Source organism: Phocoena sinus, chromosome 10 (assembly GCF_008692025.1).
Source record: "Phocoena sinus isolate mPhoSin1 chromosome 10, mPhoSin1.pri, whole genome shotgun sequence".
NCBI classification, from domain to species: domain Eukaryota; kingdom Metazoa; phylum Chordata; class Mammalia; order Artiodactyla; family Phocoenidae; genus Phocoena; species Phocoena sinus.
Window position 1 is genome coordinate 10920225 of NC_045772.1, and position 68434 is coordinate 10988658.

Here is a 68434-nt window from a genome sequence, read left to right on the forward strand (position 1 = left end):
AAAAAGTGCATGACCTTTCTGGGGGAAATTATAAAACTTTATTGAAAGCTGTAAAGAAGAAATATGACATGTTAATGGGTAGGAAGATTGAGTGTTACAAAGATGCCAATTCTCCCCCAAATTCCTCTATAAATTGAATAAAATTCGAATCAAAATCCTGACATAGTTTATCTTGGAACTTGACAAGCTAATTCTAAAATTTCTATGAAAGAGCAAATGGTCAGTGACAATTATAACAATCTTGAAAAAGTTCAAGAGAGGAGAATTTGCCCTGCTGGATATAAAGACCTGACACAGAATTTCAGTAATTAAAGCAGTGTGGTGCTGACTCCAGGTTGGACAAATAGACCAAGAACAGACTCACACACATACAGACATACTTGCCATGAGACAGCTTGGCTGCAGCTCACTGGGGACAAGGCAGGCAGCTCTCCTCAATAAATGGTGCTGGAACAACTGGTCATGGAGGTGACGAAATTAAATCCTTAATCTCACGAAAATTGAAGAAATCCTATCTTACCACACACTAAAATCCATCCCAAGTGTGTAAGGACCTGAATATGGGAAACAAAAGTTTAGAAGTTTTAGAAGAAAATGCGGTAGAACGTCTTTATGAAATTGGGAGTAGGGAAGGACTTTGTAAGCGAGACTCACTCCACAAGCACAAGTGTCTAGGGAAGAAATTTCAATTAGACCACAACCAAGTGAAAATTTGTGCATTAAAAGTCACAGTTGATTAAAAGACATCCCAAAGACTGGAAAAAAAAAAAGATTTGTAATGCATATAGCAAATTTAGGTTTGAAAATCAGAATATACAGGGACTTCCCTGGTGGCACAGTGGTTAAGAATCTGCCTGCCAATGCAGGGGACATGGGTTTGATCCCTGGTCCAGGAAGATCTCACAGGCTGCAGAACTACACAGCCCGTGCACCACAACTACTGAGCCTGCAAGCCACAATTACTGAGCCCACATGCCACAACTACTGGAGCCCGCGTGCCTAGAGCCCGTGCTCTGCAACAAGAGAAGCCACTGCAATGAGAAGCCCGCGCACCGCAACAAAGGGTAGCCCCTGCTCGCTGCAACTAGAGAAAGCCTGCGCGCAGCAGCGAAGACCCAACGCAGCCAAAAATAAACAAATAGAAGCAATGGGATAATATATTAAAGAAAAAAAAAAGAAAATCAGAATATACAAAGAACTTCTCCAAATAAGTATCAGAAAGTAGAGAACTGGACAAGAGATACGAAAAGATAATTTATGGAACAGGAAACACCAGCGTCCAATAAATACCTGCAAAGATGCACAACATCACCAGAAACAAGTTAATATAAATTAAAACTGCAGTGAGATGCCAATTCACACCCATAGGTTGGCAGAAAGTATGAAGTCTTACAAGGCCAAATGTGGCCGAAGGTGTGTACCATGAGGACCCCTGAAAAATGTCTTCTCACTGTGTATTAGGGTGAAAGATGTAGGTGCCCTACAGCTCTGCTGTCCCACTTCTGGAGAAACCTCACCCACCAGCTCCAGGAGTCCACAAATACCCACAGCAGAACTGGTTGTAAAGCAAACATTGCAAGCCTCATGCATATGCATGAGATTGGATAAGTGCATTTTGATATAATCATATCATGCAGTGTTACACACAAGCAGAGATAACTGAACTGGGGCTATAGGTTAAACATTTACCAGCACACCGCTGGGTGGAGGTTGTACTTCGGGAACCCTAAGGCCTGTGGTGGGGAGGAGGGAGGTGACTCATCTGAGCAGCCCCTGGATAAGTCCTAGGACCTCTGTGGGCACAATCGAGGGGGTGGATTGGGCTGAAAATGAGGAAGGGTTTTCTAACAGGCGCGGCTGCCCAAGGGTGAAAAAGACTCTCTCCTAAGGGAATGACGTCCCCATCACTGGAGGTATGTGAACGGGGCTGCTTAGTGGGCAGTGAACCAAGCAATGGATACCAGAAGTGCAGAGGCGGGGTTGGATGAAGATGGCCTTTATGATCCCTCTACGCACGCCCAGAGGCCCCGTGCTTCTGTGATTCAGTGAGTTTGCAAAGTGTGGTTAAAAGAGGACTGACTGAATGAATAACCAAAGTGTGACACATCCCTGGATGGAACGCTGCTCACTGATGAAAGGGGATGGACCACGGCTCATGCAACAGCACATGGATGGATCTCAAAAACATACCGTGTGAAAGAAACCTTGTGCAAGAGGCCGAATACCGTGATTCCACTTATGTGAAATGCTAGAAAATGCAAAGGAATCTGTAATGACAGAAAGCAGCTCAGCGCTTCCATGTGAGGGTGCAGGGGGTGGAGAGATGGACTGCGCAGGGGTGCGAGGAAACCTTCCACGGAAATGAGAATGTTCTCTGATGTTTGGCATCTTGACTGTGGTGGAGATTTCATGGGTGTATGTATCTCTGAAAATGAATGGAATTGTACACTTTAAATGGATTCATTTATTATACGCAAACTATGTCTCAATATAGATATTTAAAAACAAAAAAGAAAAAGAAAAAGAAAAGGTGAAGAGGCCTGGACAGGAGGCTGGGGCTGCTGCATCTTGGCCTTGGTCCCATGCACAAGAGCCTCAGTTTCCCCATCTGTAAAATGAGAGTATTGGACAAGGAGACCTACGTTCACTTCCAGTGTAGTGGTTACAAGTGAGCCGCGTCATCTGGGGCAGATTCATGAACTTCTCTGGGCCTCGGTTTTCTCATCTGTAAAGTGGGGGAACAATAGAGCCACCACCAGCCTGGGCTTAGAGCAGTGGTCGCTGCGCTGGAAGCACGCAGAGACTGCCACTGCCCTTCTAGCCTCGCAGACACCTGGTGGCTGTGGTCCAGGCTGCCTCACTCCCTATCTTGTTCCCCTGCCAGCCCTGGCCTATCCTCACAGCCCCAGAGCCACCGGCAGATCGGGGCCATCTCAAGGTCCCTGAGTCACTCTCATTGCAGGTCACAAGTTCTTCAGGGGCAACTTCTTGTCTTCCTTGTTTTGTATCCACAGCAGTACCAAGCCCAGAGCCAGGTATTCAAGTGGTGTATAATGGGTGCACGTGGAATGAAGGAGGGAGTCGAGTGGACCTAATTTCGGAAGAATTTTGCTTGGGTTGTCCTGGAGAAGCGGCTTTCTCAGGATGGAGGGCAGGTGCAATTTTAGAGCTGTCATGGCCATGTATGGTTGAGTAGGTTGTTTACTGCACAAGGAAGCTCCACCCCAGGGGACAAATGGGGGATAAAACCCAATACATATAGCTCTTTCCGAGTCACATGACCATACTCATTGGCTGTGTCTTCCCAAAGAGGTGCATTATTCTTTTTTCTTTTCTTTTCTTCTTTTTTAAGTAAACATTTTATTTTGGGATAATTTTAGACGTACAGAAAAATTACAAGGACAGTAAGAGAATTCACCATATCCTTCACCCAGTTTCCCCTTACGTTCACAGCATTTACATAACCACAGTGCATTTGTCGAAACTAAGAAATTAACCTTGGTACAATAGTATTATCTAATTTCAGATTTGTCCTGTATTTTACTACTTTTTCCATTAATTTTTTTTCTTTTCTTGTTCCAGGATCCCACATTCCACCTAGTACACTGTTTTTTTTAGATTAACACAGAGGTTTTCCTATGGGATCGGGATTGCAGCGGTTGGGAAAAGAATGTGGATTTGGGGGAGTAGTCAGAACAAAGTCCTTAGGTGGCCTGTGAGGTGCCCAGGCTGGGTCATGGGGGGATGCTTGGCCTTCCTGACCCCGGCTGGGCACCGTGAAGTGCTTTCCACTGTCTCAGCTCAGCCCATGCAAAGCACAGAGCGAAGACGTCGAAGTTGGTTGGCAGGTTTAACTCATCGGCTGGCCAAGTTTTTGGAGCAGGTCCTAGGGGAGGTAGCATTTCCCTTTTGGCAGAAGCTGTCTTTGGGAACCTTGTAACTTGTGTGGAAGGTCTGGGAAGGTTCAGATCCAGGTGCTGGAGTGATGGGGGTGGGGTGGGGGGGAGGTTGGGGGGATAGAGTGGGAGTGGTGCTGGCTGCCCAGCACCCGGCACTCCAAATTCTCTGGCTGGTTTCCTGGTTTGACCTGAGTGCCCCACCCGGGGTGGGTGACGAGTGGCTTTGCGCATCCCCTCCTGCCCCTTGTCCCTGCAGCCGGAGGGGTGCTGGGCAGGGGGAGCGGTGGCAGAGAGGAGTGAACGTGAAGCCCGCTGCGGAGATCCACTGCTGCTCGGATCCCGAGGCTCCTCGAGGCTGAGGGGGCGCACTCGCCCTCCCCACCCACTGCAGATCTCAGGCTTTGTCCCCCAGACAGCAGCCGGGGTGACAGAAGAGTTTGGAGTCCCCTGGCCCTGGCTTTGAGTTCAGGCTGGGCCATCCTAGTGAGTCAACTGGCTTCTAAGACCTTCTGTCTCAGCATCGTTCAAACGGGCCACGGCTCCTGAGCCAGCGCGCCCAGCCCCCCGGTCCCCCAGGGCTGCCTCCAGCGCCGGGCCTGGCTGGCGTGGGGCACTGCCCATCACTTCCCTTGACGTTTCCCCTTCTCTGTCAGCTGATCCCCACCTCCCTTCCTGCCCCATCATATCCCCCCCCATATCTCTCCCATCGTTTCACACTCAGGGCGTCCCACAATGGCCCCCGTTTGGGGAGCATCCATGTCTTCCCCTCTGGAGAGCCCTGTCTCTGACACTAGCTTTCAAGTGCCACCTCGAAGGCCCTGGCTCGCCCTCTGTGTAACTCTGAGGTCCCCTCCCTGTCAATCCTCCGTGGCCCCATCACTTCCTGCCTTGTTTTATGGACACCTGTGATGAAGCCGTATCTTCCTGCTCACATCCTAGACTCACCAGTACCCGATCCTGTGCCTGGCACACAGTAGGTGCTCATTAAATGCTTATTGACCAGAAACGAGGTGAACTACATTCTTAGGAGCCGCAGGTTCTTGGAGAACAGCTCTGGCCCTGCCTGTGGAAGTGAGTCTCCAGCCCAGAGGGTGCCCAGGCCTCCTGCTGGTGTCCGGGAGCAGGGATGCCTGGCAGGGGCCCAGCCCAGCCCCTGAGGGCCACCCCACCCTTGAGCTGTTCGGCTAGACCGCACGCTCCGCCTTCTGCAAACGGCCGTGGGGGCAGCAGCTTGGGTAAGTTCCCCTTCCGCTTCCTCCTGCCTCCTGTCCGCCGCTGCTGCTCCTTGCTCAGGGTGCCTCTCCAGCTCTCCATACCCCTGTGTCTGCAGAAGCGCTCCGGGCCCTGAGCTGTCAGCACCACCGCCCTCCAGGCCTCCGACACGATGCAGGCCATAAAGTGTGTGGTGGTGGGAGATGGGTAGGTACCCGGCTGGACTTGCTGACAGCTCCGTCCCGGGGTAGCCCTGGCCCCCCCCACCCCCGCCCTGGCCCCCCTGAGGAAGCCCTCTGCCCTGCAGATGGAGGGGGTCCCTGGGAGGCCGCCGGAGGAACGGCTCCCTTCTTCTCCCAGGGCCCAGAGGGAACCCCAGGGGTGGGCTGAGGATAGCTCCACTCTGTCTGCCCACCTCACCCCGGAAGCTGCCTGGGTGGAGAGTACAGGACTAGGGTTGGGGATGCCTGGGGCCCGTCGCCTGCACCCTGAGAGCTGAGGCTGGTCTCCCATTGGCCCTCAGGCTTCGATTCTGTGGATGCCGGCTCGGGGTGGGGGGAGGTGGGTCCCCAGGCTGACCTGGGCTCTAGTCACAGGCTTGCGCTGCTGTGTGGTCTTGGGCAAGCCACAGCGCCTCTCAGAACCTCAGCTTGGCCATCTGGAAAGAGGCCCATGCCCGCAGGGTTGATGTGGGGTCCCTGGAGATATTCTGACTGGTTGTCCTGCACGTAAGTGTGTTTGGTGAAGCCGACCTCCTGAGCCTCAGCCTGCGTGGCTGGGGAGCTTGGGAGCTTGCGCCGGGGCTGTGGGTGAGGAGCAGAGAGGGGAGGGGCGTGAGAGACAGAGCTGCGGGAGGAGGAGGAAGGGGGAGGGGCGTGACTGGGGGCCAGTGTGGGCCAGGCCGAGCCGAGGCGACTTCTCAGCTGTTACATCTCAGCGACCTCAGGTTGTCACGTCCCGCTACGGGCCTCAGTTTCCTCATCTGTGAAATGACAGCTTTGATGTGCCCGTCTCTCGTGCCTGCCAGCACTGTCTTAGGGTCCAGCCCGCAGGTACCGCCTGGGGTTTTCTGTAGGTCCAACCCCGACACGTTCCCGCTGGTCTGGCTGGGCAGGCCTCTTATCCAACCCTCCCATCCTACTGAGGGCAGCCTGAGGCCTTAAGAGACTCGATTTTCCTGGCCTGGGGTGGGCTGGTTTATCAGGCAGCCCTCCGCTGATTTCTGAGGCACGTTATCTGCCCGCCTGTCCAGCCCTGTTCACTTCTGCTTTATATCTGATCTGAGGAGGGGAGGGCGGAAGCCAAGGACAATGTTCCAGTCACTTAGAGTTACCTTGTTGGCAGGCCCGGGGCAGGGGGTGGGGAGAAGAGGGCAGCCGGTCTCCTCTGAGCAGGAAGTGACGAAACCAAGTTGGGCAGGGGAAGGCCCGGGGCTATCTGTGCCCCCTGCCCCCTCCCAGCCCAGCAGACTGAGGGCGAAGACTGCACGAGTGATGGCGATCACTACTAACTTTGTACTTACTACGTGCAGGCCCTGGGCTTAGTCACACTCCTCTGTTTTATCCTCCCACCAACCCTAATATTAGACCCATTTTACAGTCGGGAAAACTGAAGCTCAAAGAAGTTGTCATTTGCCCAAGACCTCATGGGATTTGAATCCTGGTCTCTCTGATTCCTAAACTCCATGCTCTTAACAGCCACGGTGAGGTGGGAGGGAAAGAGGGGGGGTCAGGCTTTCCCCAGTATTTGCTGCTGCTACACTGTGCCAGGACTGTGCTCAGTTCTTTTACCGGCTTCGTCTAGTTTACCTCTCGGTCCATCCTATGAGATGAACTCATCTTATCCCTATTTTCTGGATGGGGAAACTGAGGCATAGGGAGGTTAAGTGACTCGCCTAAGATCATGCTACCACTAGGTAGGTGATGAAGCTGGGATCTGGATCCCAGGGGAGTGATGGCAGAGCCCTGGACAGGTACCAGGGGCCTCCTGGGGACCCCCTGCTCTTAACCCTCTGTCTCACATCATTGTCACCTGGGGAAGCCTGTTACAATACGAATTCCCAGATCCAGCCCACACCCCTGATTCAGAATCTCTGGGGTAGGACCTTGAAGTCTGTCCTTTAACAAGCACCCCAGATGACTCTTAGGTGTGAGAGCGCCGATACAGGGATTCTCAGACGGGGACACTGATGCCCAGAGGGGTGGGCCTGGGTCTTCTCTGAGGGCTGGGCTAGGGGACTGGGCAGGTGCTGAGAAACCTCCCTGAGTCTCGGGCAGGGCCCATGACCACTGTCCTCTCGAACTTCCTGTCTTTCAGAGCCGTGGGCAAGACGTGCCTGCTCATCAGCTACACCACCAACGCCTTCCCGGGAGAGTACATCCCCACCGTGTGAGTTCTGTGCGTGGGCGGGGCGCTCGGAGGCTGGGGAGACACGCATCACCAAGCCCACCCCCTTTTCAGGCACATCCTGTGAGCCTGAAAGTCAGCCTCCAGCCAGTCTCTGCCTGCCAGAGCTGCCCACTGGTTCAGCCGGGGAGGCAGCAACCCGCGCCGGGATGAGTGCCGAGGGCTCCCAGAGGGGAGAGAGGCTGCCGCGGGGTGTGGGGAGGTGCAGAAGCTGTGCCAGGGGGCAGGCGGCCTTCCAGCAGGGAGATGCGGAGGGCTGGCGTGAGCAAAAGCAGGGTGGAAGAGGGGCTGGGGCGAGTCGTGGGGGGCCTTGACACCGGGAGGTCAGAGACATCAGGGCCCACGTGTGTGCCGGGGGAGAGGGCAGTGCCACCTGGAGGCCTGCCCTCGTGTTGGATGTGGTGGCAGGGCTGTCACCTGACGCACAGGCATGTAGGAGTATGTGGGGTGAATGGGAAGCATCGGCCCCCTCTCACCGATGCTCGGTGGCCCCATCCCTCTCAGGACAGCCCCCCAACTCCATAGCACAGCATCCAAGGCTCTGTGTGGCCTCCTCCCACCTTCCTTTCTGGCTTCATAGCCCAGTACTTTGCTTCTTGTCCCGTCTGCTTCCCGCCCCTGGTCACCAAGCACTCCCTGGGCATTTCCACCTCAGGGCCTTTGCTCCAGCTGCTCCCTCTTCCTGGACTGCTTTTCCTTCCCACGTCCACATGTCTAAGACCTCCAGGCCAGCTCCAGTGTCTGCTCCCCCAGGAAGCCTTTCTGATCTGGCCTGAAAGCGTCTCTCACTCCCCAGAGAGGTTTTGTCTGATCTTTGCCACGATCACGAGCCTACGCAGGGCAGGGGGCCACGTCCAGTTCTTTCTGGGTCTCCCCGTTGTCTTAGGAGAGGGCCTTATGCACAGTGCAGTCTACACATTGCCTTAGACACGATCTATCTGTTTTGAGTCGACCTGAATTGAACTTCACGGAGAGGCCCTAGGAGGATGGATCACTGCTACCATCTATCAAGGGCCTACTGTGTCCTGGTCCCCGGACGAAATGTCACACATGTGTGATCTCATTTGATGCTCATGGGAGGAGGTGGCTATTATTCTAGCCCCAGGGTGCCTGCGGGGGAAGCTGAGGCTCACAGCAGCTAAGGGGCCTGTCCCGCACAGGGTCACCAGGTGGGCTGGGCTCCCTCTACTGATATGTCTCCCTGGGACACTGGCCCTGGCTCCAGTTGCCTCAGGAACCCCAGCCCGGGCAGGAGGACAGCAGCGAGGAGAGGGCAGAGAAACCTGGGTAGGAAGCCTGGAAAACTGATTTCTGCCCCGGTTCATTTCGCAACTCCCGCTATGGCGCCAGTGACCCTCTCCGCATTGGCCCTTACCTGCACGCTCACCACCAATCACCAAATGCCGTCTGGTGCTGAGGGAGGGCTGGCTCTAGCCCTGAGCGGGAAGGCAGGTACAGAATCGGGGAAGGCAGCTCCTGCAGAAGGCCAGTCTCACCAGGACGGTGCTGGCGCTACCTGTGTCCTGTCTCTGCCTGTTGCAGCTGGGCTGGAGGGCCCACTTGCTCAAAGATCTTAGACCAGTTGCTTCCCCTCGGTGAGCCTCAGTTTTCCCTTTCTATAAGAGGAGGGGCAGGGCTGGGACGTGCCAAGCTCATTGCCCGGGGGCCTGTGCAGGGAGGTGGGAGGCGAGTTCTCTGGTGCAAGATGGTGGGACCAGCAGAGACCGAGGTAGGGCCAATTGCGCTCAGCAGCCCGGAGAGACTGGCCCCTGGTGGCCCCGAGTGGATTCGGTTGTCCTGGACAACCTTGTGGAAGGACAGACAGAATGGACCAGACAAGGTTTACCTGCCCAGGACTCTGAGGGGTTGGGTCAGAGAGCAGGGCCGGCTCCTGGGTGAGCCATCTAGGCAGGCACACACTCGGGTGGGTCCTGCACTTGGTTTAATGCTCAGATGTCCCATCCTGAGATTCTTAATGTTTGAACAAGGGTCCCTGCATTTTCATTTTGTGCTGGACCTGCCAGGTGTGTAGCCAGGCCTGCATCCCACACTCTTTGTCTTCCATATGGAGTTACTCGGCTCTGGACAAGCCCCCAGAGGGGCTCCTGCTACAGTGCTCGCACCCCTGTGACAGGGAGGGGAAAATAAGCCACCCTGAGCCCTTGACAGTGGAGGGTGGGGACAGCCGGGGAGAGCAGAGTTGGGGAAAACAGGTAGCCTGAGATCTCTGGCACAGAGATAGAGGTCAAGAGAGCTCTGGGGCTGGGGGTGGTAGGGTTTGCTGGGGCCGGAGGCAGGTGCCAGTGGACCAGATCAGATAAGCGAGAGAGCTGAGCTGAACTTGCTGCCTGCGGGTTGGGGGATAAGAGCTCAGGGTCAAAGCCCTGTCTCACAGATGGGGAGACCGAAGCCTGCTCTGTGGATGGCCCTGTGCTGGGGGTTGGGGATACAAAGACAATGCAGGAAGACCCTGTTCTCAGGTACCTGTGACATAGGGGTTCTCCCCTTTCCCCTCTCCTTATGACCATTCTCAAATGGAAGCCCAGGTGAGCTTTCAAAAGCGAAAATTAGAGGGAGCCACACCTCGGCCTAAATTCCTCCCTTAAAACCCACCTCTTACTCCATTCTGGTCCTCGGGGACCAGACACGCCAGCCTCCCCCAGGCTTCTGCACTCACCACTTCCATCACTCAGGTCCCGGCCGAGGTATCCCCTCCCTGACACACTGTCTAAAGCAGCCCCTCCCTCCGCCCAGGCCCCCTCCATCTCTCCACCCTGCTTGACATTCTTCGCAGCCCTTCCCCATCTGACTTCTCCCGCTGGGATGGAAGCTCCATGAGGACAGGGCCCTGGTCTGTCTAGTTCACTAGACCAGGGGTCCCCAACCTCTGGGCCACGGCCTGTTAGGAACCCTGCAGCAGAGTAGGAGGTGAGTGAGCGAAGCTTCATCTGTGGCTCCCATCGCTCCCATCACTCGCATTACCGCCTGGACCAGCACCCCTCCCCCTTCCCCCCCTCCTCCCCCGCCCCCGCCTCGCGCATTCCGTGGAAAAATTGTCTTCCATGAAAGAAGACATGGTGCCAGAAAGGTTGGGGACCGTGGCACTAGACCAGCTTCTAGAACAGAGACGAGCACATGGCTGGTGCTCTGTAGTGACAGGGCCAGCCTGGCAGGCAGGGAGGGCACGTTCCAGCCTGTCCTGAGAAGGTGCTGGAACTCAGCCACCAGCAGGGGGCTCAGCTCTGTGGGGGCTTGTCTCTGGGAAGGAAGAACACAGGTGGTTAATTTAGGTCGGAGGGACCAGTACTTGGTTTTCACCTTCCTTTGTAAACCGGCAAATCCAGCCCAGATTCCCCCGGACAGGATGACGTGCAGCCTCCCTAGTGGACGTACCAAGCTTTCCGGCCTGGCCTCGCACCTCCCCCTCGCCCCATACTCTTGTCACCGAGCGAGTTATTCCCTCGCTGTGTCCTGCTGGCTCAAGCCTCCCCGTTGCTCATACACGCCCTCTGTCCCCTTGCATCCCACCTGGGACACCTCTCCGCTCCCCCATCTCCTCCAACCACCCACCTCTCTCACCGGTGGCTCCGTCTCCCAGCTTCCCCTCTGACCCTTCTCTAAGACTTTTCCACCCAGTGGCCAAGAACCTTTTCCAAATGCAAAGCTGATCATGTAACCCCTGCCTGGTGAAGCCCCTCGGTGGCTCCCCATTGCCTGGAGGACCACGCCCCAAATCCAGCAGTGGTCCATGCCCCACCTGACCTATCAATCCTCCCTGGTCCCCAAGTCACAGCCATGTATGCCCTGTGGTCTCTGTGTTCTGTGAGTCCACTTTCTTTCCCCTGGAAGCTTGGGTGGTGGTCAGGTGATGCCCGGCGCTGAGCCCCCTTTCACCTGCCCCCCATACCCCTCCTCCACTCCATGCTGGGGTCAGGGCCGGGCCTGCAGCCCTGGGGGTGCAGAAAGAAGCCACACAGACTCTGGGTGAAAGCACTCCAGCCGTGTGACCATGGGCATGTCACTCTCGGGCTTTGACTCAGTTTCCTGCTGTGTAAAATGGGCACCATGGTAGAATCCACTTCCTGGGCTCACTGAAACGATCTAAATATGAAGGGCCTGGAACAGCACTTGGCACCCCTGGGTGCCCAGCCAGCGTGAGCTCCCTGTCCTCTCCACAGCTCCCAGTCAGCCCCCAGACCCCAGCTCAAACTCTGCTGAATCTCCAGCCATGAAGTCGCAGTGATGCTTACGCCATGAGCTTTTCTGAATTGGGTAACAGGATCTAGTTCTGGCTCTGCCCCCAACTGACTGCGAGATCTTGGGCAAGTCCCTTCCTGTCTGTGAGCCTCAGTTTCCTCATCTGGTAAATGGGAGTGAGGGTTGGCCGCAGTGGTGGTATAAGGTTCCTCTGGTCCTGGTTGCCTGTGGGTCTCTGAAGTAGGGGACCCCGGGAGTTGTGGATCATTTTGTCCCTGCAGTGATCCCTCAGGGTCTGGCAGCTGGTCCTCTGTGGGGGGCCGGTGACGTTTAAGGATGAGACTGTTCAGCTCCTCAGCATCTCCCCATGAGGTGGCTTGAATATCCTCTGTCCCTGGATCTTCCTAATGGCCCCAAGAGATAGGGCTTTTTTCACAATGAAGAAAGTGAGGCTCAGAGAAGCTGGGTTACTCACCCAGGGTCACACGACCAGGACAAGGCTTCACAAGGAACTTACTGTTCCCTCCCGCCTCTGGGTGGCTATCCCCGGGCGAATCAACCCCTGCTGCAGTGCATTTGTCCACCCTCTCGCTCACAAATGAGTGTACAGAGGGAGCCAGGTTCAAATCCTAGCTCCTATGCTTGTGAGCTGGTTGGCCTTGGAAGAGTTATTTGACCTCTTGGGGCCTCGGTTTCCTCAACTGTCTAATGGCAAGAACTTGAGGTTCTTTTATCTTGGGTCACTTGGGACTTCAAGACCTAATGTATGAAGGTCTCTAACCCTCTGACCAGCCCCAGAGCAGGTGTTTGGTGCTGCTACAAGTCCCAGGAACCAGCTCTTTCCCTGTTGCCACGGCCCCTGAGACCCTGGAGTTGGCTCAGAGAAGACAGATGCCTTTGGCTCAAGGAATCTTGGGGGATTTTGGGTGTCAGAATTTCAGACTGGACAGTGAAGGAAAGAGTGTCCCTGCACCCTAAGCTCATCCCAAAGGAGTGTTTCTGGCAGAAGCCGAAGAAAGCATGGGCACTTCTTTCCCCATCATGCCCAGCGACGTCTCCCTGAACAGTGCCTTCTGCCTGAAATCCCACTATGGTATGGGTGGCACCAAGAGTAGGTCCACAGGGAACCTACTACGCGCCAAGTGCGATGCTGGCCTTGGTGCAGTGAGGAACGAGCCAGGCTGGATGTCTGCTGTTTGGGTGCTAAGTTCACCACAGATTACTGAGTTGGGACGGGGTGGGGGCCCCGACCTGGCTGGGGCTCGGGAAAGGCTTCCTGGAGGTGACCTTGAAATGGGACTGGAGGGAGCATGAGTAAGAGTCAGCCCAGCACCAGGAAAGAAGAAGAGTGGGGAGCCAGGGGAGGGGCGTTTGCAGGAACTTTCCAGGCAGGAGGGAGCAGGGCCATCTGCGGAACTTAAGGCTGGACGAGCATGGGGTGTTAAACATGTCAGGTTACCCACTTTTTTTTGGGGGGGGGGTTGCCTGTCACAGGACAGATGTCTTTGGAGTTGCTCTGAAGCATTACGGCTTCTACAGCCTGTCACTGAGCCGTGTTCTGGGAGGGCTTCGTGGAGGCGGTGGCATCCCAAGGGCTTCAGTTCAGTTTGGTTTAACTCTGTTCCACCTACACTCACTAGGTGCCAGTCCTGAGTCTTCAGAGATGAAACTGACATGGGCCCCGCCCTCACGGAGCCCACAGCCCATGGCGGGACAGAGACACACTAAAACCAGTTCATAGTCAAGGCAAAGCAGTTGCCTGAGAGAGGGGACGACAAGCTCCTTCCAGGTCGGGGACAGGGAGGGAGGTGTCTGGGACGTTTCCCCACAGTGCGAGCTTGTGCGATTGCCCTGGAGGCCTCTCTGGTGTTGGCAGGGAGATGTTAGCCGCTGCCCCACCCTATTCCTTCAACATGTGCCTCTCCAGTGTGCGCCAGTGGCCTTTCCTGAAATCTCCAGTAACTGAGTTTTTGGTGTGCACTAGGGGTGGGCGGGAAGGCCAGGGAATTAACACCCAAGGACTTCCCTCTGCCAATGGGAGATGGAGAAGGTGGTTAAATACCCCAGCTCCCTGCCTCCTCTGGGGGATGCCCTGAGCTCAGTGGCCCCAGCCAGACGGAGCCCCGGTTCCCGCACAGTGACAGCTCAACAGCCGCTGTCCCTTCCCCTCGGCTGCCTGGAGTCACTTCCCAAATAAACCACCGGTGCCACTCCCTCAGCTCGGGGTTTGCTTCTGGGGGGACCCAACCTAAGACGGGAATGAACACTCATTCAACAAATATTGGGTGACTAGCCGCAGCGTCCAGCCTAGGAGGTGGGTAAAGTTTATTCTGATCATGCCTTGGAGAGAATGTTATGCAGCCTCGAAAAATCGTCTCTCCAAAGGGTAGGGAAGGGCAGAAAAAGAGTAGAGACAATGTTTTCCTCTTTATGCTTACCTGCGTTTAAAATTTCTTATGTAATTGATCAGTATTTAAGAAAAGTAAAAAATAAAACCCAACTGCGTAGAGCTTTGTGACTTTGGTCCTGTTGTAGCTCCTCTCTGGGTCTTGGCCTCGGCCATGGAACCATGGACTGCAAGTCCCTAGACTCTGGGGCTGGAGACTGGCCCTTCTATCTTACCTGTTCCCACAGGTTCGACAACTATTCAGCCAACGTGATGGTGGACAGCAAGCCCGTGAACCTGGGGCTGTGGGACACGGCAGGGCAGGAGGACTACGACCGCCTCCGGCCGCTCTCCTACCCGCAGACGGTAAGCTGCCCAGCCCTCCTCGTGGTCCTGGGCTTTGCATCCCTCTTGCCTCTGCCTGCTGAGCCCTGACCCTCCCCTTAAGGCCCAGCCGGAGGAGTCCCCGCCCTCCATCAGGCCCCTGTCATTACCGTGTCCTCTGTCTTCCCAGCCCCTCTGCCTCTTGGGCTGTGGCACCACCTGGCTCTCAGTGGGTGGGGCAGGCAGACTCTGGACCAATGGGAGCTCAGGATGGCCAGCTCTGGGGGTGCTAGGGGAGGGGAGGAGTGATGGGGGCACATCTGCAGGTGGCTGTGTGGTTGCTGGGCTCTCTCTCCAGGGTGGCAAGGAAAGCGCTGGGGCTGGCGACCAGATGGCGGGTGGGGGGTAGGTAGTGAGTGCCTGGCAGGGAGCATGGATTCTGGAGTTCCAGATGGCAAATGCTTTCACCCTTGTAAGCCTCACTTTCCCCATCTGTGGAATGGGGTAGCAGCAGCACCGCTACAGTGCTGTGTGAAGATTAACCACTTAGGACAGGCTCGGGCCGTTAGGAAGTGTTGGATAAACAAGCAGCAGCCTGGTGTAGAGGTGGGAAGGGAATCCCTACTCTGCCGGATCCTAAGCGCCCAGCATCCCCTGGGCGCTCCAGCCCTCAGTGGCTGCCCAGGTGTGGGAGAGCCCAGGTGGGATGCCTCCAGGCCTCCCCTCATGAGTAACCCTTGTCTGACCTCCCAGGACGTCTTCCTCATCTGCTTCTCCCTTGTCAGCCCAGCCTCCTATGAGAATGTCCGGGCCAAGGTGAGCGGGATGGAGCGGGGGTCTTGGGGGGATGGGGCAGGTGACCCTGAGGGAGGGGAGCACGGAAGGGAGGGACCGCTGACTTTGGCCTGCCCCTGGGGCCGCAGAGGATGTGGGCAGAGAGGGTCCCTAGTGCCACCCAGGGCTGGCAGGGGGCACTGGGGGTGAGACTCAGAGGGGGTCTCAGAGGGGGCTGTGATAGTTAGCTTTACTCTCTAACCTGTCCTCTCTCCTCCCCACACACCCTCATGACCCCCTATTATCTCCTCCCGACTTGGTGCCCCTCTTCTCCTCCTACCCCCTGCACAACCTCCTGCCCTGACCCACCGGCCCAGTGGTTCCCGGAGGTGCGGCATCACTGCCCCAGCACGCCCATCATCCTGGTGGGCACCAAGCTGGACTTGCGGGACGACAAGGACACCATCGAGAAGCTGAAGGAGAAGAAGCTGGCACCTGTTACTTACCCGCAGGGCCTGGCGCTGGCCAAGGAGATCGGTACAGGGCTCGGGCTCAGACAGGGGAGCTGGGTGCAGGGGGATTGGAAACATAGCGTCCGGGGCCAGGCTGTGCGATTCCACCCTGGGTGTGCCGTGTACTAGCTGTGTGACCCTGGACGAGTCACTTAGCCTCTCTGGGCCTGTGTTTCCTCCTCAGTGAACCGTGGCAACAGTAGTAGCTCTGAGTGGTTGGGAGAATTAGACGAATTCACGCCCATGAGCTCCTAGAGCAGCACTGCACGTGGGAAGCACTTTGTGTTAATTGTCATCATAGCATTAGTATAATCCATAAACAGACATTGAAATAAGTGCATTTGGACAGACAGAAGCAGGGATGGAGTGGGGTGTGCTGTGGTTTCTCAGAGGACGAGCAGCCGAGTCAAGCTTGGGTTTTCCGGGAAGGCTTCCTGGAGGTGGTGCTTCTGCTTGGGTTTGAAGGGTGACGTCTTTCCCTCTGCATCCTTCTCACCCCCCATTCCTCACCCTCCTGGCTTCTCAGCCCAACTCCTCTTTGCCTCCCGGCCACTGGGTCAGAGAAGTGACTTCTCAGGGTCACGCAGCTGGTAGGTGGCAGAACCAGGATTTGAACACAGGACCACAAACCGATGGCTTGGGGGCCTCCTCGTGGTGGCTCAGGGCTGCCTGCACCAGGGAGGTGACGACCGATGGGTCTGGCCTCTTCCGTGGCGTCCAGGTCTGCTGTCCTTTGCCTGGGGACAGGGTACTTGCCCAAGAGCCTGGGACCACCAGTGGGGTTTGGCCACTGTGAGAAGTGGCCCAGTGCCCAGGGTGCTCTGTGTCACCACAGGGTCCGGCAGACCCAGGGTTTGGCCCTTGAATTGGTGGGGCCTGCCGCAACCCATCCCTCCCTCAGCCCTACCACTCTTCCTTCCGCCGGAACTGGGAGGGCCCTGGGGACTCACATCTCTTCACAGGAAGAGAAACCACAGCCGTCACCCCCTCCTTCATGTGACTAGCCCAGTGACATGGCCGTCTTTCCCAGGGGCCTCCGCTGCCACTTAAACCCTGGGTCCTTTGTCCCATCCTAGGGGCTCTGGCTCTCAGGCCCTCTGGTCTTTCCTCACGAATATTGGGGGTTGCACCCCTGCCTTCTCTTCTTTCTAAACAGCCTGTCCCCCCGGACTCCTTCCACCCAAGACAGTGACTCTCCAGCCTGTGTCCGACCCCGTCCTTCTTAAAGCACAAGCTTTGGAATAAGATGGGGCCTGGAAGCCTGGATTCTGGTCCTGGCAATGACTGTCTGTGTGACCTTGGGCCGGTGGCTCCCCCTCTCTGGACCTCAGTTTCCCCATCCGTACTAGCCAGCCTAAACACTCCCTAAAGATCCTTTCTCCTTCACGAGGAGATGAGTTGGGGTTCCTGCCTTGGCCTCTAGCCAATCCATCTTGGAGCCAATACCAGCTGGGGGTGGCCAGGGGCAGTGACTAGTGACTTTGAACTTGCCTCGGACAAGCCCAGGCCAAGGGGGAGACCTGGGGGGCCTGCAGGCTAATGAGGACAGCAGCTGCCTCTGCCCACCAGTCCAGGGTGACGAGTTGTGGGGCAGCTCTGATCCCAGCTGCTAATCACAGCATTGAGTGCTTCCTGGGCGCTGGGCCTGTACATTCTCCTGCTTTATCGTCATAGCGACTACGAAGGAGGGACTCTCATCATCCCACTTTACAGAGGAGGAAACTGAGGCTCAGGGAGAAGTCACTGGCTCAAGGCCACCCAGCCGGGATGTGCCACGGCCGAGACTTGAACCCGGGCTGCGTGGCTCCCTCAGTCATGATCAGGGTGGTCTGCTGCCCCCACAGGTGGGCGACTGGGGAGCAGAGAGGGGGGACAGGCTGAGGTCCTGGAGTGGCCAGGCCTCTAGTCGGGACCCTTTCTCTAGACACTACTGATCCAGGAAGCAGGAGGGTGGCGGGTGCCAGGGAGGATGAAGCTGGAGGGTGTGGAAGAAAGAAGTGGACACTGGCTACGGTCCCTTGCAGGGAGACAGTGGCCAAATGCCCAGTGACACCCTTCTGGGCACAGAGGGTTATGGTGACGAGACTCCCAGACCCAACTCGGGGTGCTCCGTACCTGCCAGCTGAGCCCTGGGACCACTGCCCGTGCCCCCTGGTGGGACAATGCTCCCACGTGCAGGGGAGACACCCAGCGTGTGACTCAGGACAAGTGACATCCTCTCTGAGCCTTGGTTTCCTTGTCCTTGCCCCACACTTTCTTTCCCTCGTCCCTGGGCTGCCCCTCCTGAGATCTTGGCTCCCCTCTCCCAGCTGTGTGTCTCTGGCCCCGGGACATCCCCTCTCCGGGCCTGACTCCTCACCTGGGAAGCGGGGACTCACAGAATTTCTTCACAGGGTTGTCGGAAGCGCCCAGCTCAGTGCCTGGCAGGGAGCAGGTGCTGATCAGCGTTGGTCTGCTTCCTTCCCCCCACGCAAGAGCAAAGTTCCCCCTTCCTGCCCCTCTCCTTCTCTGTTTCCTGAAATCGGCCCCCAGGCCTCTCGCAGAGGGGGTTTTTCAGTTGCTTACTTCAGGGAGACTGCTTGGGTTGTAATGGACACAGGAGCTCTCACAGGTTCCTTCCAGAACGTCACAGAACACTGCCCCTGGGAGTGGGGCTCAGCCTACCTTCCTCGCTGTCTGTGCCCCGTGCTCCAGCCCTGAGTGGTCACGTGGGAGAAGGCTGGTCCCCTCATGGGGGAATGGGTGCTCCCCAGTTCCCATTCCTCTTGCTGAGGGCCCCCAGCTGCCCCTGGGGGAGGGGAAATGTCTAGTGTGTGACTTTGGATAAGTGACTTTTCTGAGCCTCAGTTTTCTCATCTGTAGAGTGGGGAGATGCGAAGGACTGGCTAGATGACATTTGGAATGTCCTAGTGAGCGGGCCACGGGTTCCTCAGGCCTCCCGGGGGAAGACGGAGGCAGGCATGTGGGAATTTTCTAGAAGAAAGTGAGGCACCGAGAAATTTGGTCACCGTAGCTTGAGCCCCTTTCTTGCCAGAAAGGTATCCTTCCTTAAATTAAGGGCTTTTGTGTCCAAGAAAGACACAGACCTGCTCTCATGGGGGCTCTTAACCTCTCCCTCTGAGTAAAACTCCCCCTTTCTGACATGACGAGACTGAAGCACAGGGGGGTAAATACCCTGCTCTGAGTGACACAGCCCAGGTGGCCGCCATAGCCGGTGCAGTTGTATGGCTTGGGAGGGGGTTTTGCCCAGCCCTGACCTAGGCCTCTACCCTCTTGCTGCCCTAACCTAGACTCAGTGAAATACCTGGAGTGCTCAGCCCTCACCCAGAGAGGCCTGAAAACCGTCTTTGACGAGGCGATCCGGGCTGTCCTGTGTCCCCAGCCCACGCGGCCACAGAAGCGGCCCTGCAGCATCCTCTAGGGGTAAGAGCCCCTCCCTCCCCTCCCCACGCTCCCCCCCCCCGCCCCCCACACAGCAGGCTCTGGCTGGGAGGGAGGCGTCCAGCCACTGTTCGGTGGCCCTAGGTTTCATTGGGAGTGGCATTTAGGCTGGGACAGAAGAGGGACCATCAAAGGGGCTTCAGGTTGCCCATTTGCCTGAGCCGGTCCTGCTCTGTGAGCCCAATTTCCAGAAGGCAGGTTCAAAGTGTCAGCAAATGCCAGGTAACCTGAGGCAAGGCGTGGTGTCACTGAGCTCCCCCTCTGCCGTCTCTGCAGCAGGGTGGGGAGGATCACGGCAGAAAGATACCTCAGCCCCTACCCCTTGGAAGAGGCCGCTTGAGCCGGGGAGACCTGACACCCACATATAGGGGTGGAGGTAGGACAGACTGAGTTATGAGGCTACTGGGGCAGAAGAGGGATGGGTAGGGGTTGGAGGCACCCACAAGGCTTCCAGGATGGGTGGGACAAGAAGGACGGAGAGGACTTGGCCAACCTTGAGCAAAAGCTGGGAGCTGGAATGAGCCGTGAGCCAGGAGAGCCGGGAGTGGGCTGTGGATTCTGCTTGGCCCCAAATTCTCACCCACTGCCTGTCTCCTTTCCAGGACACACCCAGCCCTCCCAGCCAGATGGTTCTGACCCCGCAGGGCCCCCACCCAAAGCCTCAGGACATCCCCGCTGGCCATGCTGTCCCCTTCCTGTGGCGTTTCTTAGCAAGATGGCTGCAGAGCTTGGCTCGTCACCTTCTCTGTGCTGGAGTCACCCCGGGGAAGAGTGTGAATTTGTAGGTGCTGCGTCCCCATCCCCTCATGCTCCTGCCTTCCCAGGGGCCAGAGGGGAGCCCCAGGACCGATAAGCTACCCCTGTGTTGCTGTGGTCAGATGCCCCACGTGGCATCATCTACCTGTTTACTCCTCCCTCCCAAAACCCGAATCCCCTCTGGAAACTTCGGGCCAGATGGTTGCCGGCCACCACTTATATACCTTCAGGGACGGGTCTCTTGCTCTCCCGTGAGGCAGTCTACTCCAATATTGATGGTCTTGCTTGTCTGAGGTTCTCCTATTGAAGCTAAATTAAGTGTCTGAGAAGTTTGCTCTTCTGGTCTTAGCGCTCCTTTTGGGGACAACATAAAACATTCAGATTTTCTAAATCTCTGTCGGCACCTGCCCAGCCAATCAAAAGGCTGGGTCCTGCTGACTCCTGCCACCTCTCAAGTCTTTCTGCTCCACTCACAGGATCCTGAGCTGCATTTACCTGTGACAGTCTTAAAACTTGCAGACCCTGCCAGTCAGGATTTCTGTCATTGCAACTAGGAACCCAATTCAACCTGCTTAAGCAGAAAATAAATTTACTGATTCAAGTTTGGAAATATCATGACTTCAGGTGCAGCTTGATGGAGGGGACTCAAATGATGTCATCAGAGCTCACTTTCCTGTACCTTCTGATGTCTGGTTCATTCTTAGGCAGGTGACTCTCAAGGGCTTCATCCTTCCCGTTTCAAGTTCAGCAAAAAAGAGCAAGTGTCTGCCCGCGGCAAAGTTCTAATTAAGGTTTACTCTGATTGGACCAGGTCAGGTCTTTTCAACCAATCACATTTGTCAGGAGAATGCTGTGTTCTGATTGGTCAAGCCTGGACTACATGCCACACTAGAGCATGGAGCGGAGGCAGCCCTTTCAAAACCATACCCACTAGAGTGGAGGGAGGGCTTGGTTCTCAAAGGGAGACTGAGAGCTTTGCCAGAATTGGGGAATATGGGTGTTGAGCAGCCAGAAACCCCTAGTCTCCACTACTGGAGGTCCCAGGAAAGTGTCCCAACAGTGTAAGGAAGCAATGCCGGACCCAGCAGGCACAAAACACAGGCAAGTTTCTTTAAAAGAGAGATGGGGCTGCTGTAAAGATTTACGAAGCTCATCCCTAAAGCACCAAGGTACAGGATGGAGCCAGTCCCACCTCAGTGTTTGCTAATTCACGAATGCCAGACTTACCAATCCTGCGGACGACTGTGCTTCTCTATCTAAATGTCATCCATCCATTCAACACGAATTCACTGAACGCCTACTGTGTGCCAGGCATTGTTCTGTGGTCCAGCCGTACACCCAAGTTCTTGCCCTCAGGGGCTGACACTCTAGAGAAGCTAAAATAAAGGATTAAAATAAAGAGATATAAGACCCCGTCCCTGACGACACAGAAGTTCCCCCAGTTCCCAGCCAGTGAAATGATTTGGGTTTCATTTTCTGCTCTTCCAGGCTCCCGGCCACTTCCACTGCCCCTCGTAGGTCCTGAAATTCTGATGCAACATCTCAGCTCACTGGCCTCCTGGGAGCCCAACCCTCTTGAAAGGGATGGGGTGCAGGGGGGAAATTCCGTGGCCTTTTTAAATTTCAGCTCAGACAAGGTCGTTATGCCTTTAAACTGACTTCTCTGAAACAAACCAAAAAACCACTAACACCGCTGCCCCACCCCCCAACGCACGACACAGATACAGACATGTATGTGTCAGAACTCACACCCTAAAACATCCAACGTTTAAAAGCCCTGAGAAGCCCCTTTCAGTGGGCCAGAGTCGAGGAGAGCCTCTTTCTGTTTCCTGCTCTTCCGGGGCCTCAAGATAAATTCAGGACCATCCTGGTGGCCCCAAGGCCTGGCTGCATCCCACCTCCCTCACTCCTCCTGCGCTTACACCTCCTCTGCCACGTGCCTCTTCCCCTGAGCCTACCCCAGTGGATGCAGTCCTTGTTTTTTTTTTTTTTTTTTTTTTTTTTATAAATTTATTTATTCATTTATTTATTTTTGGCTGTGTTGGGTCTCCGTTTCTGTGCGAGGGCTTTCTCTAGTTGTGGCAAGCGGGGGCCACTCTTCATCGCGGTGCGCGGGCCTCTCACTGTCGCGGCCTCTCTTGCTGCGGAGCACAGGCTCCAGACGCGCAGAGCTCAGTATTTGTAGCTCACGGGCCCAGCTGCTCCGTGGCACGTGGGATCTTCCCAGACCAGGGTTTGAACCCGTGTCCCCTGCCTTGGCAGGCAGACTCCCAACCACTGCGCCACCAGGGAAGCCCAGTCCTTGTTTTATACCAATAATACAGTCAGGAAATAAATCCTCTCACCATTGTGTGGTTTCACCCGGCACATATGATCTCATTTAATTCTCCTAGCAGCCTTCCAATGTAGTACTAACAGCTCTGTTTTGCAAAGAAGGAAACAGAGGCACAGGAGTTAGAGCTCAGTTCACTAAGGCAGACACTGTACTTTTCCACCTGACACCACTACTTCCATCCTCTTTGCTAACGGGATTCTACTTTTGTGCAAAGCAGCAGTGTATTTAGCCCCAGACAAAAATACTTGTTCCCAGCCTGCTTTGCAGCTGGAGTTCCAAGTTCGCACAGTTCTGGCTAACAAGACATAAGTGAAAGTCAGCTGGAAAGGTAGCTTCTGTGAAAGTTTTTGTTTTCTTCCATAAAAAAATAAGGGACCCAGCCAACACTGACCATTGCCCTGGCCCCTTCCTTGATGAATACTGATGAGAAGTCTGGAGCTGCAGCAGCCATCTTATGAACCTGAAGCCACAAACATGAAAATACAACCTAACATGCTAAGAATGGAGTAGCAGAAAGATAAAAAGAGCCTGGGTTCTTCACAGCTTTGGTCAGCAGCTGAACGAATGCCAGTGGCTGCCTTATTAAGGGAACAGAGCAAAAATGAAACCACTTATTTGTTTATGTCACTGTTAGGCCTTCTGTTACTGTTAGTTGACAGCATTTGTAACTGAGGTCTTAGGACTCCCAGCTCTGTGTTCCTTCTGCTGTATCATTGTGTCCAGAACTCACTGAGCATGGGGTGAGTCACTCGTTTCTGCTTTGCAAATTGGCTGAGGACCAGAACCCCCTTCAGATAGGAAAGAGAAACCTCGAGGGAAGTCGGTGAGGAGTTTTGAAACAGGAAGAACTGTTAGCTGTGGGCAGGAGCTGACAACATGGCGATGCTCACTCATTTGACAGCAGCCACTCCCACGGACCCGCCTGGTGCCAGGCCCAGGCTGGGTATCAGGGCTTGGGTGCGTTATATTTGGCCTCTTGCAATAAAATTATCATCTGGTGGCAAAGGAAAGCACCTGCCAGATAAGCCTACTTCATTTGGGGCTCTCTGTCTTGGAGCCTGGCTTCTCCTTGTGTCTTCTTCCAAAGCAGAGGCCTGGGGGTCACGAAGACTTCTCCCATTCTGTCCCCCCAGCATTCACTGGTCACCAAGCCTGGAACATTCAGCTTCCCAATATCTGTTAAACCTACCCCTCATCTGGCCCACTGCCACTCCCTACTATAGGTCTTGCAACCATCCCCTGGACAGTAGCTACGGCCTCCTCACTGGCCTCCCTGCCTCCACTCTCCCTGCCTTCTCCAACCTTCATCAGGAAGGCTGGCGGAATCTTCCTCATTTACAAACGTAATTATGCCACTCAGATACCTCGGTGTAGCGTCACCATGATCCTAGCAAGTACCTGGCACCTAGTGGATGCTGATAAATGTCTGTTGTTTATATAAATGAATAAGCAGGTGAAAGAAGGGACTTTAAAGGAGAGAGAGAGAGACCCAACCCTTCTAGTGACCCAGCTGGGCCCAGCCTTCCAACATCCTCACCATGGCATCAGTCATGTGCTTGAGCCATCTTGGATGTGCCAGCCCAGTCGAGTCCCCAGATGACTGCAGCCCCAACCGGCACCGAGTGGAGCAGAACAGCCTCTCCACTGAGCCCAACCAACTCACACAATCGTGAGCGAGGACACAATGGTATACTGAAACAACGCCTCTTCTGGGGCCAAAGTCCTTGCTGTCTCTTCCTTTGATCTCTTACCTCTCCCCGCTACCCTCTGAACTCCTCCACTGCCCAAGAAATATTCACCTCTGGGGACATCTGATTCCACCTAGGCCTCATGGGATGTGCGAGGCAGGGCAGAGTAAGCTCTGGGGAGTGAGACAGATCTAGGATAGTTCTAGAAGACTTCTGAAGGCTTTGAGAAAGTGAGATGATGAGCAGTCATCCGTATAATCTGAGGTCCAGATCAATTCAGTTCCCATGTGCTAAGACTATGCTCTGTGCCAAGTGGTGCTGGGAGCTGGAGGTGCAGAGAGGGGTGAGACCCAGCCGTCTGCTCCCCAGGGGCCCAGAAGCCAGTGGGAGAGACAGACGTGTAAATCAACACCTGCCACGGGGTTTGATCAACATACCACAAAAATGTACTCAACAGCAAACGGAAGAGACCCTGGTTTCAAGGCGTCAGGTAGAGATGCTTCCGCCCCCTCACCCTGGCTGAAAGGCAGCCTGACTACAAGGAGAGCACAAAACAGAAACACAGACTCTCTTCTTCAAAGAAACCAGGAGACACCTGTGACCCCAAACCACAGCACGCAAGCACAAAGAGCAGATGGAGGGGTGGTAAATGATTTAACAGAGCCCAGGAAAGGCAAACCTAAGTGCCTGCTGTTCCATGGCAGGGTGGGGTGGGAGGCTTGGAGATGGGGAAGATGCAACGAACTGGCCTTACAGAACCACAAGGGGGCTCCAAATTAGGGGACCCAGATACCACAGATGGCGAGGCAGGAGCCTGAAAACAGGTGGGTTGTTTGGAAGTCTGTATAAAGAGCAGTTAGACCCCCTGGCCCTCTCCCCTGCGCTATGCAGCCTGGCAACAACCCTTCCCTAACACGGGCAGGGAAACCCAACTGGAGAGCTCTGGACCCAAGGACACCAGCCGCAGAGCAGGTGCGGGTGAGGCTCCAGACTGATTATTGGAGATGTGGCAGTCTTGATTACTCTTAGCAGATAATCACTCCCTCCATCCTCTACCTCTGGAGGAGGAGCGTACTTTCCCACTCCACTGATGCTGCCTTGGCCATGTGACTTGCTTTTGGCCAGTGGGATATTAGCTTATGCCTCACAAGGAGAGATTTGATGTGCTTGCCCCATGTTCTCTTGTGCTGACAAAAGGACAGGCCCTGCTGGTTCTAAGAGTATAAAAGAAATAGAGAGCAGGGGTGTCCAGATGGCCTGCAGGCCTGCAGCTCAAAGCAGATCAGCCTGGCTGAGCCCAGCCTACATCAGCCAATCCCTGCTGACCTGAGGGTGTGTAGTGAAATAAATGCTTATTGCTGTGTACCACAGAAATTTTTGCGGTTATTTGTTACACAGTAGTAGCTGACTGATATGGGAGGATTCAGTGAAAGTCTGAAGGCTTAACAGGTTGATCCCAGCTCCCTTCCCTCACCCAATTTAGGAATGCAAGCACCCAGGCATACATTCATCCCAGACAGGAAGCTGTGGATGGGATCTGACCACCCCAGTGAAAAGTCTTACAGATGCTGACAGCTGGTGGCATCTGGATGTTCTTGACAAAACGTTCAGCTCTTCCTACAGAGGTGTTCACTATTTTGCAAGCCCTGTTCACTATTTTACATAGAGCTTCCAGTCCAATTTTTAATGCTTTATTCTGCAAGATGAATGGATAACCAAAGATGACTGTTTAATTGAGGAAAGTTCTAACATGAAAGAGATCCAATGAAACAAATAGAAAAAAAGGAACTAGCAAGAAATAGAGATAATGCAGCGATCAGAAGAAAACGTTAAAGAAACCATCACTGCTATCCTTAGAGAGAAAAGGAAACATATTATATCCACAAATAAATACAGAATACCATAACAAAGGAATAATCAGGAAACAGAGAAGAGCTCTTAGAAATTAAAAATATGTTGATTAAATTTTTTTAAAAATAGAGATGCTGGAAAATAAAATAGAGTAAAAAAAAAAAAAACACCTCTCAGAAGATAGAATAAGTTGGTAAAAGTAAACAATAAGAAAATTAGGGCTTCCCTGGAGGCGCAGTGATTGAGAGTCCACCTGCCGATGCAGGGGACACGGGTTCGTGCCCCGGTCCGGGAAGATCCCACATGCCGCGGAGCGGCTAGGCCCGTGAGCCATGGCCGCTGAGCCTGCGCGTCCGGAGCCTGTGCTCTGCAACGGGAGAGACCACAACAGTGAGAGGCCCGCATACTGCCAAAAAAAAAAAAAAAAAGAAAATTAAAGGATTACAAAAATGGGCAGAAGACCTAAATAGACCTTTCTCCAAAGAAGATATACAGATGGCCAACAAACACATGGAAGGATGCTCAACATCAACATCACTAATCATTAGAGAAGTGCAAATCAAAACGACAATGAGGTATCACCTCACACCAGTCAGAATGGCCATCATCAAAAAATCTACAAACAATAAATGCTGGAGAAGGTGAGGAGAAAAGGGAACCCTCTTGCACTGTTGGTGGGAATGTAAATTGATACAGCCACTATGGAGAACAGTATGGAGGTTCCTTAAAAAACTAAAAATAGAATTACCATATGACCCAGAAATCCCACTACTGGGCATATACCCTGAGAAAACCATAATTCAAAAAGAGTCATGTACCACAATGTTCATTGCAACACTATTTACAATAGCCAGGACATGGAAGCAACCTAGGTGTCCATCGACAGATGAATGGATAAAGAAGATGTGGCACATATACACAATGGAATATTACTCAGCCATGAAAAGAAACGAAATTGAGTTATTTGTAGTGAGGTGGATGGACCTAGAGTCTGTCATACAGAGTGAAGTAAGTCAGAAAGAGAAAAACAAATACCGTATGCTAACACGTATATATGGAATCTAAAAAAAAAAATTGTTCTGATGAACCTAGGGGCAAGACAGGAATAAAGACACAGCCGTAGAGAATGGACTTGAGGACACGGGGAGGGGGAAGGGTAAGCTGGGCCGAAGTGCGAGAGTAGTGTTGACATATCTCCACTACCAAATGTAAAACAGATAGCTAGTGGGAAGCAGCCGCACAGCACAGGGAGATCAGCTCGGTGCTTTGTGACCACCTAGAGGGGTGGGATAGGGAGGGTGGGAAGGAGATGTAAGAGGGAGGGGATTTGGGGATATATGTATACATATAGCTGATTCACTTTGTTATACAGCAGAAATTAACACAACATAGTAAAGCAATTATACTCCAATAAAGATGTTAAAAAAATAAAATTATACAAAAAAAAAAACAACAACCCAGATAACCAACAAGGACCTACTGTACAGCACAGGGAACTATATATATATATATAACTGAATCACTTTGCTGTACACCTGAAACTAATACAACATTGTAAATTAATTGTATTTAATAAAAATTAAAAAATAATCAAAGGATTAATCTAGGAGGCCAGTAGTAAATTAACAAAAGTTCCAGAAGGAAATAATAAAAGATCTTCCCTAGAACTGAAGAACACAATTCTTCAGATTAAAATAGTTTGCTGCATGCCCCAAACACTTGCTGTTGCGGGGGACATGACCCAAGCGTTATAAAATTTCAGAAATTTAGGGATAAAACAAAGACCCTAGAGGCTTCCAGAATAATGAAAAAAGCTACCTAAAGTTACACACAAAATATTGAAAATAAGAATAGGGCTGGAAGCTAGAGACATGAACAGATGCCTTCTACCATCTGAGTCATAGTCTAGATCCTCAACCTAGAATTCTAAACCCAGAAGGGCTATCAACAAGTGTGAGAGGAGAATTAACAATTTTCAAACCTGCATCCTTTCTCAGGAAGTTACTGGAGGGTGTAGGCCAACACAATAAGGGAGTAAACCATTGAAGAGGAAAGTGTGGGATTCCAGAAACAGGACAGAACATAGGAAGAAGATGAAGGGAATCACTGATCTGATGGTGGAGAAAGAATCCCAGGGTGTCAGCTGTGCACAGGCCTGGGGGACAGCTGGGGCAGAGAGGAGGAGTTTAGGAGTCTCCAAGAAAAAATTATCACTGAGATTAGACCCTGGAAATTCCACTGTGCGGTTTTTATGAAGCTACAGGAGTGTATGGAAATACTTAGTCCATGAAAACTAAAAATTTTTTTTTAAAAAAAACCTTGAGCAAATGAAAAAATGAGACAATTATTAACTCCTGGCTGAACAGGAAATAATATTTACACTGCATTAATAATGGAAACACTGAATATGCATTTAACGGGAAATACGTTATGTTGAGAGGATAGGGAAAAGGGACCAGAGTGTGCAAGAAATCTAAATTCTTCATTTTCCTTAATATGAAGTCAGTAGATAATAGGTAAAGTTGGGGATTCAAGTGGTAGAAAAATAAACCGGCTATTTAACAAGATGGAAATAAATACAAGGAGAAATAGCTAAGAGGGTGGAACTGCCTCTGGGATAGAGGATGGGTCAGGGCCACGGGAGAACTCCTATTTTTTGCTGTTGTAAGTCGTTTTTAGCACTATTGGTTTTTAAAATTTACTTGCAAACAGTACTTTGATAAAAACATATTAAAAATAATTGCGTTACAGATGAAAAGGAAGCCCAGAGGAGGGAGCGTCAGAGAATGAAAAGGCTTCAGAGAGGGCTCCCCTGAGCAGCTGTTGCCCTAAACCTGTTGAAGGATGAAGAGAGGGCCAGGGAACAGCCTGTGCAAAGGGCCTGGGGCATGTGTGTTCAGCCCGAAGGCCATGGCTCTTAGAAAGAGAGGAAGGGTGAGTGGGAAGAGAAGCAGGCAGAGGCAGCTTACATGGGCACCCAGCCACGGTAGGCATTGCAGATTTTGTTCTACAGCAACAGGTGGCCCTAGGATGGTCTCAAGGAGCAAGCAACTGGCGTGATTTGTTTTTTTTTTTTTTTTTTTTTTTTTTTTTTTTTTTTGTGTGTGTGTGTGTGGTACGCGGGCCTCTCACTGCTGCGGCCTCTCCCGCCACGGAGCACAGGCTCCGGACGCGCCGGCCCAGCGGCCATGGGTCACGGGCCCAGCCGCTCCGCGGCATGTGGGATCCTCCCGGACCAGGGCACGAACCCGCGTCCCCTGCATCGGCAGGCGGACTCTCAACCACTGCGCCACCAGGGAAGCCCGCGTGATTTGTTTTTAACAGGCTCTTTCTCCTTGCGGAGGAGGGGGTGAGGGCAGAAGCAGGGGGACCAACAAGAGGTGATGGTGGTTTGGCCCAGAAGGGAGGCTCCGGGGATGGAGAGCAGTGGACAGGTTAGAAAGATGAGAGTTCGAAGTAAAAGCAATAAGGCTTGGTGCGGGGAGTAGTGGGGACAAGCTGACAGGCATTTCCTTCATTTGACCTTCACGTGAAATTTTGGGGCTGGGTGGGCAAGGGAGCACATTATACTGAAGAAGGTGCGCAGAGGAGTTTTTCAAAGTTATGCTGCTTGACTGAAGCAGATCTGGGGCTCAAACTCACCTGCCTAGTCTGCTAGCCCATCTCTCCCGACTGCAGGAGGTGTCCCTGGGAAGGGCTGCTGGGTAAAGAGGTTAACTGATTCTAATTCCCAGCAATCCTATGCAGTAGGTCTTGAAGAAGAGGGACTGAGGCTCAGAGAGGTTAAGTCACATATCCAAGGTCACACAGCCAGTAAGTGGCAAAGCTGAGATTCAACCCCAACAGGAGACAGTCGGGGCTGATGAACCAGAGGACACCCTTAATAGGGACTCCAGTGACGAAGCCGCAGGGGCTGGGCTGGGAAGGCGTTTTGGCTCATCTTAGTTGAGAGGACAGACCTCAGCATTGGTAGCTGATTCCCCCACCCTGCCCTGTGGCCGGCTCTGGCCTGGGCATTGTGGAGGAGAAGGAGGCGGAAGAGGCTCTGTCCTGGCTCTCAGGGAGGGAGAAGCCTAGGCCCCAGCTCCTGGAAAACCGCCTGTCCGACGGCAGAGGCACAGTCATTGGTCTTGGGGAGCCTTCCAGTCTGAGGGTGGAGACGTGGCCCTAGTTTTAAGGAGCCCAGGGTCTGATGGGGGAGACATAACATTATTCTGTCTTGGGGAGGCAGGCCCGGCAGCCCCTACAGGACACCAGGGACAGACTGAGGTGCCAGGTCCAGGCCTGAGGTTAGAGGCGCTCAGGCTCCAGGACCTCAATGCCAGGCACGGCAGGGCCACCTCACGGCTCCCAGACACCCAGTGTCCCAGTTCCCCAGAGCTCACAGCTGTGGAGTTGCACTTTCTCTTTCTGCCCTGCCATCCCCAGTAGGAGGGGCTGATCAGGGGTGCCAGGGTCACTTTTGCTTGGGGAAGGCTCCTGGGTGGGGGTCAGGATCTAACTCAGGTCACAGCTCCCCTAACCTGGTGCCCAGGAACCCCCGCCACTTCTCCAGCCTCCAGCTGACATTCAGCAGATCAGTCTCCCCTCCTCCCCCACCCTGAAGCTACCCATGCATTCATCCATCCATCCATCCATCCATCCATCCATCCACCCAACCATCCATCCATCCATCCATCCATCCATCCATCCATCCATCCATCCATCCACCCAACCATCCATCCATCCATCCATCCGTATCCATTCATCCATCCACCCATCCTGTTCTCCTCATTGAATGTGCAGAGCCAGGCTGGTGCCAGACCTGGGGACACGGTGGGGACGCACACAGAGTCTGCCCTTCTGGAGCTCACAACCGAGCACAGAAGACACGGCCCCCTGAGCTGAATCTTGATGAACTTGGATTAGAGGCCATGCGAGGCCAGGGTCGGGGTGGGGGGCTCTGGGAAGTCCAGGGGAGGGGCCCGGCTGGTCCAGGGCAGGGAAGCATCCAGGAGGAGGCCCCCGAAGGAGGACTTCCTCTCACACGTGGGGGTGGGAAAGGGTGAGGAGAGTGGCCGGGCGGAGGGTACCGCCTGTGCAAAGGCCCTGAGGAGGACCAACACTTTCTCACCGGTTCCTGACTGGTGAGCCTTTGAAAAACATAAACCGGGTCACAAAACTCCTCTGCTCACGCCCCACAGGGCTCCCAACACACTCAGCCTGAGAGGACAAGGCCTTACGCGGTCTGGCCTCAGCGGCCTCCCCGCCTCCCTCCGCTCCAGCCACACTGGTCTCCTTCCCGTCCCTCAAACACACACGCTTGTCCTCACCTCAGAGCTGAGCGCCGCCGTCCCACCCCATCTCTCTCACCTCCTCAGAGAGGTCTTCTGAGCTCACCCGTCTAATGAACGAATGAAAGACCAAACAAATGAATGAACTAGTGAGGCTGGGTGTGCCTGGAGCACAGGTAGGTGAAGGAAATCAGCAGAGGAGGAGACTTGGGCAGGTGGCAAGGCAGGGAGGGTGTAAAGCCTGGTGGGCTGCAAGGGGTGGGCTTTATTCTGAGCTGCTGAGAAGCCACAGGAGGGCCTTGGGCGGGGGAGGGACAGAGCCGTGGACACTGCCCCCCTCACTCCCAGGAGCTGCCTCAGAGCCCACCCACTCCTCATGAACTCGAACAGACAGATCACTGGCGCCTGGAGGGAGGGCCTTGCTGGGGGGTGGGGGGGCTCCCGGCGGAAGCGGTGTCCCCGCTCCCCTGCCTTTGTCCTACTGTGCGCTGCAGCGGCCAGAGCGCCACCTCTGCAAGAGCAAGGCTCTCTGAGGGCCTATAACACACCAGCCCTGGGGACCTAGGGCCAAAGTCAGTCCAGCCCTGGTCCTGAGGAATGGCCCAGTGTGGAAAGGGGCCTGGCACATAGTAGGTGCTCAATAAACACTCCTTTCCTTCTTCTCTCCCTTCCTGGCTGTTATCCCCCATTGCCTTCTCAAAATGGGTCAGGCCGCTCAGGTGGGCAAGGTGCTTAAGAGCACGCCTTTGGCATGAAGCCATCCAGCCTCTCCACTCACTAGCTGTGTGATCTGAGTAAACTGCTTGCCCTCTCTGAGCCCCAGCTTCCTCATCTGGAAACCGGATACGCTAACACTGCTCACCATGGGCGGTGTGGTGGCCATGAAGCTCGGTGATGTATGTGAAGCAGCCCGCTTCGGAGGAGGGCTTCATAAAAACAGCGGTCATTACTCACTGATCCTTATGCGCTTATAATGCTCTTATCCAAAGAGGAACTTAGGAGTGATCTAGTCCCATCTCCCCATGATCCAGATGAGGAAACTGAGGCCCAGAGAGGGGACAACTTACCCACGGTCACATGGCTGGTTGGCACAAGCTGGGGTACGGTGTCCAGGGGCAGCCAGGCCCGTGCTCAGGCTCCAGACAGAGATCTTAGGGGTCTCTGTCCAGGGGGATCCAGGGGCCAAGTCTGGCTCACCGTCTGTTTCTGTACAGCCTGCTGGCTAGGGCTGTTTTCTACAAACCAGAACTCCGACGAAGCAAAACGTTACCCCTCCAAAAAAAAAAAAAAAAAAAAAAGAATTCCACCGTCGTCAGTAGTAGATCTGTATTAACAGCAAAAAAGTCCTCGATTATTTATCACTACATTTGAAATTTTGTCACTGTACAGAGTGGAAATTTGTGTTCTCCCGTATACTGGCTTTGATGTTGCCTCTTGGCCCCCAAAGCCTGAAATAGTTCTTCTTTACCCTGTCCTTCTATCCCTCACCCTGCCCGGGGCTCTCCAGACTCAACCAGTCTCAGGGCTGATAACCCCCACCCAGCCTTCCTCTGCGGCTGGGGAACCCGGACCGTAGGACTGTGTACTCCCCACCCAGGGCTCGCCCCGTGCTCCCAGCCCTCCTTTGCGGCACTGGCCTCGGAACCCAGCTGTCACCCTGGGGGACGTGTGCACGGTGGCCTGGGCGGCGTCCCACCACTGGCTCTCGGACCCCAGCTGCCCTGAGTACCACGCTCTCCTTTCCAACCCCTTTCCGGGGGAGCCAAGGCCAGCGTGGGTGGCTGAAATCTCCCCGTAACAGGATCTGCGACCCCTTCCAGCCTCCTCCCCTAACCTGCCGCCCCTCCTCCCTCACCCACACCTGCGCTCCGGCCCCTCCTCCCGGCCCCTCCTCCGGGCTCCTCCTGCACCCCACTCCTGCTCCCTCCTTCCCTGGCTCTCCATGTCACCATCTGTGGCACAATCCTTCTCTGTCACTCTCCCTGCCACCCCCTCCTTCTCCTCCCTCCTTCCCCGCTTTCTCTCCCTGCATCTCTTTCTGCATCCCTCCCTCTCGCCCCTTCTCTCGCTCTTTCCTCTTTCTCTTCTCCTGTCACGCATTTCTCATCACTCCCCCTCATTCTGGCTTTCCACCCACTGCCGTCTTCTCTGTCTCTCCCTCTCTCTCTACCTCCGACCGACCCCCCTTTCCCCTCTCTTTCTATTGGTTTTTTATGGTCCCCTGTTCCCCATTTCTCTTCTTTTTCTTGGGAGGCTTCTCCCTCCTCCCCCACCCCAGGCTCCTGCTTGCAGACCCCCCATCTGTGCCCCTACCCCCCCCACGACCACCCAAGACGTGTCCTGGAGATGGGGGGTGACGCACTAGGCGCTGGTGGGAAATCAGGGCCGGAGACCAGATGGGAGCGGCTCTGTGGGCAGACGTGGCCGCTGCAGGCCTAGGACGGGGCTCCGTTCGCGAGCCATCTAAAAGTGGGCACAGTGTGGGGAGCCCGGCTAAGGGGTGCTCGGGGGCACTGGGGACTGGGCAGGGAGAGGGGGCAGCAGAATGATAACCGGCTTGGCAGCAAGGAGGGGAGCCCTCACCCCATGGGCAGGTAAGGAGGCTGGGGCCTGGATGGGGTCCCAGAGGGTGGGGTGCTGGAGCTCACTCACCCTCTGTGCAGGACGAACTTGGGAGGCTGGGGCTGGGGACTGGGAGAGGGTGGAAGGTCCAGGGAGGAAGGAGGACATCCTGCGACCTCTTCGTGGACAGCGGGGGGCTGGAGGGTGGGCATTAATCTCAGAATCTCATACCATGATTCCAGAATCTTGGAGTCACGGAACAGCAGAGTGTCGGAGCTGGATAAAACCAGATGCCTCATGGCATTTAGCCTCCTTGGCTCAAATGCCAGCCCTCCTGAGCTCCCCCTCTGCGCTGGGCACCGTGCTCAGCATGCTCCCATTTAATCTTTACAACAACCCTGGGAGGTGGATAGGCTTGTCTTCATTTTTATAGGAAAAACTGAGGTCCAGAGATGGGAAGTGAGTTGCCCAAGGTCACACAGCAATTTGGCATCTTCCCTCTGTGGCAGAGCCCAAGCCCCCAGCCTAGGGCTTGTGGGCTTGTGGGGTGTGTTCTTGTGTGTCAGACCCCAGGTCTGAGGTGGGGGGGGCACTGAAGATCTGGGCCTCTTCCCTGGGGCCAGGCCCAGGGGAGCAGAGAGAAAGAAGGACGTAGAGTCAGCCAGGGACTACCAGTCTGCGTTGTCCAGGGCTGTCTCAGTCCTCGATGCCTCTCAGCCCGAGGCCTTCAGGGAAGCGCACAGGGCCGGGAGGTAGGGGTGGTTTAGGAACAAACAGAACTGGGCTCACCTTCTGGCCTCGCACTCAGCAGCTGAGTGACCTTGCACAGTTTACTGAACCTCTCTGAACCTCACGTTCCTCCTCTCTAACCGCCCCCCCCTCCCCGCCACCCCTTGGGCTTGGTGAGGCTCTCATGATGTGAGCTCGAGGCCTCTGCCCAGGAGCGCCCTCCTACTTCACTCCTAGTTCTACTTGCTGAACTGCTTGGCCTGTTCACGTTTGCAGATGTTCTGCGTGCTGTGCTGGGCGCTAGGGTTACAGCTATAAATAACTCAGGGTCCTGCGCCCAAAAGCCGGCAGTCTAGAGGGGGAGGGGGTGGGAGCTAGACAAATGGAGGACGACTGGGGTGTCTGGCATCCCTGAGGGGCTATTCTGAATTGCTGTGGGGCTCAGGGCAACCACTCACCCTCTCTGGACCTCTGTTCCGTCTGGAATGGTCCTCTGAGGAGTCCGCCCCCGGCTTTCAGGCAAGCTTGTGCCAAGGATAAACCAGACAAGGAGAAAAAGGCCCTCCTCTCCAAAGGATGAACTAGATCTCGCACAGCACCCTAGCTGCTTAAAGAAAAGGTGGCATCTAAACTGCAGGTCTGACTTACCCCAATGGAAAGCTATAATTTCCTTGCTTCTGGTACTCTGGCCCGTTAAACTTTGACTGGGAAGATGGGCCCAGGTAAGGGTGGAGGCAGGGAGTCTTCTGGGGGGACCAAAGGCTTGGGGAGGGGCTATTTCATCCTCCTGTACAAAGGCAGGGCCTAGCTGGTACATTGTGTTCCCGCCAGGGCCATGTGTGTTAGCACGTGTGCCTGTGGGTACACATGTGTGTGTCTGGGCAGGAGGGGCCGTCCTCAGAGCTCACCCTCAGGTTTCCCCGGGGGCAGCTGTCCCTGCAGCCCGGAAATTAGGTTTGCCTGGCTCACTGCTCCTCTCTTGGGAGTCTGCTGCTCCCCTCCCTCCTCCAGCCCTGGGTTGTGATTTGTCACCTGGCGGGGATGCTATAAAGAGGATGTGCACGCAAGGAGGCGAGGTGGATGGACGGGTGACGTAGGAAGTCTGGACTCTAAGGTCCCAGATTCACAATTCCAGGTCTAAGAAGGGCTGATTCCAGCGCTCTGGAATTCTGACCTCCTCCGATTCAAAGTCTAAAGTCTATGACTCTACAACTCAGTTCTAAGATTCTAAAATTCTATTTTTAGGTCTCTAAGGGTTTAGGGATGTGGGCCTTCAGAGGGGAAAGGGGGGTCGGTCGGAGGTAGACAGAGAGGGAGAGACAGAGAAGACGGCAGTGATCTTAATAGTTCCAGAGCCTGAGGAGCAGTGAGGAGAGCTCTGAATAGGTTGGTGGGAGAACTGGATGCCAGTTAGTTGGCCGGACCAGCTATGACCCTTAGACAAGTGCCTTCTCCAGGCCTGGCCTCAGTCTGCCGGCCTGTGAAATGGAGTGGGCAGGAGATGGTCTTACAAATCCTCTCAGCTTTGTCCCTTCCTAGCTGTGTGACAAGAGTACATGACCTCAATTTTGTTCCCTGTATGTACTGTGGGGACAACCCTAGTGCCTCCCTCATAGGACCCTATAGGATGCTGCACGTCACTGCTTAGCCTGGAACCTTAGCTCCGTGACGAAGGCCTGGCAGCACTGTTAGGACCCTATGTGCCCACTGTCCAGACTGCCCCTTGCTTTGTGCCTGGGGTGAGGGCAGGTTGAGGGCTCTCATCAGGCCTGGAGGAGCAGGGAGAAGGTGCTCTGAGCCCGGCCAGCCTGGGGAAGCATCAGGAAGAGCCAGGGCCAAGGGGTTCTTTGCCATTCTTGGCATCACCCCGCCTGGTGCTCAGAGCCCTTGGAAGTCCCAGGTATTGGGCAGGGGCACCGGGCACGCTCACCCATCCAGAGGCGTTTGCTCTGAGTTGGGGCGCCTCCCCTTTCCAGGAGCTTCGCATGTGAAAAGTGGTGTCCGGACAGGGCAGTGGGGACCATAGGTCTCACTGGAGGCATTTCAGGTCCAGTGTTCGGCGGGCAGGAGAACACTGGAGGAAGGCTCCTCTGAGAGGTTTCCTTCTCCCTTGGGGTTTCTGTAGGGCAGCCAGCAGCCAAGGGACTGGGGAAGGGGGTAGTCATTTGGAAGGAGGGGAGGAGGTCCCGTCGCAGAGAGGCTCCAGCTTTCAGCCCTGGCATCTAACTGGGTCTCCGGAGAGCCAGAAAGTCCTGCTGAGGGAGGTTAGCTAATCCTGGGGCAGGAGGTCTCTCCCAGCAGGGCCTGAATTCCCAGTATCAGCCATGCATCCTCCCTCTGCATTAAGATTTGTCCACCGGGGTTCCTCTGATTCATTCGATGCCTCAAACGCTGATGCAGAACTTGCGCTTATATGAAAGAGACGAGGGAAAGGACCAGAGCCGAGTACTAGCATCTCCGCGCTTGAGAGTCAAGTCTAGCAGGGTAGCCAGGAGGAGTCTCAGCTCCTTATAACACATGAGAAGTGTAGTAAGAAGGTGCTCTCGGAGGGAATGGGGACGCTTGTTCCCACTGTGCCACTGGGCAAGCTCTTACTCACGTTTCAAGACCCAGTTGAAGTGTCCTCTTCTCGGGGGAGCCCGCCCCACCAGCGCAGGGGGGAGCTGGCCGTTCTCGTCCTTACCCACAGAGTGTTGTGAATTTCTCCACCATCGGTCAGCCTTTGGGGCAGAAGGGGCCCCAGCCGCCCACCCCCCCAGGTTCACAGCCAATCATCCTTCACAGCCCTGTTCACAGCAGGGCCTCTGTCGCAGTGCAGTGGGATGAGCAGGGCTGAGAGAGTCCTCAAGGGCTTTGATTTCCAGGGGGAAGGGACACCTCTGAGCCTGTGGTTCTTAACTCCATTCAGAATCTGAGGAATCTGATGAAAGCGCTGGGCTCTGCCCAGAAAAAACAAGGATGTAGTAACTTTCACCAGAGCTTGGGGGGTTTACGGATCCTCTGAAGTTCAAGAGACTTGGGTTCAAGGTTAAGGACCCGTGACACGCAGCAGTGTTTTTCTAGCGTGAGAGCTGAGACCTGTTTGGGGGGTGTCTTAGTCTGTCCAGATTGTTGTAACAGAATACCATAGACTGGGTGGCTTATAAACAACAGAAATTCATTCCTCACCGTTCTGGAGGCTGGGAAGTCCGAGATCAGTGTGCCGGCAGATTCGGTGTCTGGTGAGGACCTGCTTCCTCGTTCATAGGTGGCTGTTTTCTTGCATGGCAGAAGGGACATGGGAGCTCTCTGGGGTTAGAAGGGCACTAATCCCATTCATGAGGGCTCTACCCTCGCCACCGAATCACCCCCCCACCAAAGGCCCTCCCATCTAATACCATCACACTGGGGGTTAGGATTTTAACATATCAGTTTGGCGTGGGGGAGGACACATTCAGTCTATCACAGCGGGTGATCCACTTGGGGCTCTGCCAGCCGGCTAATCACAGGTAGAAAGGGCAGATTTTGTTTTATGGAACAATATGGCGTCGTCGGGCTGCAATGTAAAACGCACTGGTGTCAAAAACGTTTGGAAAATGCTGGTGTGGAGGAAAGGGCTTATGTTGTCATCAGCTTATCGAATGATCCCCTTACTGAACATTTGCGGGGCGCTTGCCCTGTGTGCAGGTGAAGGGTCACTGGTGTCCAGGTCAGTGCTGGTCCTGCTTTTTGGGGCCAGGCAAGCCGGAGTCCCATGCCACACCCCGCTATGTGGTACAGCGTGGTCACTTCACCTCTTTGAGACTCAGTTTCCTCATGTGAGAAGTGGGGATACCTTACCCGCCTCCCTTGCTGGCCTGTGCAGAGTGAATGAGCCGTGACACGTCAAACTCTGGCCAGGCGCCCAGGAAGTCTCCAAGTTCAGTGTGATGGGGGAGGGGCCGAAGAGACAAAGCCATGCCCTGCCATGACCAAACTGTGTCCTCCCTCCTCCAGGCTAGTAGCTGACTGCTGACCATCTTCTCTTGGCCATGGACACCCCTGGCTATCCTTCACCGTCGCCCACGCCCTCGGAACCCTGGAACGCCTCTTCCGCTTGGCCCCTGGATGCCATCCTCGGAAACGTGTCCACAGTGCAGAGTGCAGTAGGGCTGGCTGTCAGTGGCATTCTGATCCCACTGGTCTACCTGGTGGTGTGCGTGGTGGGCCTGCTGGGCAACTCACTGGTCATCTACGTGGTCCTGCGGCAGACGGCCAGCCCGTCGGTCACCAACATCTACATCCTCAACCTGGCGCTGGCTGATGAGCTTTTCATGCTGGGGCTGCCCTTCCTGGCCGCGCAGAACGCCCTGTCCTACTGGCCCTTCGGGGCCCTCATGTGCCGCCTGGTCATGGCTGTGGATGGCATCAACCAATTCACCAGCATCTTCTGTCTCACTGTCATGAGCGTGGACCGCTACTTGGCGGTAGCGCATCCCACCCGCTCCGCCCGCTGGCGCACGGCGCCCGTGGCCCGCACAGTCAGTGCGGCCGTCTGGGTGGCCTCAGCCGTGGTAGTGCTGCCCGTGGTGGTCTTCTCGGGCGTGCCCCGTGGCATGAGCACCTGCCACATGCAGTGGCCCGAGCCGGCAGCGGCCTGGCGGGCTGGCTTCATCATCTACACGGCCGCACTGGGCTTCTTTGGGCCGCTGCTGGTCATTTGCCTCTGCTACCTGCTCATCGTGGTCAAGGTGCGCTCAGCTGGGCGGCGGGTGTGGGCACCCTCGTGCCAGCGGCGGCGGCATTCTGAGCGCAGGGTCACGCGCATGGTGGTGGCCGTGGTGGCACTCTTTGTCCTCTGCTGGATGCCCTTTTATGTGCTCAACATCATCAACGTGGTGTGCCCGCTGCCCGAGGAACCCGCCTTCTTCGGCCTCTACTTCCTGGTGGTGGCACTGCCCTATGCCAACAGCTGTGCCAACCCCATCCTTTACGGCTTCCTCTCCTACCGCTTCAAGCAGGGCTTCCGCAGGGTCCTGCTGCGGCCCTCCCGCCGTGTGCGCAACCAGGAGCCTCCCCTGGGGCCTCCAGAGAAGACAGAGGAAGAAGAGGATGAAGGAGAAGATGGAGGTGGGGAGGCTGGGCAGGAGGGAGCAGGGGAGCATGAGGGGCCGAAGGAGATGAATGGTCGGGTCAACCGCATCACGCAGCCGGGTCCCAGCGGACACGAGCAGCTTCCCAGCGGCCCCACCAGAAAGGAGCGTCAGTTCCTACCCCAAGAGCCCTCAGCTACGGAGAAGTCAGGCACCCTGCACATCAGCTATCTGTAAGGGCCTGCAGAGGGCCAGGGTAGCCCAAGGACAGGGCAAAGACTGTGGGTACGCCTAGGGCATGCCACCTGAGGTGCCAGGGGCCCATGATGGGAAGTTCAGAGGCCTGGGCTCTGATCCCATTGCTGCCGAGACTTGCTGTGTGACCTCAGATAGGTCACTTCCCCTCTCTGGGCCTTGTGTTCTCCTCTGTGACTCAGGGATGGGAGATACGGCCTGGACGAGCTCTATCAGATAAGTCTGGAGGGGCATCACTGCCGGGCTGGGTAGGGTCAGGTTAAGGGGATAGGTACCGACTGGTTTTCCCCTTCCGAAACAGAGCATCCTCAATCTTGGCCCTCAGAGGGATAAACCAAGGCCTGGATTTCCCGGGCTCAGAGTCAGGTTCGCAAAAGAGGGAGTGGGGGCCCACATTCACAGGGAGTGGTACGGCATCCCCAAATAGGGTAAAGTCTTACCTGGTAGGGAGAAGGGGTGTGAGATTGCCCAGGCCCCCATCAGCTCTCCCCGTCTTGCTGCAAGGCTGTGGGCCAGCTCTTCTCCTCTCTGGGCCTCAGGCCTCACCTGCTAAACGACCCAATAACCCCCAGGCCCCCTTGGCCCAGACAGTCAATGCCAGGACTCCTGTATTCCCAGACAAGAGGGGAAGGCGTGATTTTCCAGGAAGCTAACTGAGTCGAGCTTCAGGGTCCCTGACTGCTCGGGCCCTTCTGAGGCCCTGAGTCTAATTTCGTACTTGTAATTTTGTACCCCTTTTCTTAAAGAGGGACCCCATATTGCATAAGCTTAGGCCACCCAAAGGCTAGCTCAGGCCCCGTTGGGGGCAGCTAATCAATCCTCAAAGCAGCTCACTTTGTGTCCTGTGGCTGGAGGGGGTCTCAGGGTCTTTGAGGGCTCAGGAACCTCCTCATAGGAGAAATCCTCCCTGCTTCTCCCCCGTCGGTGACTAAAGCAGGGATCTGGCCCAGGCAGACTGGAACGGAAAGGCGGAGTGTCTAAACAGAGCTGGGAGGAGAAGGAAGAAGAAGAGGAGGGAGAGGAAGGGGGAAGAGAAAGGCGAAGGAGGAGGAGGTGGAGGACAGGTCTGCTCCATGACCTTGGGGCCGACCTTGGCCCCTCTGGGCTGAGCTCAGTTGCAGCATCAATGAAACATGGTTGCCGGTGCCTGGCCTGATGAAACTCAAGGAAAGGATGCCATCAGGGTGGAAAAGCAAATGCTCTGAAAGGTACAGGCTCAGCCCCCTTGAGGGCCTGCAGTGCTGGTAAGAAGGGTTAGGCCTTGGTGGAAGTCTGGGGGCAGAGCTGAGAAGCAAGGCCTGGCTCCCCGGAGAGGTTGGGAGGAGTGGGGCAGCGCTGCAGGCTGGGGAGCAGACCTTCCGGTCCTCTACATGCCCCGGGGCAGCACGTCGGAAAGGCCCAAGGAAGACAAGACTAGAGGAGGCTGGAGAGAGGCCACAGGGAGAGGCCGCTGTCCAAGGCTCGGCCTGGGGCTGGCCTGGACTCCCTCCCAGAGATGACCCCTTAGAGCCACAGCGAGACTGGTCCCGGGGACGGTGGTACCTCCAGTTAAATCTCCCAGCCTCCTACCCCACAGAGGGTAGGGGGTCCTCAGGGAAAGCATGGGAACCACAAGTTGGGAGGCCTAGATCTTCAACTCACCTTCAGATCCTGTGTAGCCTTGACCTCTCTGGGCCTCAGTTTCCCATCATAAAGTGGAAGTGCTTGTCCCAGCTTGCCTGCCTCCTGGGATTTGGGAAGAAAAGGAGTCGTTTGGGGTAAAGTGCCACGCATACAGCAATGGCTGGGGCTGGGCTTTAACAGATTACACAGTGGAGGCAGCCCCCGCCAGGCGTGGCCTTCAACCCCTTCTCCTTCGCCAAGTGGCTTCTCTGTCTCCAGCCCTTGGGGCTGAGGGCACTACAGGACATGAGGAAGGGAAGCTGGGGGTCAGAGACCAAGGATCAGGGAGGCAGGGCTTGGGGCAGAGTGAGGCCCCATCAGGGGGAAAGAAGTTTACACAACTAGAGCTTGTGTGGAGGTTGGAGGCCCAGTCCTCAGTCTGGCATCCCCTGAGGCCGATCTGGGGGTCTGAGGAAAGAGGGCCCCTGGCATTCCAGCATTTCCTGTTTTCCTGGCCAACCCTACTTTCCTGATTGCTGGGGCAAGTGAGCCTGTTCTACAAGGGTGGGTGGGAGGCCCCTTAGGGAAATTCTGACTCTAACTCTTGTCAATAAAGTCAGTGACACATGACAACTGGCCTGGGCCAATTCCTCTGGCGGGCGCTGTGTTTTTAGACGGGTGTGCATGGGTGGGGGTGGGTGTGGGCATCCATCTCTATCGGGATGCTCCTTCTTTCCTGTCTCTCAGCTCTGCGTGCCCAGGCCTCTTGGTGTATAGCCTCCCAGAATCCTGGTCCTCCAGGAGTCATGGAAGACGTTCCTGACAAGCCTCGGCCTGCACCCTTACAGATCTTGATCCAAAGGCAGTAGATATACCCTCTTCCTGTGTCCAAATATCAGATCTCATGCAAGAGAGCTGACTGGTTCTAACTGAGTCACATGACGGCCCCTTGGGCCAATCACCAAAGACAAGGTGATAGAATGCCATGATTGGCCAGATGTGGGTCATGTGTCCCTCTTTCCAGCTAGAGAGAAGGTGGGACACTGTGATGGACAGTTTGGCCTGAACAGTGGGGTAGGAGTCGGGTCAGGGACTGACTATCAATGGCAGGGAGCGAAGAGCCAGGCAGCAACAATAATGGGATGGGGGAGGGGTGTGTAACCGGAGTGCAGGGCACATAGTAGGTGCTCAGGGCATCTCAGCCATATCCACGAGTGAATGCGTATTGGGGTGTAACACTGAGGGCCCGCTGTGTGTGTGGCAGGTGTGCACGGGGTGGGAGCAGAGGACCTGCTTGCAGCCCAGGTTGTGTGGGGAGTGGGCCTGGGCCAGGGTCCCCTCTCTGCATCCCACAGCCCTCCAGCTTCCCCATCTCACCATATGTCACTACCAGTGCATGCTCTTGTGCGTTTGTGTGTGTGTGTGTGTGTGTGTGTGTGTGTGTGTGTGTGTGTGTGGTGTCCCAATAGCTTTGTCCCTCCAGGCAGGGGCTGTGCCTGATGCATCTGTGTTCACAGGGCCTGGCAGTGCTGTGGGCCCCTCATATGACTATTTGGAATAAATGACTGAATGGGGGAAATTCCATTTCTCAATTCCGGGGGGAATTTTCACACTGTGACTCTAGCCTCCTTTGGATCTGTGCAATGTGGTGACCCTTAATAAATGGGGGGGGCATCAGGGGAATGGAAGGAGTTATATGGGGGTTTCGGGCTGGGATCTGTGGGTTATGGGAACTGCAGGGGCTGTGGGCTGAGGGCAGGCTCTGGGGCTGTGAGCTCGAGCCGGCAGGAATGGGTGGCGATGACCCCCTCTGCCTGATTCCGTCTCTCCAGACATCCAAGTTGCTCAGACCCAAGACCTTACCTTGAACTTGTCTCTCTGAGGCTGTTGCCTGGCAACAGCCCATGGCCACCAGGCTCTGGACCAGGACTTCATACGTCAGCCTCATCACCAGCAGAAAGGAGTCAGGAGCCTGTAGGCCCTGGGATAGGGGAGGCCAAGGCCCCAGGGCTTCAGGCCCTCCTCACCTCCAAGGGGTGGGGGAGACAGAGGCCACAGTCCCATGGGGAGGTGACAGCCTGGGTGCCACAGGACTCCAGACACAGAAGAAAGCACTCTAAAGGCGGCAAGGACCCCAGGCTGTAATGTGAGGAGATTTCCCTGGAGCTGTGCAAGGCCACGGTCCTGCCAAAACCTCAGGGTGATCCCCTGTCGCTGGCAGGCCCTGGTGAGACTCTTGGTGATTCTACTGGAAGGCCATGGGGCAGACACATCCCCCAAATGTCATGAGACCCAAAGTCAGGAGGCCTGGGACCTAGGCCCACTCTGCCATGAACCTACCACACAGCCTTGGCCATTCACTGACCTCTCTGGGCAAAGTTCATTAAGTTAATAAAGACTTTTCTGAGCACTCACTGTGTGCAAGGCCCTGACACCGGGCTGGGGAAACAGACACGGTTCCCGGGCCTTGTGGCGCTCACAAGCAACCGCACGAGTAAATGGACCACTATCCAGTAGGGACGGCAGTGCCCTGTGCTCTGGGGGATCACAGCTGGGGGGAGGGGTCCGTGTTGGGGGCGGCACTGAGAGCAGAGGGTGAACCTGAGTGTGCCCGGCGGGGAGGCTGTATGTGCTAAGGCCCTGGGGTTGAAGGAAGGCAGTGAATGAAAGGAAGAAAAGCAGAGGTGAGGCCCAATTCAGGGACAGAAGCTGTGTCAGACAGGACCGCCTAGGAGGTTTAATTCCAGTCGTGCATTGAATTGTGTACCGCTCCCCCTTCAAATTCACATGAAGCTCTAACCTCTAGTACCTCCGGATGTGACCTTATTTGGAAATAGGGTCCTTGCAGTTTTAAGCAGCTAAGATGATGTCACCCTGGAGTCAGGTGGGGTCCTATTCCAATATGACTGGTGTTTTTAAGAAAAGGGAAGATTAGGACACAGACACGAGCATGGGGAAAATGCTGGAGTGATGCTTCCACAAGTTAATGCCAAAGATTGCCAGCAAACCACCAGAAGCCGGGAGAGAGGCCTGGAAGAGGTCCTTCCTCACAGTCCTCAGAAGGAAGCAACCCTGCCTGACACCTTGACCTTGGACTTCTAGCCTGCAGAACTATGAGAAAATACGTTTCTGTTTTTTAAACCACCTAGTTTGTGGTACTTTGTTCTGGCAGCAAACTAATACAATTCCCACCTGCAAAACGGAGCCCACAGTCCCTCCTCTCCTGGGTCTCTGGAGGACCTTGGACTAATTCATTCATTCTTTCCTTCAACAAGTGTTTACAGAACAGCCGCCAACGCAAAAAGCTGAAGGCAGAGAATTACAAGGCCTGGCTTCAGGGCTGAAGGAAGCTGTACTGAACATAAGAGCTAAAGAGGTGGTTCTTAAGCCCCCGGAACCTGGAACTGTCTGGTTTTGAATCCCGGCTCATCCATTCACTAGCTGTTTGACCTAGAGCCAGTTAATTAAACTTCCTGTGCCTCAGTCTCCTCCTCTTTGAGATGAAGATGAGAGTAGATGTCTACGGTTAGGAAGATTAAATGAACAGAGATTTAGAAACAGCTTAGAACAGTGCATCGTAGGTGCTATGTGTTAAATAAACATGAGAAGTGCTTTAACAGAAGCAAGAATCCAGCCGTGGGTTGGGGAGGACGTCTCCCCGGAAGGGTTATAGCCCAGCCAAGCATCAAGAGGGAACTGGAGTTTGTGCACCAGGAGGAGGCATGCGAGATGTTCAGGGTACTAAGAACAGCTCTGCTACCCATTTTACAGCTGAAAATAGTGAGGCCTGGGATGGTCTTGTGATTTGCCCAGGGTCACAGCACCAGAGGCAGGACCAAGAACCACGTTTTCCTAGTCCCCAGTCCAGTGTCTGTAGCTTTTAGAAACTATGAACTTGAGGGCCAGGGTGGCAGGAGTGATGCTGGGGGTGGAAAGAGCTCTGAGGCCAATGGTGCCAGCTCCTTGGCGGCCACTGGCGGTAACAGATGATGTCCTTGGGCAAGACTCAACAGGCATGAAGGGCAGCCCAGACCAGCGGATCGATGACGTCAGGACAGACAGGGGCAGTGACGTCATCATCCTGCTGGTGGGCAACAAGACCGACCTGGCCGACAAGTGGCTGGCGACCATCCGGGAGGGCAAGCAGCGCGCCAAAGAACTGAGCGCCACGTTCATCGAGACCAGTGCCAAGACCGGCTACAACGTGAAGCAGCTCTTCCGACGTGTGGCCTCGGCTCTGCCTGGAATGGAGAACGTCCAGGAGAAAAGCAAAGAAGGGATGAACGACATCAAGCTGGACCAACCCCAGGAGTCCCTGGCCAGCAAGGGCGGCTGCTCCCGCTAATGCAGTCTGACCGCTGGCTTCCTCTGACACTACTCACTCGTTGCGAGCACCCTCTAGCGAGCCCTGCAGCCTCGGCATAGGCCTGCCTGGCAGGCTAAGGTGGTGTGTACCCAGGAGTGAATGTCAGTGATACAGCCATGCACATACGTGCGCACGGAGAGCAAAGCCAGTCTTCACTTTTTCACAGGCTCAAAGAAAGTGCCCGGGGCCACACTTGGCCTCCTCCAGGGTCCCAGACACCCCAGGTCCTGGCTCACACAGCCTAGGGACACAGCCTGTACACAACCAGGATCTCCTGCCCTCTGGCCATCTTGTTAACAGGAAGGGAAAATGAGGCCTGCAGGAGTACGGGGCCTCTCGGTCCTGCTCTCTGCGTTAATGACAGGAAATATGTCAATATTTGCACACAGGAACTGCTGGCCTTGCTGCACTTGGTCGGTGTGCCCAGAGCCTGCTTGGTTTCACCGTCTGTAAGAGGAGGGGTTGTCTCTGTGCTTGGCGCGGGCCTTCAGCCCGCTCATCAGACAGGGTGGGTCCTTCCTCCTTGCTGACCATGATAAATGGCAGCAATTATGGGGAGAACAAAGCAAACACACAATGCTCATTGACGTGGGTGGTGTGGCAGGTGAGCTCACGGCCACACAATCCATTTCGAGCCTCACAGCCACCACTTCTTAGCTCTACGTGCCTTTGGGCCAGCCTCAAAACCTCTCGGAGCCTCAGTTTCCTCATCCATAAAACGGGCTCCGTAGCCCCATCTCACAGGACTGTGGCAGGACCGGGAGGCGGCGGGTTGGCTCCGGCCAACGCCAGCACTGTGCTCTGTGTCCGGCAGGGGGCGCCGCGTAACCTTCCCCTCTCCGCCTGGCGCCCTCAGCCGCTCCGGTCGGCCGGACTCGGCTCTATTCGGCACCAGTCGGATCCACTCGGTCAGACCCGGCGATAATCGGACGGACACGCTGGGCTCGGCCGGACTCGGCTCTGCTCGGCCAAGTTCGGCTTTGCTCGGTTCTGTTCGACTCCGCCGGGAGCTGGACTCGCAAAGGCCCCTCCCCGGCGCCGCTGCGGCTCTTTCCTCTCGTCTCGCTGTCTGCTTCTCGGATAGAGGCGCGGTGGCCGGAGCAGAGCCGCTCCCTCCGTCCACAAGCCGGCGGGTTTCTCCGTGGCGGGGGTCTGGTCTGGCTGAGCCCTAGGTGGTGCCAAGAGTGGCTGCAGCTGGCTGCAGTCTTTTCCCAGGGTTTGAGCCCGAAGCGGGTGGGCATGGAGGGGCTTCCCCGGCTTGGGGGTGGGAGTCACTCCCCTTAATGCTGCGGAGAGAAGCGAAGCGGGGAGGATGGCGCTGGCCTCCCGCGTGCCTTGGCGACCCCATCATCCGGCTCGGCCACTAGTCAGCCGTGGGGAGGGAGCCAGTTGCTTTACCTGGCTCCCTGAGCCTCAGTTTCCCACTCTGTAGCAACAGGGTCCTCGTCAGGGTCCAGGAGGACTGGGATGGGGCTGGCTCTTTCCTTCTCGGGGCCCCCTGGGGATTCTCTTTCCCCTTCTGTAAAATGGGATTAAACTCGCCCATCTCGGATTAACACCCGTAGGAACAGACATGGGTTGCTGAAAAGCCCAGGACGCAGAAACTGAGTCCGGGGAGCGAAGTTCACCCGGGATGACCCAGCTAGTCGAAGGAGGGGTATGCAGAGCCAGGAAGCCGAGTGAGCGAGCTGCTTTGGAGAGGGAGGGTCACATCGGACCCTCTGCCCACTTTGCAGGAAGTGGGGTTTGGAGGAAGAGGTGAGGGAACGGGCGCCCCAGCCAGCCCCTAGCACGTCTTAGTGGGCCCTTCATCTTTCCCCTTCTCCCCTCCTTAGCTCTCTAGGAAGGGGACGGGTGGGGAGCATCACAAACCCGTGGTGGAATGGGGTGGGTGCCAGGCGCATAGCCTCTCCCCACTAGGTGGCGCTCACGGTTTCCTTTGTTTAGTTTCTTTATCACCGTCCTAGAACAATTAGATCATTAGCCAAACACAACTTGCATAGCTGACTCCGGGAATCGTGTTTTGGGTTCTGTCTCACTTTATGACAGGCGCACATTTTATTTTTTAAAAATGCATGAAGGGTTCTTGGTGCTTTGTAAGCACTGACTAAATGTCACTATTTTTTTTTTTTTTTTTTTGTGGTACGCGGGCCTCTCACTGTCGTGCCCTCTCCCGTTGCGGAGCACAGGCTCCGGACGCGCAGGCTCCAGACGCGCAGGCTCAGCGGCCACGGCTCACGGGCGCAGCCGCTCCGCGGCATGCGGGATCTTCCCGGACCGGGGCACGAACCCGTGTCCCCTGCATCGGCAGGCGGACTCCCAACCGCTGCGCCACCAGGGAAGCCCAATGTCACTATTTTTATATCTTCTTCCCAGCCTTGGGCTGGAAGGTGGATGTGGCTAGGAGCTTGGTTCTGAGAGTTGGGGAGTGTGTGTCTCATCTGTATGCATGAGGAGAATGGGCTCATGCCCTCACCATGTCCAGGGTTTAACCCGGGAGCAGCAGTGCTTGGTGGCCGGTGTAGAGTACCCCCACTGGCTATCCCACCAGGTTGCTCAGATGGTCTTGGCCTCCTCATGTTCCTCTGGCCTCGGGTCACCAAGGCTCAGAGGTAGGGAGACATGCCCAAGGACACGAAGCTAGAAGGAGGTGGAGCTGAGACGTAACCCAGTCTTGTCTGCCCCGGGGCTGGGGCTCTGTCTCCACACTGCCTGGCTGGCCTGCTGGGGAGATCCTCAGAATGGCTGGGAGACCGAGGGCTGATGCACAAATGGGGTGATTTGCGACATGGTGAAAGAGAGAGGGAGGAAAAGTGTTAGAGTAGTGTATAATATTCCTGAGTCCTACTCTCTTGTCTGCCCTGCCCCCAGCCAGCTGCCTTGGACCAAGGGGGATAAGGGACACTTTTCTGGGGCATTGACACTGGCTGGGAGTCAAAGGAGCTGGTCCTAGAACCTGATGAGAATCACGTGCTTTGCCAGATCTCACCTGTCAAGTGAGATGAGGCTCCTTCTCTGCAGAGGGGCTGTTGAGCGTGGCAGGGAGCACACAGTGGGCCCTGGACCAAACCACTTCTGTGTCCCCGCCCTGCTTCTCCACATCCCCCGTCCGTCTTCCCTTCTCTTCGCTTTTGCCTCCGATGCTAGGCTTCCTAAGTCAGATCTCTGTGAGGCAGCCAGGAGCTGTGTCCTGCCTCCGTGGTGCTGAGTCAGCCCTTTTCCCGCTGGAGGCAGCAGTGAGGCGAGGGTGGGGAGGGGGCTCCCTCGCCTCCCTCCCTCTGCAGCCCTGGCTCCATGCCCTGGGAATGCTGCCTGGGGCAGGGCCACGTAGCGGGCACAGCCAGTGCGGACCTGACAGTTTTCCCAGTGCTCTTAGGCCTTCCATCTGCTTTCCTTTGGGGCCCCTCGAACCCCTAAGTAGGCCTGGGGTGAGGGTGGGGTACTCCAAGTGGGTTGGGAGTGGGAAGCAGCACAAAACTGGAAGCTGGGGGAGTCTGGCCCTCATCCCAACGTGGACTCCAGTCTGCTGTCCGACCTTGCGCCAAAGACTCCCTGCCCTCCCTGGTCACAGTGTCCCTGCTGGACAGATTCAGGAATTGGATTAGATCATCTCTAAGGGTCCTTCCAGGCCTGGATTATTCTGCTGTGTGTTTATCCCCCAAAGTAATAAAAAAACAGAAGCTCAGAGATGGGAGATGGTCAAGGACACACAGCCAGGGCTGTTCCATCCTCCACACTTTGCCCAGCTGTGAGTGGGGCCTGGGGGTTAGTGCCCAAAGCCCCAGACTTCAGTAAGTCCCCCTAGGTCGCTGCATTCCTGTGCCTCCTGAGAGCGATAATGTCACCACCTCTCTCTGCCCAGGGGGCAGGCCCTGAATTGCAACCTTTGCCGGCAACCGTGCCCAGCTGTGCCATCGTGGGAACTCCGGTAGGACGGAGAGCACTTCCATGCTGTAGGGTTGTGGTTCCTCTTCACTAACTGTGTGACCCTGTGAAAGTCACATCAGCTCCCACCACTAGCTCCCTTTCCCAAGAAGAGTAAGAAAATGGATGTAAATACCCTTTGGCTCCCAAAAACCCCTGCAAAGGTGAAGCCTGGCCCAGGCAGTAAGTACTCAACAAACGTAGCATGAGAGGGGGCTAGAGGGCGAGGGATGTTTGAGAGAGTCTTTGCACAGGGGTCTCTGACCCCAGGGAACCAGGACTGCAGCCTTTGCAAAGCCTCCTGCAGCCTAACCAGAAGGAAGCAGAGGCCCAGGGGCATTCTGTACAGGCTGCCCTCCTGTGACCTTCTTGGGGGTCATTTCCACGGGCGGATTGGCTGTAGAAGACCAGGAAGATGGATAATCATGGCAGCATTTCCAGGCAGAGGAGGAGGACTTTGGTGTCCATTGGAGGCGGGGCTGTTGACCCGGCTGCCACCCTTACCTGATACTCTTACCTGGTCTCGGAGGAGGTGAGACCTTCACTCAACAAACATTTACTAAACTTCCTCTTGTGACTGGCACGGATGGGGCTGGGGACTGGAGTTCTACAGACAACTAGGGTCTGAGAGGGGAAGGGATTGGCCAGTGGGTGCCAGTGCCAGGATTTGAACCTGAGGCTACTGGGCTGGTGCCCGTGCCCCCTCCGTGCCGCCTGCCTCAGTGACTCAGAACTAACGAGCTCTTCAGCCTAGGCTGGAGCCCACGGCATGGGGATTCCAGCACTGCCTTGCCTTCCTGAGCAACTTCTGGGGCTCCCTGCCCTTCCGCCTTCCCAGCCTCGAGTTCCCATCAGGGGCCTCAGACCCCTTCCTGCTGGAGCTTTACGGGGTCTCTGAATGAAACAAGACCCTCTAGGACCACCAGAGAGTTAAGCCAAGGAAATCCTCAGCTCCCTTTATCTCCGGAGAACCCAGAGGCTGGAGGGGAGGGAGCAGGGAGCAGGGGAAGTGGGAAGCCAGCTCAGCCCGCCCCCTCCGCCCTCCCTCCCTCCCTCTGCTCTGCCTCCATCCCTTTCTCCCTCCCTCCTTGGCCAGCCCGCAGGGCCTGGGGTTCTGGGCCAGCAACAAGTTATAATTGCAAACATGGACCAAGGAACCAGAGGCGGCCCAGAGGCCCGCGGTCTGTGAGCTGCTGTTTGAGGCTGCAGGACACTGGGTGAGTGACGGGAGGTCCTGCAACTTCCTCCAGCAGGGCAGAGGGGGTTGGGGTCAGAGCCTGGAATTCCTCTCCTTTCTCCTCTCTTCCCGGACACATCTCACATCTCTGGGTCCTGCTCTCTCCTTCTGACCCCGGCCAGCCCCTCTAGGGTCTCCCTTCCCCACTCCCTCCTTTGACTGAGACTTTAGCCCTGGTGAAGGGCTGCCCTCCGATGCTCCTGTCTTGTGCCCACCCCTGCCTGGCCAGGCACCAACTCAGCTCAGCAGGGCCTGGCCCTTCCCCCACTCCAAAGAGGCCCCAGCGCCCTCATGGAGGCAGCAGGGACCCCCAAATCACCCCCAATGGCGTAGTCCCTCACTCATTTGATCCCTGTGTGACACCTTCCTCCAGGGACAGTCAGTGACCATGGCTGTGGTTATTATTACTTTTGTTAAAGGCTGCTTTGCTTCCTGCTTCCAGCATCCCCCCACCCCACCAGGTCACAGTTATGTGTCACAGATTTTTTGACTCTCAGCTGGCTAGGCCAACAGAAATGTCGCCAAACAGTTTTAATCCTCTGGGAACAGTTCTGCTCTTGCTATCCCATGCAGGCCCCGGGGAGAGGTCGTGCTGGGCAGCAGAGAAAGGGACAAACGTTTGATTACGAGTCTTTTACAAGTCAGGCAATTTCCCTACATTTAAATCCTCCCAAATAACCTGGGGAGGAAGGTGGAGTTGTCTCCTCCTTGTAAATGTCAAGGAGCAAGAAGCCCAGAGACGTTAAGCCACTAGCCCTAGGTCACACAGCTTGTAAACTATTCTGGGATCTCAAGTCTGACTCCAAAGCCTCATCTTTTCCCATGAGGTCACATCTATGGGAAGAAAAAGAGGGGATTTTGCTCTTCTCAAAACCACTGGGTTGTGTAATTTACAAATAAAAGCTAAGGGTCATAATCTCGGACAGAAGGGATGTTGATCTCTGAAGATTTGACGTGCCTTATTGAGCAGAACCAGGAAAGCAGAATGGGGGCCGGGGAGGCGGGGGAGGCTTGGCAATGGTCACCTTCAGGAGAGGGGTGATGGCCCTGGAGACTGCCTGCCCACCCCTCTCTTCTCCTGCTACTACCCAGCCCCCAGGGAGCGGGGAGGGGGTTGTTGCGGGGGAGGGCTCCTGCCCCTTTAAAACCCAACTCCTACCTCAGTGTTCAGGTTAGGTTAGAATGGCATTTAAAAAAATAATAATTTTACCTTCTCTACACATATTAACCACAGAAAAATATTTTTAAATTGTACTAAATGTTAAAGGAGAACACAAAGGAAATAAACAAAGAACACCAGAAGTGTAAAAACCAGTCTGGTTTCAAAAGTGTTTCTGATCCTGTGATAACTCGGTGCCAGCCCCCAAAGACTGCCACCACCTCAAAGGCTCTTTGCTTGGCTTCCTGCCCACCCAGCCCCAGCTCGTCTCCAGTCACTGCTGTCCAGGCTGCTTTCTGCCCCTCTCCGTGAACTCTGGATCCCTTCTTGGCCAAGGCCAAAGACAGATTCTCACAAACCGTTGGGCTTCCCTGTTCGTTTTGAATTTTCCAGACCTCCTGGGTCCTGCCCCTTAGTTCCAATTTACCACCTTGGCAGCTGATTGGCAGGTCTATGATGATTGACACAACCACCTTCCAATGAATTTACTCTCTCCTGCTCCTTTCCCTGCAGGGCTTCTTGTGTGAGGCTGAGTTGGTAGGTTGTTGACTGCGCAAACATGCTGAGAGAGGAGGTGGGCTGAGACCAGCTACACACCTTCCGCGTGCATTTCTGCAGGGGCTTCTTTTGTTTGTTTGTTTCTAATTTGTCCGTCCTGAGGGGCACCTTCTTCTACCTTTGCCCTCCAGTGACGGTGGAGTCTGGGGCAAGAAAACAAGCCAGAGGGAGGTTGGGAGGGTGGGGAAAGCATTTTACAGTCTCATTGGCTATGACACATGGGCAGCAGGGCATCTTCCTCACCCACCCCAGCAAAGGCCTCCCAGGACCCTCGTCTTCAGAGCGGGTCCTCCTTCGTGGGCCCATGTGTGCCAGAGATGCCCAGGGACTGGGTTCCAGGAGACTCAACCTCCAGGCCCTGCACTACCACAAGTCTCTTTGTGACCTTGAGAACCTGCTTCCCTGTGTAGGCCTCTGTCTTCTCCTCTGTTAAATGGGGGCACTAATGCCCCCTCCCCGAGTTGTCAGGAGCGCACGTGCTGTGGGTGGTGGCGTCCACGCTGGGCATCAACAGAGTGTAGATGTCAAGGTAATATGTTTCTGTCCCTCCTTCCCTGCTCCAGGTCGCCATGGGGATAGCTGCCCTGGGCCTCCTCTGGGCAGTGCTCGTGCCCCCTCTCTCTGTGTTTGGAATCCCCACCGAGGAGCCCACCTCTGGGGAAGCCGTGGCCTCTAGTTCCCCGGGGCTCTGTCAACGGTGCTGTGACTCTGAGGACCCCCTGGTCCTTGATGATGCTGCACACGCGTCCTTGGGCTCTCCGTCTGCCCTCCCGTACATGCTGCCTGAGGTCAGGCCCTACATTAACATCACCATCCTGAAGGGTGAGGACCCACACGTGGCTTGGGCTGGACTGGCCCGGTTGGGGGCAGGGAGGGCGTGGGGATCTCTTCCTGGGCTCAGGGAGGTGAGGTGGAAGGAGCAGAAGAAACCAGGACAGAAAACTGTCCCAGACCTTTTGTTTCATTCACACATTTATTAAGTACCTACTGTATACCAGGACCGTTCTGAATTCTGGGATGGAGCGTGTACACATCAGACGGAGATGCCACCGCTGTGGAGCTTCTGTTCTAGTGGAGGAGGCAGACAGTGAGCAGTAAACATATCACCCAAGTTAATGAAATGGATGGTGATAAATGCTATGGAAGTGACGAGGTGGAGCAGGGTAAGGGGTGTCTGGAGTGCAGCTGTGGGGGGCAGTTTGCATATTAAATGGGGGTGGTCAGTGTAGGTCTCACTGAGAAGGTGGGGAGAAGCCACGTGGATATCTGGGGAAGAGCGTTCCAGGCAGAGTGCATAGCAGGTGCAAAGGCCCTGGGGCCAGAGCGGACCTCATGTGTTTAAGGAACAGGGGGCAAGGGGAGGAGCTAGGTTGGAGACAAAACAGATCAGATGTGGGCTCCTCCTCTGAGTGAGATGGGGAGTGGGGGACGGTTTGAGCAGAGGAGGGACCTGGCCCAGCTTAGGTTTCAAATGGATCGCTCTAATTTCTGTGGAGAATAGACAAGGGTAGAATCAGGGAGAGCCGTGGGGGCCACTAGGGCCACCCAGGTGAGAGCTGGCTGCCTGTCCTCTAAAACCAAATCTCAAGGAGGCTACTTCTGCTTCTGCTGTGAATGGCTGGTCCTGGGGCCAGACCTTGACATCCTTAACCTCTGTCTTTGCTCACGACAACCCCGCAAGTTCGCTATGTTGTCATTCCTCCCACTTTGCAGATGGGGAAACAGAGCCTCCGAGAGGGGAGAAGCTTTCCTGGGGTCACACGGCTGTTAGGGGCAGAGCTAAGATTCGTCGCTGAGGACTCCAGAGGGTCAGCTGGCACCTGAGACCCTCGGGCCTTCAGATTTTGTGGTTGAGGACCCCTCTTGTCCTCTCCCTACTTTGCCCACCACCTCACACATCACCGCTTCCCCAAGGCCAGCAGAGCCCTCTGTGTGAGGTTGACGAGGTGCTTGGATGCTGACTGAACTCCCCCCTCACTATCCTCCTTAAAACCCCATGTCACCTCTCCTGGGACAGGCTAGCTGCCTGCTGGGCAGAAGGCGTCTGGCTGGTGTCAGGAGTCCTGGGTCCCAGCCCCAGCTCTTCAGCTCCCTTGCTGTATGGGGCAGGCTTGTCTCTCCCTCCCTGGGCTTACTGCCTCATTTGTAAAAAGGAGAAGGTAACCCCCTCTTATAACTACCCTTCACACCCTCCCTTGGGGCTGGGGCGAAGCAAGTGCTCTGCAAACTGTAAAGTGCAGGGCACATGATGGGGTAGGTAGTTCACCAACGAGGCCAGTGAGGAAGACCTCCACAGAGACATGGACTCCCTCCTCCCTGCTTCTCTCCAGGCTTCTCCTCCAAGGACCTGTGTCCTCTTTTCTGCCCCTCCTTCCCCTCTTCCCAGCAGCATTGCCATGGTCATAGGGGACCCCGGGACAACACAGGGCTGTCTAGTTCATTCAGAGGGATGTGGCTAAGGGTGTGATTGCAGGCTCTGTGACAAGCATCAGAGAAATATTTGGAATCTGGTCCCTCAAGAAGTAGGTGGTAAAAATATAAAAAGTAGGTGGTCACCTGCTTTTCTTGCGTTCGTTTGAAGTCAGCCTGGAACAAGGGCTGGCCAGAGGCGTGCCTGCCTGGGAACCAGGGGAGATGCTGCCGGAGCCCAGGGCAGGGGGAGGTGGACTGGGCAGTGCTGGGTGAATCGTCCTGCCTCATATCTGCAGAGTTCACCCAGTGCTTTCCCAGAGGGCTCGGGAACATCCCTGTGAGGCAAGCATGATCCTCTTCAAGATACAGACAAAAAAATCCCAAGACACCAACATGAAGGCCCCAGGTCGTGCAGAGGGGCGGTAACGCCTACCAAGGGCCTCCTGGCTCCGACTCTGGACACTTCCTTCCGGGTGATCCCTTCTCTGGGGCAGAAATGCCACGCCCACATCCCCCTGAAGTCCCGCTGGGTGCAGTGACACCTGGGGTCCAGGCCTGGTCTGGCAGAGACCACAGTCAGACCCTCGCTGCTGAGGAGGGAGCAGGCTGGCGTGGAGACAGACCACAGTTGGGGTCCTGCTCCCAAGCTGTGCCACCGGGAGAGTCCCTTCACCTCTTTGTGAGTGGAGGTGGACGTGGTGTCTCCTTTAGAGGGGCGCTCGGGGTGGCGATGCCTGGCATGCAGTAGGTGCTCAGTAGGTGCTGGCTCTTCTCTGACCTGCCGTCTCTGGGCAGGGGCGAGCCTTCTGCAAACGCTTAAGAGCCCCCTGGGTGCAGGCGTGGGTGCCTGGCCTGACTTTTCTCCTCTTTGTCTCCGCAGGTGACAAAGGGGACCGAGGCCTGCTGGGCTCGCCCGGGAAGCTGGGCAGGGAGGGCCCCCGGGGGGAGCGCGGCCCCCAGGGCACCAAGGGCGCCAAGGGGCAAGCAGGCAGCCCTGGCGGCCCGTGCCAGATGCGCTTCTCAGCCTTCTCGGTGGGCCGCAAGACGGCCCTGCACAGCAGCGAGGGTTTCCAGCCGCTGCTCTTCGACACGGTCTTCGTGAACCCGGACGGGCACTTCAACCTGGCTGCCGGCCACTTCGTCGCCCCCCTGCGCGGCCTCTACTTCTTCAGCCTCAACGTGCACAGCTGGAACTTCAAGGAGACCTACGTGCACGTGGTGCACAACGACGAGGCAGCCGTCATCCTGTACGCGCAGCCCAGCGACCGCAGCGTCATGCAGAGTCAGAGTGTGATGCTGGCCCTGGCGCCCGGCGACCGCGTCTGGGTGCGGCTCTTCAAGCGGGAGCGTGAGAACGCCGTCTACAGCGACGACATCGACACCTACATCACCTTCAGCGGCCACCTCATCAAGCCTGAGGGCGATTAGTGCCTCCCATGGGGCAGCTCTGGCCTGGGGTGCCCTGCGGGGCCTCAGTTTGCCTGTCTGTAAAGTTGGCCCTGGCACCTGGCATTCTGGGCAGGCTTCCTCCTCTTTCCTTCCCTCCATCACCCCTCCCAGTCTGTTCCTGCCTCTCTCCTCTCTTGGACCTTTTCAGAAACCTCCTAACCTCAATCTTCTAGAACTTTCCCAACCTTTTAGACCAGAACTTTTCAAACTTGAGCGTGCATCTGTATCACCCAGGGATTGTGTGAAAATGCGGGTTCTGATCCAGCAGGTGTGGTGTGGGCCCAGGATTTTGCATTTCTGGGACGTTCCTGGGTGATGCTGGTCTATGGACCCCACTTGAGTGACCAGGTCCTATGATTTTCACAACATTCTGGAATCTTCCAAACATTCTAGAATCTTCCCAACATCCTTAAATTCTCTCACCCTTCTAGGACACCCCCTCCTCTTGTCTCTTGCGCCTCCTCCCTTCTCTCTGAGCTCCTGTCTGTGCCCCGACTTGTGCAGCCGCAGTTCAATGATTCAGTCATCAAACACTCACTGAGCGCCCGCTCTGTGCCAGGCTCTGGGAAGGCTGAGGTGAACCAGACACAGGCCCTGCTCTCGGTGAGCACCCAGTCCAGCCAGGGTGGGGAGACACAGATTCTGAAACCAGACCCAGAGAAACACATGGGTCTCTGATCACACAAGTCTGTGTTCTGGGCATTCAGGCACTGTGGCCCCCCATTACCCACCACTCCCCAAGGCTGGCAGGATAGGGTACCCCTTTCTTTTCTTCCCAATGCCCATCGTTAAAGCAAACCCAGGGGGGCCTTGGTCAGGGGAAAGGTGCTGTGAGGAGAGGACCCAGGGGTTAGGGGGCATTTTGAGGTAAGGGGGCCCAGACCCATAGCTCCCCACATGGCTGGGATGGAAGCCTGTGAGGACTCCTACCCTCCTCAGCACACGCCCTCCCTGCCCTGCTGCTGGGCGGCTGTCAGGGCCGTGCTCAGCCCGCTTTGCCAAAGGTGCCTGGGCCTCAGTTCTCCCAGGCTCCCAGCCACTGTCAGACACTGTCGTCTGTCCCCAGGTGCTCTGACCTCCTTGGTGTCTCTCGCCAGCCCAGTGCCTCCGGCCATCCAGGTGTTGAGGCCCCGGGTGGGCAGCTCCTGCCCAGCAGAGCTGCCTCTGGCCCGCTGCTGCCTTTACAAATGCTGCCGGGCAATGAGCCAGGACAGAGGGCACCGGCCTTTGGGCCCCTCAGCAGGTCTGGGGAACCAAAGCGAGCAACGTTCCAGGTCAATTGGGGGGACCCTCCTCTGAGCCATGATGCCAAGGGAGGCGCTGGGCGAGGCTGAGGCCAAGTGAGGGACGTCAGGACTTCTGTCCCTTCCCCCTCTCCCAGGGTGGGACAGCCTGGTGGCCCCCAGCCTTCCCCTCCCGCAACCCCAGGTGGCCCGAATCTCTCCCCAGAGGGAGACGGCCTCCGCCCATTGGTGCTTATGTGGACTCCGGGGCAGAGGTGGCCCCGGTGGTGGTCTCTGGTGCTTACTCATAGCCGGGGGAGCCATGGCTGCATGGCTGGGGGATGGCAGCAGGGCCTGACCCGGTGCCGTGAAGGCTGGTCCTGTACAACCACCCCCAGCCCGACTTCACCCCTGCCCTGCTTGTCCAGCACGATTAAAAGTTGTGCGTCTTCTTGGCAATTCAGCCTGGCTCTTTCTGCTCGGTTTCCTTTGCCCACCTTGGGAGGGCAGCCCATCCTGTTCTGCTGGGCCCAGGTTCAGGGTCCCAGAGGGACCAAGGCAGCCCAGGGCTCCATTCCACGTGCTCGCCACCCACAAAAGAACCAGCCCGCCTCGGTCACTCACTCAGCTGCTGTGCCTTGGAGACAGTGGAACCAGCTCAGGGTCTATTGTGCCGTGCCCTGGCTGTGGCCCCGGGAAAGTCCTCACATCTCGGAGCCTCAGTCTCCTTGTCTGTAAAATGGGAATGGTGATCACCTATCTCATGGTGTGGCCGTAAGGATTAGAAGAGAGGTTGCCCGGTGAGCACTGCATTCCTCCTTTCTAAAAAAAAAATTAATTAATTTTTGGCTGCGTTGGGTCTTCGTTGCTGTGTGCCAGCTTTCTCTAGTTGCGGTGAGCGGGGGCTACTCTTCGTTGCGGTGCATGGGCTTCTCTTGTTGCAGAGCATGGGGTCTAGGCGCGTGGGTTTCAGTAGATGTGACACGTGGGCTCAGTAGTTGTGGCTCGCGGGCTCTAGGGCGCAGGCTCAGTAGCTGTGGCGCACAGGCTTAGTTGCTCCGCAGCATGTGGGATCTTCCTGGACCAGGGCTCGAACTCGTGTCCCCTGCATTGGCAGACAGGTTCTTAACCATGGCACCACCAGGGAAGTCCCTGCGTTCATCCTTTGAACCACAGCTACTGAGCACCTACTGTGTGCTGGGTATGCTGCTAGGCTTGGAGGCTGCAATTGCAGGCACAATCCATCACCTCCCCATGGAGAACACCCATGGAGTTTATGGTCTAGTGAGGCACTTGGACGTGCTGAACAAACCACAGATCCTACTTGGGGCTCCTGTCTCATGTTTTGTGTGTAATATTTGCCAGAGAACAGCTGTATATTCTCTGGTGGAAGATGCTCCACGTCCTACAACGGGCAGTCTTGGTGGGTTCTGAGAGCTAGCATAGTAGCTACTCACATAAAGATACCGAACGTAATCGGTGGCGACTCCTCTTATTGGCTTAATGGGGGCATCTGCCCTGCCTGCGTGCCTGTGTTTGATGGCTCTCTGGGTACCAGGTGGAAGAGGATGCTATAAAGACAAATCCACCATAACTGCCCCAGGATCCACCTGAGCCTGCAGCCACCCAGGCAGGGGGAGACATAAGTCTTAGTTTCCTTGGAGCCCATCTGGCCCCTGAAGGTTGTTTCCCACCACACCTGAAGCCCTCGCAGCTCTCACGCAAGAGGCCCTAACAGGTCAGAGGCTACTCAGGGGAGCCATCCCACCGCCCACTTTTGGCCCAGGATCCGCTGAAGTGTCATCGGCCTCACCAGCACCCATGCTGCTCCGACACTGGTGGTAAAGGTCACCTCCAGCGCCAGGCAGGAACCTTTGGTCATGGACACCATGAGGACTTGCTTTGCTGATTACTGAGGCAGAAAAGCTTTTGACGCTACTTGCCAAGCACTCGCAGGAGGACTGAAGCTTGCCCTTTGCAAGCTGAGGCCAAAGGCCCCAGATATTTCCAGGCCACATTAGTTCAGGTCTCCAAAACTGGCAGTCCTCCGTTGTCTGATTGGACCTGCTACAAACACTTCTCCATCTGTGCTTCAGAGGCGACCTCTGGTCTGTCTGGGCCAGTTGTTCCCATGGGATCCCAGTTCCTGACTTGGAGGCATATCGTCAGTGGGGGGGTAAGAGCCACTAGATCTTTGTTATGGAGACTCTCCCAACAGGTAAGTTCTTGGTGGAGGTCCTTCGGCAAGGGCCCTGGGAAACGGGAGGCCCCCCTCAGCCCGCTGCCAGGTCTGTGGGGACAACGTCCCCCGGGGATCTGCAACGTGTAGTCCTGGTGACTCCAGCGAGCTAGCGAAATGCCCGTGTAGCCGCCTGCCCACCCCGGGGACCATCCCTTTCTTGTCCTGAGTGAGGACCGACTGTAATGGCGTTGGTGCCTTAGCAGCAGCTGGCATGTGGGTCCTTGAAGAGCGGAGAGCGTTTGTTGGATGAATGACTTTTACTGAGCATAGGGGGAGAGAAGTAGCGGGAAGCAGGAACCAGGAATCCTGGGCCAGGGGATAAAATCCTGCGACTCTCCTGTTCCCTCCCCTCCGGCCAGCTCCGCAGGCCTGTCCCAGTAGCTGCACGCTGCCACGTGTACATCTGGAGGAAGGGAAAAACACGGGCAGAAACTCAACGAGCTCAGAAACAGACGTCAAGAACATCATGGGCGGGGCCGAGCTGGGGAGAGCTGGGGCCAGCGGGTGGCCGCAGGAGCCAGAAAGGAAGGAGGGATTTCCACGACATGAGTCAGGAGGGCACGGAGCTAAGCCAGCGTGGCTGGGAGCAGCTGGTCTGCAAACCCAGGAAGACGGGAGGCTGGGTGGCCAGCAACAAGCCTTGGGGTTGCAGCTCAGGGTCCGGATGAGGTGTGAGGTCGCCTGCAGGTGGTGGCGTGGACAGGAGGAAGTAGTAATTGGGGTGCAGGCACATGGAGGAAACCGGGGACCCTCTGCAGGGAAGCAGCAGTGTTGGTGGTGGTGGGGTCGCTGGTGGCTGACCTGCATCTTGCTGACTGCTCTTCACCACTGCGGGGAATGAGTGGATGCCGCCGACTCAGATGTACACAGAAGAGAACTTGCTTTATTTCTCCATGACTAAGCTTAATTTCCATGCTGCTGAAGTTGAAGAAATGCGATTTTGGCCAGCTGGGGTTCTTCTCGTACCACATTTCCTGGGGGGCTGCATCTGAGCGCCACATCCCGGCAGCGGGAGGGGTCACCTGGCAGTGCATGTCCAAAGGACATCTGCTGAGTGTGTCAATGTCCCCTCTGCTCCAGGCTCCCGGTTCCGCCTACATACCTGCTGAACTACGCCCATTCCTACAGAGCCTCCTGGGTCCTCATTCCTCTTGGGACATCCGGATCCTCTCTGCACGCACGCTTATCTCACAAATTCTGTATCCCTCAGAGGGCCGTCTGAGCCCAGCCCTATCTGCTGGAATGCACTATCTGGCCACCTCCCCGGGGTTCTGCCTGGGAAGAGAGGAACGGCCCCTCTGAGTCTCAGATGCCCCAGACCTGCTGGGGGTCTTCCCTGGAGCCCTTGCCAGGCTCAGCTGGGAAGGAGGGGCCCGGATCCATGTTCACCAGGAACCCCAACACTGACACTCCTTTCTTCCCCTCTGCCTGCCTCCCCCCAGGGCATCTTGGGTGTTTGGGTAGAGGGGACCATGTGTCTACTCAGAGCATCCTCTCCCAAAGCTCTTGGCTGGGAATGCAGCTCTTTCCTTCTTATTTTGAAACGCAAGTACCTGGACAAGACTCCTTTCCTCTCTCTGCTTTTTGTTACATATCCTTGCCGTGTTTGTTAGGATGATCTTGGGTGCAAGGAACACATATTGAACAAAGAGCTTCAAAAAAGGAAAATCCCAGGGTGGGGCAGCTCTGGGGCTGGTTAATTCAGCAGCTCAGCAAAATCACTGAGGACCCTGATCTGTCCCATATTTCCACTCGGCCCACTTAGTGCAACAACTTTGTTCTCAAGCCAGCTTCCCTCAGGGCCACAGGATGGCAGCCACAAGGTGGTGACCACAAGATGGCTTGTCCAGGTGTCACATCAGGCATCACGAGGGGGAGTGAAAGAAGAGCTAGAGATTCTTTCACCCAGCAGCCCCTGCTCGCTTTTCATTGGCCAGAACTGATCATACGACCACAACTAACCCAACCCCTGGGAAGGAGAACAGGACGAGGGGAAGCAAGGTTTGCCTGTGAGCCCCAAGGGTCTAGGCTGAGCTCCCGAGTGAGGTCAGAAGTGTTGTGGCCGCGGGGAGAAGTGGTCACGATCACCGCTGGTTCATTTCTCATCCAAGCTCTCCAGCCACAGCATCAGGTGCGGCTGTCTTCCTCGGCCAGGGTATCTCGGTTCTGGGAAGACTTCTCAGACTTGGGGGACAGCCTTGGTCCTGAGCGATCCCTGATCACAGTACTTATCAGTTATTAGCCTTGCCCACTGGGCTCCGAGGTCTTGGGGCACGGGGGCTATAGCAGCACCAGATGTCATCACCTCTGCAAGCCCTCCCCAACCCTCCCCCAAAAGAGTTGATTTTAACTCCCTGAGTTTAACCGAGGCTGCTGGAGACAGATGCTGCCCGGGTTCAGATCTAACCGGATAAAGGAGAGCAGGTCACCTCCTGACCTCTCTGTGCCTCAGTTTCCTCACCTAGAAAATGGGGATGATAATAACAGCATCTACCCCAGAGAGCTGTCGTGAGGATTAAAGGGGTAAGTATATGAAAATCCTGGCGCAGAGTAGGCTCTTTATAGGTTTAAATATTATCTGAAGGTAGACATTTTATTATACTCATTTTACAGAAGAAGAAACTGTAGTTGGATAATTTCCTTCCTGTGTCATATGTTCATTCATTCAACAGTTCGGGGTTCACTACCCATGATGGGCCCTGCTCTGTGCTGGGCAGAGGGGGCAAAGCAGTGAACAAAGGTCCACACGGTCCCTGCCCTCGTGGGGCTTACTCTCTAGTAGGTGAGATGAGTGTTATACAGATCATCACACCAGGGCCTCACATTAGGGTAAGTGCTCTCAAGGTAATAATGGAAGAAGCTAATTTGGAAGGTTGGGGGGTTGGTCAGAGACGGCCTCTCTGAGGAAGAGGTGGTTCACCTGAGCCCCAGAGGGTGAGACAGAGCCGCAGGTGGAGGAACCCACGTGGGCAAAGGCCTGGAGATAGGAAACTGCTCAGCACTTCCCAGGAACTGAAAGAAAGGCCGGGAGGCAGGAAGGAGCAGGTATGCAGGACCTGGGATTTTGGATCTATCCGGTGGGCCGCATCTGAAGGAGATTCAGGTCATTGGGTCAGAGGTGGACGCCGGATTCAAACCCATATCCTGAGCTATTATTTCTCGGAGGCTGCAACACCTCCCCAAGTTCTTTGGTCAGTCTCATGACAGGGCAGGACTCCCTTACAGGAGTCTGTGAGGAGCTTGTGCCCTTGCACCTCGCTACCCACAGCCAACGGTGCTCCGGAGCCAGACTTCACATCACAGTGTTAGCTTGAGATCGGCTGAGGTGGCAGGACCTACACCATAGACATTGGCAAATGTTACAATTTTAATTTTTTCAAAAGAAGGTCTTCTTTAAAAATGCAGCCCCCTGGCTTCCCTGGTGGCACAGTGGTTGAGAGTCCGCCTGCCGATGCAGGGGACACGGGTTCATGCCCCAGTCCAGGAAGATCCTACGTGCCGCGGAGCGGCTGGGCCCGTGAGCCATGGCCGCTGAGCTTGCGCGTCCGGAGCCTGTGCTCCGCAACGGGAGAGGCCACAACAGTGAGAGGCTCGCGTACTGCAAAAAAATAAAATAAAAATAAATAAAAATGCAGCCCCTGGTGGTTTGCCAGGCATGTACCTCCATCGCACTGACCATTCAAACTGGGCTGGAGTCCCTGGGCCTCTCACACAAGGTGAAGGGGTGGCCAGACTTGGGTGGAGCAGGGCCCTGTGAGGGAGGTACTTTGGGTGTGGTTCCCCAGGCTCAGTTTCCTCTTTCCCTGGGACCCCTCACCACCCCTTTACCCTACCCAGGGGCATTCTCTCTACTTTACCCTGCCCCCTGGTGGCCAGGGTACTTGATAGCTGTAAGGGAGTCCCCAGCCCCAGCAGAGCCACTGCTGGAGCTGACCACGGCACCCAGGCATGGTGGTACCAAGGTCCTGGGGCTGCCCTGATTTCTCCCTTCCCGAGATTTGGTTGGGGCTCAAGCTCCTTGCCTTCATTTCCAGTGTTACCTGTTTTCAATGTTAACTAACAGGGGCTGAATTCTAAAAGGACCTCAACTAATGTACCCCAGGTCCGCCGAAATGCAAACCACTTACCTGAGAGGGAGCGCTGAAGGACCATAGGTTATTTCAAGTCTGTCACCACTAATCAAGCATCTCCAGGAGGCTCTAGGCGTCTAAAAACACCTGGGACAAGTCAGATCCTCTCGAGGGCTCCTAGTACATGGGAAAGCCTAGACCTGTGGGCAAACTAGGGAAGTACGGTACACTGGGGACTATAAAAGAAGCTTGTATATGGTGCAGAGTTTGTATAAAGGTGGGTAGCTCAGAAGAGAGAGCAACCAACTCTGTCCATATATGTTTGGGTCTTGAAGGGTGAGTAGGAGTTTGCTAGGAGGAAGGTGAAAAAGAAGGTTGCAGGTAGCGTTCCGTTTTGTTCAATCCAATCCACAAATCCCGCAAATACTTTTTGAGAGCAAGTCCACCTCATCCCATGTGGAACTCCTAGGCTGGCACGGGTAAAGTTGTGGACTGGGGATCTTGGGGCACATTTCAGGGAGCTATCAGTTGCTGTGCAAATTTAGGAGACACTCTCTATTTTTTATCCCTTCTCCAGTTCTGCCTGGCCCCGCCCTTCTTTCAGATTTTCACATCACCTTCTCCTGAGGTCTCCTCTATCCCCTCATTTAAACCTGTGCTCCCGATCTCATGTATCCTGCTCTTTCCTTTCCCCGGCGTTTGTCTTCTCCTGACTCCCTACAGAAGTTACCTGGCTGTTGCATTTATGGTCCCTGGTCGCCCACCGCCGCTGCCTCCCCACCTCCCCACCAGACTGTAAGCTCTATACTGTTATAGTCCATGAGCCTAGAAGAGAGCTTGCCACATAGTAGGTACTCAGTAAAAATTCGTTGACTGGATAAATACAGGTCCTAGAATTTGGGGAGGTTAAGGGTGTATGCGGGGAGGCCTTCCCTGCTTACCTCAGTCAAGCAGGGATCTGTTTTATTTTTCCACGGCATGTGTTTTATTTAAACTAGGCCGACTCTATGTCTTTTTATACTCATGACCACATTTTCTTTTTTTTTTTTTGCATGTAATTTGTTTATTTCCTTAATAATATGTAGTGGACACTTTTCCATATTAATAGTACAGATGCACATCATCATTCAATGTATTATATTGTATATTCGTACCATATTTATAAAACCAATCTCTAAGTGATAGACATTTGAGACTCCTTACAAATTTTTGCTATCATAATTAAATGCTTCCATAGACATCTTTTTTTTTTAAACATCTTTATTAGGGTATAATTGCTTTACAATGGTGTGTTAGTTTCTGCTTTATAACAAAGTGAATCAGTTATACATATACATATGTTCCCATATCTCTTCCTTTTTGCATCTCCCTCCCTCCCACCCTCCCTATCCCAGCCCTCCAGGCGGTCACAAAGCACCGAGATGACCACATTTTCTAAAGACAAAAGTGCCTATATAGTCTTAAAAATGATTTATCCTGCCTTGTTACTTTATTTAGATCAAACCTTGAAAGGTTTAGAGTCAAATCACATGAACTTACTCTTATCATTTGATACTAGGACTGTCCTGAAAATTCAACCTGACAGTCATTGTACTGACACGCTCCCTTAGTTGTAATTATGTGTGTATTTGGCCTACTCCCTTACTAAGAGACACTTCCTTGAGTTAGACAGACTTCAGGTCCCGCACGTCCTGTAACCCCCCCAGTGCCCAGCTCGGTGCTGCCAGTAGGTGCTCAGTAAATCCCTGTTAGGTTAATGAAGGGATGAATAGCTTCTCAACCCAATGCCAAGACCTTCCTTCTTCCATCCTTCCAACCTTCCCTCTATTCATCCCTCCATCCCTCCCTCCACCCATCCATCCCTCCATCCATCCCTCCATCCACCCATCCTTTCAACAAATACAATTTGAGCACCTACCCTGAGCCACACATGGCTTTAGGTGCCAGAGAAGTCATGGGTCTCCGTGGACTTGACCTGTGACCTTGAGGAGCCATAATCCAGCCAGGAGGACAGACCCCAAACAAATCCTTCACCAGCGCCCAACCAATTATAATCGAGAGCAAATGCCTGACGGAGAAGGGCAGGTGCTGGGACTGAACGGCCCGTGTCTGCTTTAGGCAGGGTGGGGCTGGCCCAGGAAGGCCGCAGCAGGAGCTCAGGGGGAGTGTGGGGGAGGCAGGGGAGAGCGCTGAGCCCTCCAGGAGTTGACAGGCAGCCAGCGGCAGGGGCAGCGGGGCTGGGTCTTTCAGGGCAAGGAGGTGAGGTTGCATCACAAGTGCAGTGGGAAGGAAGCCTTTGGGGGCTTTTAAGCAGGGACAGGACATTATCTGATTTTCATTCTAAGAGGACAGCAGCTGAGGCCAAAAGCATGGCAGCGGTACTTGGGAGGCCGGATGAGCAGGACAAGGGAGACGGAGGGCCGAGGATGTGGGTGGGGCCAGGAAGTGCAGGACTGGGAGTCCTCTGCACTCAGGGGTGGTTAGGGTTGGAGGTGGAGGTGTTCGCCTTCCCCAGGGCTAAGGGAAGGAGATACAGGAGGAGCAGAGGGCTGGGGCCTGGGGCTGTCTCAGGAACCCATTTCTCGTCTGTTCTGACTAGAGGAAGGTGAGGAGCCACCTGGGTTAAGTGCCCTGCTCTGAATCTGAGGGTTAAGTGGGATGAAGGAATCTGGGAGGCTGGAGGCCAGGGTTTAAACTGTACCATGCTGTGTGACCTAAGGCTGATAGCTGTCTCTCTCTGGGCTCAGACTCATCAGCTCTACAGGGAGAGGACAGACCTGAGAGTCTCCAAGACCCCTTGCAGGTCACTGCTCTTGGCTTTCCTTGGGCTTCCCTCATGCTGCCTTCCTGGAATCGAGGGGCCCTGTTTGCTTCCCCCTCTTATCCTGTGGGCACCTGGAGCCCCCAGGGAGGAAGCAGTCACTGTCTACTTTGGGCCATTCTCCTTGCCCTCACCCCATCTCCCTCCTGCAGAACAAGCCTGGTGTGGAGGCTGGGGAGAGGCACCCATCGCCCTCTGGTGGCAACTTCTGGGCCCACATGTCACAGTGCCCTGCAGTGTTTTTAACTCAAGTGTTTTTTTTGTTTTTGTTTTTTAAAAAATATTTATTTATTTATTTATTTATTTGGTTGCATCCGGTCTTCGTTGTGGCAGTCCGGCTCCTTAGTTGTGGCTTTCTGGCTCCTTAGTTGCGGCATGTGGGCTCCTTAGTTGCGGCATGCAAACCCTTAGTTGCGGTATGCATGTGGGATCTAGTTCCCTGACTGGGGAAGGAACCTGGGCCCCCTGCATTGGGAGCACGGAGTCTTAACCACTGCGCCACCAGGGAAGTCCCAACTGAAGTGTTCTTAAGGCATTTATCAAGCGCCCTTTGTGTGCAGAGTACTGAGGCAGGCGTGGAGGAGGTGGGCAGTGAGGGGGAGGGGGAAGGAATCCTGCGTGGCTGCTCAGAGCTCAACTCTAGAGTCGCCGACCTGCCCTCAGATCCTGATTACGAGGAAGCCCTGCGTGTCCTCATCTCTACGTGGGAGCCATGGTAGAGGGGGCTTCTGTGGTTGCAATGGGTATTAAATGGCATTGTACATGGAGCGCGTATCAGCCTCACTCCTGGCCCAGGACACGCAGGCTGTGTTTATTACACACGCGTGCTCGGGGCCTTCAAGAGAGACTGCCGTCAAGAGGGGTGCACTGCTGTGTGCGTGGACACGCTGGCCTCGGGGTTCCTCCAGGCAGAGTGGAGCTCAGCTGCTGAAGAGCCCCTTTCCAGTGCTGTCCAGTGCTCTGGTGGAGGGTCCCCCAAGCAGCTGCTGTGGGAACAGATCCCCCAGCTGTGCAGGTCCCCTGCAGATACACTCCTGATTAATGGCGGCATCTCCAAGGAGCCACGACTTCAAGGGCCTAAAGGTGCGGGGGCCCGTCTGGTACAGCTGACGCCTTGGGCGTATGAGGCATCTCTCACTCCCCAGGTTGCGGCAGGGCCTGCTGGATCTGCATGGCTCAGGTGTGCTTCAAGGAGACCCACCTGTACACAGGTGTACTGGCTTGAAAAACTACATCTGTGTGCACACCAGAGATGGCCTGGTTTTTCCCCTATGGGAAGGAACGATCTCCTCAACACAGGGGGAATTCAGGGGAGTTTGGGCACTCTGCGTGAGATGCTGTGGAGGGGAGCTTGGCATCAGATGAGGGTTGGACTGGGGGATGCTTAAAACTCCGGGCAGGGAATTATTGGTGGTCCAGTGGTTAGGACTCCAAGCTTCCACTCCACGGGGTGCAGGTTCGATCTCTAGTTGTGGAACTAAGATCCCACACGCTGTGCGGTGTGGCCCGGCCCAAACAAACAAACAAAAGCAAAAACAAGAAAAAGAAATATTTATTAAAAAAAAAAAAGCTCCAGGCATCTGCTTCAGCCACAAGGGCCGCTTTACACCTGTGTCTACTGCCCCCTCTGCCCCTTTGCTCAGGCTGGTCTCTGACCCTTGCCCTGTGTTAGACATTTCAGCCTTCAAGGTCTGGCTCAAAGCTGCCTCCACCACGAGGC

At 55.3% G+C, this 68434-nt stretch overlaps 4 protein-coding genes across 6 annotated transcripts; all 4 read left to right on the forward strand.

Moving 5' to 3' along the window:
- Positions 1–5143: 5143 nt before the first annotated feature.
- On the forward strand, positions 5144–20522 carry RAC2 (Rac family small GTPase 2). 2 transcript variants are annotated; one of them, XM_032644803.1, is made up of 7 exons: positions 5144–5318; positions 7428–7499; positions 14349–14466; positions 15178–15240; positions 15576–15735; positions 19001–19133; positions 19754–20522. In XM_032644803.1, the coding sequence occupies exons 1-6, from the start codon at positions 5284–5286 to the stop codon at positions 19129–19131; spliced, it is 579 nt and encodes a 192-aa protein (XP_032500694.1). In that variant the 5' UTR covers positions 5144–5283; the 3' UTR covers positions 19132–19133; positions 19754–20522. The 2 variants fall into 2 exon arrangements, with proteins under 2 accessions (XP_032500694.1, XP_032500695.1); XM_032644804.1 differs by lacking the exon at positions 19754–20522 and adding an exon at positions 17657–17660 and having other exon boundaries at positions 19001–19061.
- A 17412-nt stretch (positions 20523–37934) lies between these two features.
- On the forward strand, positions 37935–41865 carry SSTR3 (somatostatin receptor 3). Its single transcript, XM_032646746.1, has one exon. It carries the CDS (start codon positions 38356–38358, stop codon positions 39631–39633), a length of 1278 nt encoding a protein of 425 aa, XP_032502637.1. The 5' UTR covers positions 37935–38355; the 3' UTR covers positions 39634–41865.
- A 3403-nt stretch (positions 41866–45268) lies between these two features.
- LOC116761128 (ras-related protein Rab-6B-like) lies at positions 45269–45598 on the forward strand. The gene has a single exon (XM_032646910.1). The coding sequence runs from the start codon at positions 45269–45271 to the stop codon at positions 45596–45598; it is 330 nt and encodes a 109-aa protein (XP_032502801.1).
- Positions 45599–49970: 4372 nt separating this feature from the next.
- On the forward strand, positions 49971–58405 carry C1QTNF6 (C1q and TNF related 6). Of its 2 annotated transcripts, none has more exons than XM_032646749.1 (3): positions 49971–50075; positions 53061–53319; positions 55790–58405. In XM_032646749.1, the coding sequence occupies exons 2-3, from the start codon at positions 53067–53069 to the stop codon at positions 56335–56337; spliced, it is 801 nt and encodes a 266-aa protein (XP_032502640.1). In that variant the 5' UTR covers positions 49971–50075; positions 53061–53066; the 3' UTR covers positions 56338–58405. The 2 variants fall into 2 exon arrangements, with proteins under 2 accessions (XP_032502640.1, XP_032502639.1); XM_032646748.1 differs by lacking the exon at positions 49971–50075 and adding an exon at positions 50628–50760.
- The last annotated feature ends 10029 nt before the right edge of the window (positions 58406–68434 follow it).

Excerpts from the sequence above, each read along its gene's own strand:
- RAC2 (XM_032644803.1), top strand. The coding sequence starts at position 5,284 with ATGCAGGCCATAAAGTGTGTGGTGGTGGGAGATGG. Across the intron at positions 7,500-14,348 it reads GGAGAGTACATCCCCACCGT|GTTCGACAACTATTCAGCCA; the intron begins GTGAGTTCTGTG and ends CTGTTCCCACAG. Across the intron at positions 15,241-15,575 it reads ATGAGAATGTCCGGGCCAAG|TGGTTCCCGGAGGTGCGGCA; the intron begins GTGAGCGGGATG and ends CCACCGGCCCAG.
- SSTR3 (XM_032646746.1), top strand. The coding sequence starts at position 38,356 with ATGGACACCCCTGGCTATCCTTCACCGTCGCCCACGCCCTCGGAACCC.
- LOC116761128 (XM_032646910.1), top strand. The coding sequence starts at position 45,269 with ATGAAGGGCAGCCCAGACCAGCGGATCGATGACGTCAGGACAGACAGG.
- C1QTNF6 (XM_032646749.1), top strand. The coding sequence starts at position 53,067 with ATGGGGATAGCTGCCCTGGGCCTCCTCTGGGCAGTGCTCGTGCCCCCT. Across the intron at positions 53,320-55,789 it reads TAACATCACCATCCTGAAGG|GTGACAAAGGGGACCGAGGC; the intron begins GTGAGGACCCAC and ends TTGTCTCCGCAG.